This window comes from Pristiophorus japonicus, chromosome 2, assembly GCF_044704955.1.
Source record: "Pristiophorus japonicus isolate sPriJap1 chromosome 2, sPriJap1.hap1, whole genome shotgun sequence".
NCBI lineage: Eukaryota > Metazoa > Chordata > Chondrichthyes > Pristiophoridae > Pristiophorus > Pristiophorus japonicus.
This window is the reverse complement of record NC_091978.1, coordinates 218,440,909-218,512,997: the sequence shown is the minus strand read 5'-3', so window position 1 is coordinate 218,512,997 and position 72,089 is coordinate 218,440,909.

Sequence of the window (72,089 nt, the reverse complement as noted above, 5' to 3'; positions counted from 1 at the left end):
CACGCTGGGCCGGGGGGGTGGCGGCGGGGAGGGGGAAGAACAACAAACCTCGCCCCCTACTTTGGAGCTGAGGGACTTGGTGGACCTGGAGAATTTTCTAAACCAGGTCTCTCCGTGTTCCCCGGCTCCTGGGGCGGAGGAGGAACCCCTTCCGCTGTCGCTTCCCGACCCAGCACCGATTTTAAAAGAGCCCAGTGGGGACTCCTCTGCCGACGATCCTGGGGGTGGGATCGGGGCAGAGCCAGGGCCAGATGGAGTGGCCGGGCCGTTTGCCGTACCTCGTGCGGTCGACGGGCCGGCTGCTAGCGGCGACCTCCCGGAGGGGGACGGGGACTCGGTGGAGGACGCGGGTGAAGATCTCGAGTCCATCGCCAGTGAGGCGGTGGATCTGCTCGCGGCCGCCACTGAGACCCTCCTCATTCCCGCAGTGGAACTTCGGGACTTTTTGGTCCAGTGCCGGGGTCGCCGCGACCAAGCCCGTCTGGCCCTGGAAAGATGGTCCGAGCCGGGGCTGCTCGTCGCGTCCGTCCGCGCCGCCGCTAAAACCATGGCCGCGGGCGGGCCCTTATCAAAGGCTCAAGGCCTTGAGCTGCGCCGGCTCAAAAAGTTCCTCGCTGGGCTGCTGAAGGAGTGGAGGTCAACAAACGACTCCACTCCCCCCCCACAATAGGTTAAGGTAGAGGTTGTACTATGCTCTAGTCATGAAGATAACCATAGCCAGTCTCAACATCAACGGCGGCAGAGGGGCACGCCGTAGATTTGACAATTTTTCGCTCCTGCGGGAGGGGAAATATGCGGTGTGCTTCCTGCAAGAAACCCACACCATTCCGGGAGACGAAGCCACGTGGCTCCTGGAATGGCAAGGAGAGGTCCGCATGAGCCACCTCACCGCCATTTCTAGTGGGGTGGCCATCTTGCTGGGCCCGCATTTTCAGCCGGAGATCTTGGGGGTCGAGGAGCCCGTGCCAGGCCGCTTGCTGCACATAACGGTTCGCCTGGGGGACGTGCCGCTCCATCTCGTGAACGTGTACGCCCCTCAGCCCGGCCCGCAGCAAACGCGCTTCTTTGAAGAGGTGTCCGCTCTTCTTGGCTCCGTCGACGTCGGCGACTGCATTGTCCTCGGGGGGGATTTTAACTGCACCCTCGAGGCGAGGGACCGCTCCGGTGCCCTGCAGTGCATTACGGCGATGGAGAAGTTGAGGGACCTGGTCGGGTCCTTCGACTTGGTGGACGTCTGGCGAAATCTCCACCCCGACTCCAGCGCCTTTACTTGGGTGAGACCTGGAGTAGGATGGTCCAGAGTCGACCGCCTTTACGTGTCTCGGGCGTACGTTTCCTGCGTCCCGGCGGCCTCCATGCGGCCGGTGCCGTGTTCGGACCACCACCTGGTGTGGGCGGAGCTCGCTTCGCTCCGCGCGAGGACGGGGTCCGCGTACTGGCACTTTAACAACCAGCTGCTGGAGGACGTGCGGTTCCAGGACTCGTTCCGTCGATTCTGGGCCGACTGGAGAAGGAAGCAGGGGGGCTTCCCCTCCTTGAGGCTATGGTGGGACGTGGGCAAGGCTCACGTCCGCGTCTTCTGTCAAGAGTATGCGAGGGGGTCGACCAAGAGGCGGGCGGCCCGGGTCGGGCGCCAAGAAAAAGAGGTGCTCGACCTGGAATCCCGTCTCGGTCAAGTCGTCCAGGACCCGGCCCTGCGGACGGTGTACGAAGCGAAGAAGGCCGCGCTGAAGGACCTGCAGCTCGTCGGGTCCCGAGGTGCGTTCGTGAGGTCGCGGATCCGGTTCCTGCGGGATCTGGACCGCGGCTCCCCCTTCTTCTACTCGCTGGAAAAAAGGCAGAGTGTCCGTAAGCAGCTCTTGACGCTGCTGGCCGACGACGGCTCTCTCGTCTCGGATCCGGAGGGCGTCAACAACAGGGCCCGTGAATATTACGGGGCCCTGTTCTCTCCGGATCCGTCCAGCGAGGAAGCGCGTAGAGTTTTGTGGGAGGACCTGCCGAAGGTCAGCCCGGAGGGCGCCGAAAATCTGGAAGCTCCGCTAAGCCTGGCGGAGCTGACCGGTGCCCTCGCCCGGCTCTCGAGGGGAAAATCCCCGGGGCTGGACGGGCTGACCGTGGAGTTCCACAGGGCGTTCTGGGACGTCCTGGGGAGCGACTACGCGCGGGTCCTGGGGGAAAGTCTGGCGACCGGGGAGATGCCCCTCTCTTGGCGCAGGGCAGTCATCGTCCTGCTGCCTAAGAAGGGCGATCTCTGCCTCCTTAAGAACTGGCGCCCGGTCTCCCTCCTCAGCACGGACTACAAAATCTTCGCCATGGCGATGTCTGCTCGCCTTGGTGCCGTGCTGGACCACATGATCCACCCCGACCAGTCCTACACGGTCCCGGGCCGGACAATCCACGATAACATCCATCTGGTCCGGGACCTCATCCATTGTTCCCAGGAGGCTGGTCTGTCGGTCGCCTTCCTATCCCTCGACCAAGAGAAAGCGTTCGACAGGGTGGATCACGACTATCTGCTCGGAACTCTGTGCGCTTTCGGGTTCGGGACGCATTACGTCGCCCGGATCCGACTTTTGTACGCCGCCACGGAGTGTCTGATTAAGGTTAACGGGTCCTTGACAGTGCCCCTTCGTTTTAGGAGAGGGGTGCGCCAGGGATGCCCCATGTCCGGCCAGTTATACGCCGTTTGCGTGGAGCCTTTCCTGCGCCTCTTGCGGAAGAGGTTGACGGGACTGGCTCTGCAAGGGCCGGGCGTGGAGGTCGTCCTCTCGGCTTACGCCGATGACGTGCTCCTCGCGGTAGAGGATCCCGCTGACCTGCGGAGGATGCGTGAGTGCCAGGAGATTTACTCGGCCGCGTCCTCCGCCAGGATCAACTGGGAGAAATGTTCCGGACTCCTGGTGGGTCAGTGGCGGGTGGACTCCCTACCGGAGGAGCTCAGGCCTTTTGCCTGGAGCACGACCCATCTCCTCTATCTGGGAGTCTACCTTAGCCCCGACGAGGGAGCCTGGCCGGCGAACTGGCAGGAGCTGGAGGCCAAGGTCGCCGCTCGCCTAGGGCGCTGGACAGGACTGCTCCGAGTGCTGTCCTACAGGGGTCGAGCGCTAGTCATAAACCAGCTGGTGGCCGCAATGCTGTGGTACCGGCTGGTCACTTTGACCCCTCCCCCTGCGTTTGTCGCCAAGATACAGAAGAAGCTGGTGGACTTCTTCTGGAACAACAGGAAGCACTGGGTCTCTGCTGCGGTCTTGAGTCTCCCGCTTGAGGAGGGCGGTCAGTCGTTGGTGTGCGTCAGCGCCCAGCTCGCGACTTTCCGTCTTCAGACCCTGCAGAGATACCTTTACGTCGAGCCCCCTCCTAGGTGGTGCGCTCTGGCGAGGTATTTCTTCCGCCAGCAGCTCGACCTCAATTATGACACGCAGCTCCTGTTTGTGAACTTGGGGGGTGCCAGGACCGCCCTCCGGGAGCTGCCTGTCTTTTACAGGGAACTCATCAGGGTCTGGAACAAAGTCTCCACCAAGCGCAGCTCTCCGCCGGCTGGAGTGGCGGCCGTCCTGCAGGAGCCGCTGCTCGGGAATCCGTACCTCCACGGCCGAGGCTTTATGTGGCGGTCGGAAGAGAGGGCTGTGGCTGGTGAGGTGACCAGGGTCAGGGACCTGCTCGATGGCGGAGGAGCGGGCTGGATGGCGCCAGACACGCTGGCGCGGCGCCTAAACTCTGCCAACGTCCGCCACGCGGCCGATGCCATCGAGTCGCTAAAAACAGCTCTGGGCCCTGACTCCGTTAGGTGCATCGAGGAGGCTCAAGCACGTGGGGAGATCCCGTCCGAACTGACCCCCGTCCGGACGGAATTCCTCATCGGCGCCAAACCCCGGAACCTCCCTCGGGGGCCGGCGCCTCACAACTTGAGCCGCCTCGGGGAAATCCCCTCCGTGCCTTTCAGTTCCGCGCGGAGGGGTTTCCTGTACGGGCTGCTCCTGCACACCCTCAACTTTGCCATCCTCGCCGGCCGTCCGGACACACCATGGCGTACCATCTTGCCGTCCGGAGGAGGCGGGGGTCCCCGATGGAGGGCACTCTACGCAGGGGTCCTCCCACTATTCGTCGGGGACTTGGCCTGGAGGGTGGTGCACGGAGCAGTGCCGTGCAACAAATTTTTAAGCCGGTTCACGGACTCCCAGGCCGCCTGCAATTTCTGCGGTCTGGAGGAGTCCGTGTTCCATGTTTTTATTGAGTGCACGAGGTTGCAGCCCCTGTTTTATTATTTGAAGGGGCTGCTCCTGAAATTCTGGCTGCACTTCAGTCCCACTCTCCTGATCTTTGGGCACCCTGTGCGGAGGGGAGCGGGTAGGTCCGAAGGCCTCCTCGTAGGACTGCTCCTGGGCACGGCCAAGGGTGCCATCAGCCGGTCCAGGCAGTGGGCGGTCGAGGGGGTCGTTCAACCTGACTGCCTGCCTCTCTTCCGCTCTTACATCCGGTCCAGGGTGTCCTTGGAGATGGAGCACGCGGTGTCCACTGGTACGCTCGCGGCCTTCCGCGAGAGGTGGGCACCGGAGGGACTGGAGTGCATCATCACGCCCGGCAACCAAATTTTAATTTGATTTTACGTTTTAAAGTTTAATTTGTTTTCAATGCCGGTGCTTTTAGTGTCCCCTTCCCTTTTATAGGGGGCACTGGAAAATTGTGATTTTAGTGCCCAAAAAAAAAAAAAGAAAAACTCAAAAAAAACAAAAAAAGGAAAAAAAGGGCCTTGTAAATGTCTGGTGTGTCACCCAGGTCGGGTGGCACGATTTAATGTTTTATGTTTTTGCAGGTAGACTCTAAAAGAGTTTCATGCACAAGGACCAATTGTGGAGCAGTGGAGGCGTGTCCTGCTCAGTTGGAGCTGTGAGCAGTGAGAGGAGCAGCTATCAACCTGTGCTCCTGCCTGGAGATCCCTGAGAACAGCCCAGGAAAAGAAGGAAGGAAGGGGCTTCACCACCAACTTTCACCCAGAGGGAGAGGAGGAAAAAGCAGAAAACTTTTTTACATCTTTACCATTTCTGCAAAGAGTTGGAGAGAGGGGGAAAAACCAACAACAACAACATCCAGTGGGGAAGGAGGGAGACTCTACCATTCTACAGGTGGGTGTATTGGTGCAGTCCCCAAATAGATTTGTTATATCGGTGGGGGGAGGAAAGAAGACCACTGAGGGCCGGAACATCGCGGGGGGTGTGTGTGTGTGGAAGTGTGTGTGGGGGCCTTGCTTACAACTAGGCCCCCCCCACAATTGAACCCCCCCCCCCCAATTGCCTAGCCTGGGATAGCTGGAGCTACCAGGCTCAAGAATTTCATCACCTAATTAAACATCGTTGGGAGTGTGTGCCTGGTTGGCTCTAGCTGCCCCAGGTGAAGACATCTTCTCCCCTCACCTGAAGACCATCCCAAAGACTGTGTTTGTGTTTTTGCCATCTGGGGATTGCACCCACCCACAGCTGAGAGGGGAGATCTGACCTCGCAGTTCCCCCCCTCTTCCCACCCCCCTCTCTCTTTCTCTGTTACTCTGTTTCTCTCCTCTCTCTCTGAGGCCCCTTTCTCCTAATTTAAAAAAAAACAATTGAGACAACTGAGCAGAGGGAGCAAGGCCCCTCCCCAATTGCCAACTAGGGGAGAGGTGCCTCGTTAAGGTCTTCTCTGCTCAGTTAATATACGAGGCCAATAAAGACCATTAAGGCCTGTGACTTTGGGGTGGGTGTAGCCCTTAAAGGGACCCCGTGATGGCGACCCCATCCACGCCGGTGGCAGGGCCAGCGAGGACATATGCGCAGGTGGCAACCGCTTCCACGGCACCTCCTGCGCCACCCGCTGCCCTGCCACCATTCAGATTAATTACAAAAAAACACGGGGTCAAGAGCTACACTCACCCCACAATGAGCATCGAGGAGTGCGTGCGGGCGATGGCTGGGGTAGTCAGCCCCTCGGCCATTGTCGCAGTCTCCAAGATGTCTGGGAAGGCCGTGTTCTTCCTGGGGTCGGAGCGGGCGGTGTCCCTGGCCCTTGAAAAGGGGCTCACGGTGGGCGGGACGTTCCTGCCGGTGGACCCTCTCGAGGCCACCGCGCAGAGGGTCATCATTTCAAACGTCCCGCCCTTTGTTCCCGCTGAGCTCCTCCTCCCTCACCTACACCAACTGGGGGAGGTAAGGTCAGGGATCAACCCCATACCGCTCGGCCTCAGGGAGAGCAGCCTGCGCCACGTGTTCTCCTTCCGCCGCCAGCTCTTTGTCCGGCTGGCGCGGGAGGAGACGACGGAGGGAATTTTCAATGTGGTGCACGAGGGGACTGCCTACCGCGTCTTTTGGACGTCGGACGGCGTGCGGTGCCATGCCTGTCGGGAGGTGGGGCATGTTCGTAAGAACAGCCCCGCCTCCAAGGCCGCCAAACCATCGAAGGCGGCCAAGGCTGGCGCCGTCGCCACCCCTCCCCCTAGTTGCGTCCGCGTGCCGGGAGCCATAGGTGCGCGGGCATCGTCGGAGGCCTTTGTTTTCAGGGCCTCCAATGGGGGGGAGGGAGAGCGTCCGAACGGAAAGAGGGCGCGGAACAAGGAGAAACATCTAGAGGCGGGTCCCCTCAGTGCGCCAGAAAGATTGACCACCGCGCTCGGCCCAACCCAGCCACCGGCGAGCGCGGGGTGCCCTGAGCCCGTGCCCGAGCCCCTGAACAACACCACAGAGGGGCCCGGGCGCGGGCAAGAAAAGGAAAAGGGGAGGGCGGAGCGGGAGTCCTCGGCAGACATGGAGGTCTCCCTGCCTCAGCGCACCTCCAGCAACAAAAGGAGGCGCCGCTCCGTTGAGGCGGAGGGGGAACAACATCCCTCCGCGGAGGAGTCGGTGCCCGCCGCGTGTCCCGCGTTCCCCACCAGCGCCCCCAAGCAGCGCCGTAGGCGGGAGGAGTCTGTCCCCGGGGAGGGTGAGACAGTCGAGGCTGCTCAGCCTCTGCCTCCCGGGGATGGCGTGGAAGATCTGCCTGTCGCGGGGGGCGTGGGGGCCACGGAGGAATGCATTGCCGCCGGGCCGGGCGTCCCGGGGACTGAGGCGGGCGGGGCCATAAAGGCCGAACCTGAGCCCGCCCAGCCAATACCCAACTTCCCCCGGGAGTCGCTCGACCCGGCAGAAAATGAAACAAATGTTTTTTATGACACTGTAGATGCTGGGCCGGGGGGTGGCAGCGGGGAGGGGGAGGAACACCCACCCTCGCACCTTACTTTGGAGCTGGTGCACTTGGGGAGCCTGGGGATTTCCTATGGCCGGGTCTCTCCTTGTTCCCCGGTTCCTGGGGCGGAGGGGGAACCCCTTCCGCTGTCATTTCCCGACCCAGCACCATTTTTAAAAGAGCCCAGTGGGGACTCCTCTGCCGACGATCCTGGGGGTGGGATCGGGGCAGAGCCAGGGCCGGTTGGAGCGGCCGGTTCATTTGCCGTACCTTGTGCGGTCGATGGGCCGGCTGCTGGCGGCCACCTCCCGGAGGAGGACGGGGACTTGGTGGGGGACGCGGGTGAAGACCTAGAGACCACCGCCAGCGAGGCGGTGGATCTGCTCGCGGCCGCCGCCGAGACCATCCTCATTCCTGCAAAGGAACTCCGGGATTTTTTGGCCTAGAGCCGGGGTCACTGCATCCAAGCCCGACTGGCCCTGGAAAAATGGTCCGAGCCAGAGCTGATCAAGGGGTCTGTCCGCGCCGCCGTTAAAACCTTGGCCGCGGGCGGGCCCTTGACAAAGGCGCAACACCTTGAGCTGCGCGAGCTCGAGGGACTCCTCGCTGGGCTGCGGAGGGAGCGGAGTTCAACAAAAGACTCCGCTCCCTCCCCCACAATAGGTTAAGGTAGAGGTTGCACTATGCTTTTGCCATGAAGATAACCATAGCCAGCCTCAACTTCAACGGCGGCAGAGGGGCACGCCGTAGATTTGACAATTTTTCGCTCCTGCGGGAGGGGAAATATACGGTGTGCTTCCTGCAAGAAACCCACACCGTTCCGGGAGACGAAGCCACGTGGCTCCTGGAATGGCAAGGAGAGGTCCGCATGAGCCACCTCACCGCCATTTCTAGTGGGGTGGCCATCTTGCTGGGCCCGCATTTTCAGCCGGAGATCTTGGGGGTCGAGGAGCCCGTGCCAGGCCGCTTGCTGCACGTAACGGTTCGCCTGGGGGACGTGCCGCTCCATCTCGTGAACGTGTACGCCCCTCAGCCCGGCCCGCAGCAAACGCGCTTCTTTGAAGAGGTGTCCGCTCTTCTTGGCTCCGTCGACGTCGGCGACTGCATTGTCCTCGGGGGGGATTTTAACTGCACCCTCGAGGCGAGGGACCGCTCCGGTGCCCCGCAGTGCATGACGGCGATGGAGAAGTTGAGGGACCTGGTCGGGTCCTTCGACTTGGTGGACGTCTGGCGAAATCTCCACCCCGACTCCAGCGCCTTTACTTGGGTGAGGCCTGGAGTTGGATGGTCTAGAGTCGACCGCCTTTACGTGTCTCGGGTGTACGTTTCCTGCGTCCCGGCGGCCTCCATGCGGCCGGTGCCGTGTTCGGACCACCACCTGGTGTGGGCGGAGCTCGCTTCGCTCCGCGCGAGGACGGGGTCCGCGTACTGGCACTTTAACAACCGGCTGCTGGAGGACGTGCGGTTCCAGGACTCGTTCTGTCGATTCTGGTCCGACTGGAGAAGGAAGCAGGGGGGTTTCCCCTCCTTGAGGCTATGGTGGGACGTGGGCAAGGCTCACGTCCGCGTCTTCTGTCAAGAGTACGCGAGGGGGTCGACCAAGAGGCGGGCGGCCAGAGTCGGGCGTCTAGAAAAACAGGTGCTCGACCTGGAAGCCCGTCTCGGTCAAGTCGTCCAGGACCCGGCCCTGCGGACGGTGTACGAAGCAAAGAAGGCCGCGCTGAAGGATCTGCAGCTCGTCGGGTCCCGAGGCGCATTCGTGAGGTCGCGGATCCGGTTCCTGCGGGATCTGGACCGCGGCTCCCCCTTCTTCTACTCGCTGGAAAAAAGGCAGAGTGTCCGTAAGCAGCTCTTGACGCTGCTGGCCGACGACGGCTCTCTCGTCTCGGATCCGGAGAGTGTCAACAAAAGGGCCCGTAAATATTACGGGGCTCTGTTCTCTCCGGATCCGTCCAGCGAGGAAGCACGTAGAGTTTTGTGGGAGGACCTGCCGAAGGTCAGCCCGGAGGGCGCCGAAAATCTGGAAGCTCCGCTAAGCCTGGCGGAGCTGGCCGGTGCCCTCGCCCGGCTCTCGAGAGGAAAATCCCCGGGGCTGGACGGGCTGACCGTGGAGTTCCACAGGGCGTTCTGGGACGTCCTGGGGAGCGACTACGCGCGGGTCCTGGGGGAAAGTCTGGCGACCGGGGAGATGCCCCTCTCTTGGCGCAGGGCAGTCATCGTCCTGCTGCCTAAGAAGGGCGATCTCCGCCTCCTTAAGAACTGGCGCCCGGTCTCCCTCCTCAGCACGGACTACAAAATCTTCGCCAGGGCGATGTCTGCTCGCCTTGGTGCCGTGCTGGACCACATGATCCACCCCGACCAGTCCTACACTGTCCCGGGCCGGACAATCCACGATAACATCCATCTGGTCCGGGACCTCATCCATTGTTCCCAGGAGGCTGGTCTGTCGGTCGCCTTCCTATCCCTCGACCATGAGAAGGCGTTCGACAGGGTGGATCACGACTATCTGCTCGGAACTCTGCGCGCTTTCGGGTTCGGGACGCATTTCGTCGCCCGGATCCGACTTTTGTACGCCGCCGCGGAGTGTCTGATTAAGGTTAACGGGTCCTTGACGGCGCCCCTTCGCTTTAGGAGAGGGGTGCGCCAGGGATGCCCCATGTCCGGCCAGTTATACGCCGTTTGCGTGGAGCCTATCCTGCGCCTCTTGCGGACGAGGTTGACGGGACTGGCTCTGCAAGGGCCGGGCGTGGAGGTCGTCCTCTCGGCTTACGCCGATGACGTGCTCCTCGCGGTAGAGGATCCCGCTGACCTGCGGAGGATGCGTGAGTGCCAGGAGATTTACTCGGCCGCGTCCTCCGCCAGGATCAACTGGGAGAAATGTATCGGACTCCTGGTGGGTCAGTGGCGGGTGGACTCCCTGCCGGAGGAGCTCAGGCCTTTTGCCTGGAGCACGACCCATCTCCTCTATCTGGGAGTCTACCTTAGCCCCGACGAGGGAGCCTGGCCGGCGAACTGGCAGGAGCTGGAGGCCAAGGTCGCCGCTCGCCTAGGGCGCTGGACAGGACTGCTCCGAGTGCTGTCCTACAGGGGTCGAGCGCTAGTCATAAACCAGCTGGTGGCCGCAATGCTGTGGTACCGGCTGGTCACTTTGACCCCTCCCCCTGCGTTTGTCGCCAAGATACAGAAGAAGCTGGTGGACTTCTTCTGGAACAACAGGAAGCACTGGGTCTCTGCTGCGGTCTTGAGTCTCCCGCTTGAGGAGGGCGGTCAGTCGTTGGTGTGCGTCAGCGCCCAGCTCGCGACTTTCCGTCTTCAGATCCTGCAGAGATACCTTTACGTCGAGCCCCCTCCTAGGTGGTGTGCTCTGGCGAGGTATTTCTTCCGCCAGCAGCGCAACCTCAATTATGACACGCAGCTCCTGTTTGTGAACTTGGGGGGTGCCAGGACCGCCCTCCGGGAGCTGCCTGTCTTTTACAGGGAACTCATCAGGGTCTGGAACAAAGTCTCCACCAAGCGCAGCTCTCCGCCGGCTGGAGTGGCGGCCGTCCTGCAGGAACCGCTGCTCGGGAATCCGTACCTCCACGGCCGAGGTTTTATGTGGCGGTCGGAAGAGAGGGCTGTGGCTGGTGAGGTGACCAGGGTCAGGGACCTGCTCGATGGCGGAGGAGCGGGCTGGATGGCGCCAGACACGCTGGCGCGGCGCCTAAATTCTGCCAACGTCCGCCACGCGGCCGATGCCATCGAGTCGCTAAAAACAGCTCTGGGCCCTGACTCCGTTAGGTGCATCGAGGAGGCTCAAGCACGTGGGGAGATCCCGTCCGAACTGACCCCCGTCCGGACGGAATTTCTCATCGGCGCCAAACCCCGGAACCTCCCTTGGGGGCCGGCGCCTCACAACTTGAGCCGCCTCGGGGAAATCCCCTCCGTGCCTTTCAGTTCCGCGCGGAGGGGTTTCCTGTACGGGCTGCTCCTGCACACCCTCAACTTTGCCATCCTCGCCGGCCGTCCGGACACGCCATGGCGTACCATCTTGCCGTCCGGAGGAGGCGGGGGTCCCCGATGGAGGGCACTCTACGCAGGGGTCCTCCCACTATTCATCGGGGACTTGGCCTGGAGGGTGGTGCACGGAGCAATGCCGTGCAACAAATTTTTAAGCCGGTTCACGGACTCCCAGGCCGCCTGCAATTTCTGCGGTCTGGAAGAGTCCGTGTTCCATGTTTTTATGGAATGCACATGGTTGCAGCCCCTGTTTTATTATTTGAAGGGGCTGCTCCTGAAATTATGGCTGCACTTCAGTCCCACTTTCCTGATCTTTGGGCACCCTGTGCGGAGGGGAGCGGGTAGGTCCGAAGGCCTCCTCGTAGGACTGCTCCTGGGCACGGCCAAGGGTGCCATCAGCCGGTCCAGGCAGCGGGCGGTCGAGGGGGTCGTTCAACCTGACTGCCTGCCTCTCTTCCGCTCTTACATCCGGTCCAGGGTGTCCTTGGAGATGGAGCACGCGGTGTCCACCGGTACGCTCGCGGCCTTCCGCGAGAGGTGGGCACCGGATGGACTGGAGTGCATCATCACGCCCGGCAACCAAATTTTAATTTGATTTTATGTTTTTAAGTTTAATTTGTTTTAATTGCCGGTGCTTTTAGTGTCCCCCTTCCCTTTTATAGGGGGCACTGGGGAAAATTGTGATTTTAGTGCCCAAAAAAAAAAACCAAAAAAGAAAAACACAAAAAAAAACAAAAAAAAGGGGGAAAAAAAAAAGGGCCTTGTAAATGTCTGGAGTGTCACCCAGGTCGGGTGGCACCGTTTAATGTTTTATGTTTTTGCAGGTGAGCTCCAAAAAGAGTTTCATGCACAAGGACCAATTGTGGAGCAGTGGAGGCGTGTCCTTCTCAGTTGGAGCTGTGAGCAGTGAGAGGAGCAGCTATCAACCTGTGCTCCTGCCTGGAGAGCCCTGAGAACAGCCCAGGAAGAGAAGGAAGGAAGGGGCTTCACCTCCAACTTTCACCGAGAGGGAGAGGAGGAAAAAAGAAAACTTTTAACATCTTACCACTTCTGCAAAGAGTTGGAGAGAGGGGGAAAAACCAACAACAAACATCCAGTGTGGAAGGAGGGAGACTCTACATTTCTACAGGTGGGTGTGGGTGCATTTCCCAAAAAGACTTTGTTATATCGGTGGGGGGAGGAAAGAAGACCACTGAGGGCCGGAACATCGCGGGGTGTGTGTGTGTGTGTGGAAGTGTGCGTGGGAGCCTTGCTACAACTAGGCCCCCCCCACAATTGGAACCCCCCCCCCATCCCCCACATTTGCCTAGCCTGGGATAGCTGGAGCTACCAGGCTGAAGATTTTTCTTAATCACCTTATTAACATCGTTGGGAGTGTGTGCCTGGTGGCTCGAGCTGCCCCAGGTGAAGACGTCTTCTCCCCCCACCTGAAGACCAATCCAAAGACTGTGTTTTTTTTGTGTTTTGCCATCTGGGGAGTGCACCCACCCACAGCTGCGAGGGGAGACCTGCCCTCGCAGTTCCCCCCCCTCCTTCCCACCCCCCTCTCTCTTTCTCCGTTACTCTCTGTTTCTCCCCTCTCTCTCTGAGAGCCCTTTTCCTCCCAAATCAATTAAAAAAAAAACAATTGAGACAACTGAGCAGAGGGAGCAAGGCCCCTCCCCAATTGCCAACTAGGGGAGAGGTGCCTCGTTAAGGGCTCCTCTGCTCAGTTAATATACGAGGCCAATAAAGACCATTAAGGCCTGTGACTTTGGGGTGGGTGTAGCCCTTAAAGGGACCCCGTGATGGCGACCCCATCCACGCCGGTGGCAGGGCCAGCGAGGACATATGCGCAGGTGGCAACCGCTTCCACGGCACCTCCTGCGCCACCCGCTGCCCTGCCACCATTCAGATTAATCACCAAAAAACACGGGGTCAAGAGCTACACTCACCCCACAATGACCATCGAGGAGTGCGTGCGGGCGATGGCTGGGGTAGTCGGCCCCTCGGCCATTGTCGCAGCCTCCAAGATGTCTGGGAAGGCCGTGTTCTTCCTGGGGTCGGAGCGGGCGGTGTCCCTGGCCCTTGAAAAGGGGCTCACGGTGGGCGGGACGTTCCTGCCGGTGGACCCTCTCGAGGCCACCGCGCAGAGGGTCATCGTGTCAAACGTCCCGCCCTTTGTTTCCGCTGAGCTCCTCCTCCCTCACCTACACCAACTGGGGGAGGTAAGGTCGGGGATCAACCCCATACCGCTCGGCCTCAGGGAGAACAGCCTGCGCCACGTGTTCTCCTTCCGCCGCCAGCTCTTTGTCCGGCTGGCGCGGGAGGACACGACGGAAGGGCACTTTAATGTGGTGCACGAGGGGACTGCCTACCGCGTCTTCTGGACGTCGGACGGCGTGCGGTGCCATGCCTGCAGAGAGGTGGGGCACATTCGCAAGAACTGCCCCGCCTCCAAGGCCGCCAAACCACCGAAGGCGGCCAAGGCTGGCGCCGCCGCCACCCCTCCCCCTAGTTGCGTCCGCGTGCCGGGAGCCATAGGTGCGCGGGCATCGCCGGGGGCCCTTGCTATTACGGCCTCCGGCGGGGGGGAGGAAGAGCATCCGATCGGAAGGAAGGCGCGGGAGAAGGCAAAACATCCAGAGGCGGGTCCCCTCGGTGCGCCAGACAATTTGTTTACCGCGCTCGGCCCAACCCAGTCACCGGCGAGCGCGGGGTGCCCCGAGCCCGTGCCCGAGCCCTTGAACAACACCACAGAGTGGCCCGGGCGCGGGCAAGAAAAGGAAAAGGGGCGGAGCGGGAGGCCTCGGCAGACATGGAGGTCTCCCTGCCTCCGCGCACCCCCAGGAACAAAAGGAGGCGCGGCTCCGATGAGGCGGAGGGGGAACAACATCCCTCCGCGGAGGAGTCGGTGCCCGCCGCGTGTCCCGCGTCCCCCACCAGCGCCCCCATGCAGCGCCGTAGGCGGGAGGAGTATGTCCCCGGGGAGGGTGAGACAGTCGAGGCTGCTCAGACTCTGCCTCCCGGGGATGGCGTGGAAGATCTGCCTGTCGCGGGGGGCGTGGGGATCGCGGAGGAATGCATTGCCGCTGGGCCGGGCATCCCGGGGACTGAGGCGGGCGGGGCCGAAAAGGCCGAACCTGAGCCCGCCCAGCCAATACCCAACTTCCCCCGGGAGTCGCTCGACCCGGCAGAAAATGAAACAAATGTTTATAATGACACTGTAGATGCTGGGCCGGGGGGTGGCAGCGGGGAGAGGGAGGAACACCCACCCTCGCCTCTTGCTGTGGAGCTGGAGCACTTGGAGAGCCTGGGGATTTCCTATGGCCGGGTCTCTCCTTGTTCCCCGGTTCCTGGGGCGGAGGGGGAACCCCTTCCGCTGTCATTTCCCGACCCAGCACCATTTTTAAAGGAGCCCAGTGGGGACTCCTCTGCCAACGATCCTGGTGGTGGGATCGGGGCAGAACCAGGGCCGGTTGGAGCGGCCGGTTCATTTGACGTACCTTGTGCGGTCGATGGGCCGGCTGCTGGCGGCCACCTCCCGGAGGAGGACGGGGACTCGGTGGGCGACGTGGGTGAAGACCTAGAGACCACCGCCAGCGAGGCGGTGGATCTGCTCGCGGCCGCCGCCGAGACCATCCTCATTCCTGCAAAGGAACTCTGGGACTTTTTGGCCCAGAGCCGGGGTCGCTGCAACCAAGCCCGACTGGCCCTGGAAAAATGGTCCGAGCCAGAGCTGATCAAGGGGTCCGTCCGCGCCGCCGTCAAAACCTTGGCCGCGGGCGGGCCCTTGACAAAGGCGCAACACCTTGAGCTGCGCGAGCTCGAGGGACTCCTCGCTGGGCTGCGGAGGGAGCGGAGTTCAACAAAAGACTCCGCTCCCTCCCCCACAATAGGTTAAGGTAGAGGTTGCACTATGCTTTTGCCATGAAGATAACCATAGCCAGCCTCAACATCAACGGCGGCAGAGGGGCACGCCGTAGATTTGACAATTTTTCGCTCCTGCGGGAGGGGAAATATACGGTGTGCTTCCTGCAAGAAACCCACACCGTTCCGGGAGACGAAGCCACGTGGCTCCTGGAATGGCAAGGAGAGGTCCGCATGAGCCACCTCACCGCCATTTCTAGTGGGGTGGCCATCTTGCTGGGCCCGCATTTTCAGCCGGAGATCTTGGGGGTCGAGGAGCCCGTGCCAGGCCGCTTGCTGCACGTAACGGTTCGCCTGGGGGACGTGCCGCTCCATCTCGTGAACGTGTACGCCCCTCAGCCCGGCCCGCAGCAAACGCGCTTCTTTGAAGAGGTGTCCGCTCTTCTTGGCTCCGTCGACGTCGGCGACTGCATTGTCCTCGGGGGGGATTTTAACTGCACCCTCGAGGCGAGGGACCGCTCCGGTGCCCCGCAGTGCATGACGGCGATGGAGAAGTTGAGGGACCTGGTCGGGTCCTTCGACTTGGTGGACGTCTGGCGAAATCTCCACCCCGACTCCAGCGCCTTTACTTGGGTGAGGCCTGGAGTTGGATGGTCTAGAGTCGACCGCCTTTACGTGTCTCGGGCGTACGTTTCCTGCGTCCCGGCAGCCTCCATGCGGCCGGTGCCGTGTTCGGACCACCACCTGGTGTGGGCGGAGCTCGCTTCGCTCCGCGCGAGGACGGGGTCCGCGTACTGGCACTTTAACAACCGGCTGCTGGAGGACGTGCGGTTCCAGGACTCGTTCCGTCGATTCTGGGCCGACTGGAGAAGGAAGCAGGGGGGCTTCCCCTCCTTGAGGCTATGGTGGGACGTGGGCAAGGCTCACGTCCGCGTCTTCTGTCAAGAGTACGCGAGGGGGTCGACCAAGAGGCGGGCGGCCAGAGTCGGGCGCCTAGAAAAAGAGGTGCTCGACCTGGAAGCCCGTCTCGGTCAAGTCGTCCAGGACCCGGCCCTGCGGACGGTGTACGAAGCGAAGAAGGCCGCGCTGAAGGACCTGCAGCTCGTCAGGTCCCGAGGCGCGTTCGTGAGGTCGCGGATCTGGTTCCTGCGGGATCTGGACCGCGGCTCCCCCTTCTTCTACTCGCTGGAAAAAAGGCAGAGTGTCCGTAAGCAGCTCTTGACGCTGCTGGCCGACGACGGCTCTCTCGTCTCGGATCCGGAGGGCGTCAACAACAGGGCCCGTGAATATTACGGGGCTCTGTTCTCTCCGGATCCGTCCAGCGAGGAAGCGCGTAGAGTTTTGTGGGAGGACCTGCCGAAGGTCAGCCGGAGGGCGCCGAAAATCTGGAAGCTCCGCTAAGCCTGGCGGAGCTGACCGGTGCCCTCGCCCGGCTCTCGAGGGGAAAATCCCTGGGGCTGGACGGGCTGACCGTGGAGTTCCACAGGGCGTTCTGGGACGTCCTGGGGAGCGACTACGCGCGGGTCCTGGGGGAAAGTCTGGCGACCGGGGAGATGCCCCTCTCTTGGCGCAGGGCAGTCATCGTCCTGCTGCCTAAGAAGGGCGATCTCCGCCTCCTTAAGAACTGGCGCCCGGTCTCCCTCCTCAGCACGGACTACAAAATCTTCGCCAGGGCGATGTCTGCTCGCCTTGGTGCCGTGCTGGACCACATGATCCACCCCGACCAGTCCTACACGGTCCCGGGCCGGACAATCCACGATAACATCCATCTGGTCCGGGACCTCATCCATTGTTCCCAGGAGGCTGGTCTGTCGGTCGCCTTCCTATCCCTCGACCAAGAGAAGGCGTTCGACAGGGTGGATCACGACTATCTGCTCGGAACTCTGCGCGCTTTCGGGTTCGGGACGCATTTCGTCGCCCGGATCTGACTTTTGTACGCCGCCGCGGAGTGTCTGATTAAGGTTAACGGGTCCTTGACGGCGCCCCTTCGCTTTAGGAGAGGGGTGCGCCAGGGATGCCCCATGTCCGGCCAGTTATACGCCGTTTGCGTGGAGCCTTTCCTGCGCCTCTTGCGGACGAAGTTGACGGGACTGGCTCTGCAAAGGCCGGGCGTGGAGGTCGTCCTCTCGGCTTACGCCGATGACGTGCTCCTCGCGGTAGAGGATCCCGCTGACCTGCGGAGGATGCGTGAGTGCCAGGAGATTTACTCGGCCGCGTCCTCCGCCAGGATCAACTGGGAGAAATGTTCCGGACTCCTGGTGGGTCAGTGGCGGGTGGACTCCCTGCCGGAGGAGCTCAGGCCTTTTGCCTGGAGCACGACCCATCTCCTCTATCTGGGAGTCTACCTTAGCCCCGACGAGGGAGCCTGGCCGGCGAACTGGCAGGAGCTGGAGGCCAAGGTCGCCGCTCGCCTAGGGCGCTGGACAGGACTGCTCCGAGTGCTGTCCTACAGGGGTCGAGCGCCAGTCATAAACCAGCTGGTGGCCGCAATGCTGTGGTACCGGCTGGTCACTTTGACCCCTTCCCCTGCGTTTGTCGCCAAGATACAGAAGAAGCTGGTGGACTTCTTCTGGAACAACAGGAAGCACTGGGTCTCTGCTGCGGTCTTGAGTCTCCCGCTTGAGGAGGGCGGTCAGTCGTTGGTGTGCGTCAGCGCCCAGCTCGCGACTTTCCGTCTTCAGACCCTGCAGAGATACCTTTACGTCGAGCCCCCTCCTAGGTGGTGTGCTCTGGCGAGGTATTTCATCCGCCAGCAGCGCGACCTCAATTATGACACGCAGCTCCTGTTTGTGAACTTGGGGGGTGCCAGGACCACCCTCCGGGAGCTGCCTGTCTTTTACAGGGAACTCATCAGGGTCTGGAACAAAGTCTCCACCAAGCGCAGCTCTCCGCCGGCTGGAGTGGCGGCCGTCCTGCAGGAAACGCTGCTCGGGAATCCGTACCTCCACGGCCGAGGTTTTATGTGGCGGTCGGAAGAGAGGGCTGTGGCTGGTGAGGTGACCAGGGTCAGGGACCTGCTCGATGGCGGAGGAGCGGGCTGGATGGCGTCAGACACGCTGGCGCCGCGCCTAAATTCTGCCAACGTCCGCCACGCGGCCGATGCCATCGAGTCGCTAAAAACAGCTCTGGGCCCTGACTCCGTTAGGTGCATCGAGGAGGCTCAAGCACGTGGGGAGATCCCGTCCGAACTGACCCTCGTCCGGACGGAATTCCTCATCGGCGCCAAACCCCGGAACCTCCCTCGGGGGCCGGCGCCTCACAACTTGAGCCGCCTCGGGGAAATCCCCTCCGCGCCTTTCAGTTCCGCGCGGAGGGGTTTCCTGTACGGGCTGCTCCTGCACACCCTCAACTTTGCCATCCTCGCCGGCCGTCCGGACACGCCATGGCGTACCATCTTGCCGTCCGGAGGAGGCGAGGGTCCCCGATGGAGGGCACTCTACGCAGGGGTCCTCCCACTTTTCATCGGGGACTTGGCCTGGAGGGTGGTGCATGGAGCAGTGCCGTGCAACAAATATTTAAGCCGGTTCACGGACTCCCAGGCCGCCTGCAATTTCTGCGGTCTGGAAGAGTCCGTGTTCCCTGTTTTTATGGAATGCACAAGGTTGCAGCCCCTGTTTTATTATTTGAAGGGGCTGCTCCTGAAATTCTGGCTGCACTTCAGTCCCACTCTCCTGATCTTTGGGCACCCTGTGCGGAGGGGAGCGGGTAGGTCCGAAGGCCTCCTCGTAGGACTGCTCCTGGGCACGGCCAAGGGTGCCATCAGCCGGTCCAGGCAGCGGGCGGTCGAGGGGGTCGTTCAACCTGACTGCCTGCCTCTCTTCCGCTCTTACATCTGGTCCAGGGTGTCCTTGGAGATGGAGCACGCGGTGTCCACTGGTACGCTCGCGGCCTTCCGCGAGAGGTGGGCACCGGAGGGACTGGAGTGCATCATCACGCCCGGCAACCAAATTTTAATTTGATTTTACGTTTTAAAGTTTAATTTGTTTTAATTGCCGGTGCTTTTAGTGTCCCCTTCCCTTTTATAGGGGGCACTGGAAAAATGTGATTTTAGCGCCCAAAAAAAAAAAAAAAAAAAATGAAAAACACAAAAAAAGAACCAAAAAAAGGAAAAAAGGGCCTTGTAAATGTCTGGTGTGTCACCCAGGTCGGGTGGCACGGTTTAATGTTTTATGTTTTTGCAGGTGAACTCCAAAAAGTGTTTCATGCACAAGGACCCCCAGGTCCCTCTGCACCACAGCATGTTGTAATTTCTCCCCATTCAAATAATATTCCCTTTCACTGTTTTTTTTTCCAAAGTGGATGACCTCACATTTTCCGACATTGTATTCCATCTGCCAAACCTTAGCCCATTCGCTGAACCTATCTAAATCTCTTTGCAGCCTCTCTGTGTCCTCTACACAACCCACTTTCTCACTAATCTTTGTGTCATCTGCAAATTTTGTTACACTACACTCTGTCCCCTCTTCCAGGTCATCTATGAATATTGTAAACAGTTGTGAACCCAGCAGCAATCCCTGTGGCACACCAGTAACCACCGATTTCCAACCCAAAAAGGACCCATTTATCCCGACTCTCTGCTTTCTGTTAGCCAGCCAATTCTCGATCCATGCTAATACATTTCCTCTGACTCCACATACCTTTATCTTCTGCAGTAACCTTTTGTGTGGCACTTTATCGAATGCCTTTTGGAAATCTAAATAGACCACATCCATCGGTACACCTCTATCCACCATGCTTGTTATATCCTCAAAGAATTCCAGTAAATTAGTTAAACATGATTTCCCCTTCATGAATCCATGTTGCGTCTGCTTGATTGCACTATTCCTATCTAGATGTCCCGCTATATCTTCCTTAATGATAGCTTCAAGCATTTTCCCCACTACAGATGTTAAACTAACCGGCCTATAGCTACCTGCCTTTTTTCTGTCCCCTTTGTTAAACAGAGGCGTTACATTAGCTGCTTTCCAATCCGCTGGTACCTCCCCAGAATCCAGAGAATTTTGGTAGATTATAACGAATGCATCTGCTATAACTTCCGCCATCTCTTTTAATACCGTGGGATGCATTTCATCCGGAACAGGGGACTTGTCGACCTTGAGCCCCATTAGCCTGTCCAGCACTATTCCCCTAGTGATAGTGATTATCTCAAGGTCCTCCCTTCCCACATTCCCGTGACCAGCAATTTTTGGCATGGATTTTGTGTCTTCCACTGTGAAGACCAAAGCAAAATAATTGTTTAAGGTCTCAGCCATTTCCACATTTCCCATTATTAAATCCCCCTTCTCATCTTCTAAGGGACCAACATTTACTTTAGTCACTCTCTTCCGTTTTATATATCGGTAAAGCTTTTACTATCTGTTTTTATGTTTTGCGCAAGTTTACTTTCGTAATCTATCTTTCCTTTCTTTATTGCTTTCTGAGTCATTCTTTGCTGTCGTTTAAAATTTTCCCAATCTTCTAGTTTCCCACTAACCTTGGCCACCTTATACGCTTTTGTTTTTAATTTGATACTCTCCTTTGTTTCCTTGGTTATCCACGGCTGGTTATCCCTTCTCTTACCGCCCTTCTTTTTCACTGGAATATATTTTTGTTGAGCACTATGAAATAGCTCCTTCAAAGTCCTCCACTGTTCCTCAATTGTGCCACTGTTTAGTCTGTGTTTCCCATCTACTTTAGCCAACTCTGCTCTCATCCCACTGTAGTCCCCTTTGTTTAAGCATAGTACGCTCATTTGAGACACTACTTCCTCACCCTCAATCTGTATTACAAATTCAACCATACTGTGATCACTCATTCCGAGAGGATCTTTTTCTAGGAGATCGTTTATTATTCCTGTCTCATTACACAGGACCAGATCTAAGATAGCTTGCTCCCTTGTAGGTTCTGTAACATACTGTTCTAAGAAACAATCCCGTATGCATTCTATAAATTCCTCCTCAAGGCTACCCCGTGCGATTTGATTTGACCAATCGATATGTAGGTTAAAATCCCCCATGATTACTGCCATTCCTTTTTCACATGCCTCCATTATTCCCTTGATTATTGCGCGCCCCACCGTGAAGTTATTATTTGGGGGCCTATAAACTACGCCCACCAGTGACTTTTTCCCCTTACTATCTCTGATCTCCACCCACAATGATTCAACATTTTGTTCATTAGAGCCAATATCGTCTCTCACAACTGCCCTGGTATCATCCTTGATTAACAGAGCTACCCCACCTCCTTTCCCTTCTTGTCTATCTTTCCGAATTGTCAGATACTGCTGTATGTTTAATTCCCAGTCTTGGCCCCCCTGCAACCACGTTTCTGTAATGGCCACCAAATCATACCCATTTGTAATGATTTGTGCCGTCAACTCATTTACTTTATTTCGAATGCTGCGTGCGTTTAGGTAGACTGTTTTAATGCTAGTTTTTAAACCATGATTTTTAGTTTTGACCCTTCCTGCAGCCCCTTCATATTCATAGATATTGTCCCTTCCTATCACCTTGTGGTTTACACTTACCCCAGTGCTACTCTGCTCTGTTGCCTCCTGCCTTTTGCATTCTTTCTTGGGGTCCTGTTCCTCTGAGCTCTCACCCACTCTAACTAGTTCAGAGCCCTCTCCTGGGTTCTGAATACTCCTTGCATTGAGGCACCGAGCTTTCATGCTTGTCTTTTTATTACACTTTGACCCTTCAGCATTTTGCTGCACAGTGGCCCTTTTTGTTTTTTGCCTTGGGTTTCTCTGCCCTCCACTTTTACTCAGCTCGTTTCTGTCTTTTGCTTTTGTCTCCATTTATTATCCCTCTGTCTCCCTGCATTGGTTCCCATCCCCCTGCCATATTAGTTTAACTCCTCCCCAACAGCACTCGCAAACACTCCCCCTAGGACATCGGTTCCGGTCCTGCCCAGGTGCAGACCGTCCGGTTTGTATTGGTCCCACCTCCCCCAGAACCGGTTCCAATGCCCCAGGAATTTGAATCCCTCCCTGCTGCACCACTGCTCAAGCCACGTATTCATCTGAGCTATCCTGTGATTCCTACTCTGTCTAGCTTGTGGTACTGGTAGCAATCCCGAGATTACTACGTTTGAGTTCCTATGTTTTAATTTAGCTCCTAGCTCCTTATGGACTGCAGTGTAGCTAATGTAACACCACTTTTTAAAAAAGGAGGGAGAGAGAAAACGAGTAATTGTGGACCGGTTAGCCTGACATCAGTAGTGGGGTAAATGATGGAATCAATCATTAAGGATTAAATAGCAGCGCATTTGGAAAGCAGTGACAGGATCGGTCCAAGTCAGCATGGAATTATGAAAGAGAAATCATGCTTGACGAATCTTCTGGAATTTTTTGAGGATGTAACTAGCAGAATGGACAAGGGAGAACCAGTGGATGTGATATACTTGGACTTTCAAAAGGCTTTTGACAAGGTCCCGCACAAGAGATTGGTGTGCAAAATCAAAGCGCATGGTATTGGGGGTAATGTACTGACGTGGATAGAGAACTGGTTGGCAGACCGGAAGCAGAGAGTCGGGATAAACGGGTCCTTTTCAGAATGGCAGGCAGTGACTAGTGGAGTGCCGCAGAGCTCAGTGTTGGGATCGCAGCTCTTTACAATATACATTAACGATTTAGATGAAGGAATTGAGTGTAATATCTCCAAGTTTGTGGATGTCACTAAACTGGGTGGTGGTGTGAGCTGTGAGGAGGATGCGAAGAGGCTGCAGGGTGACTTGGACAGGTTAGGTGAGTGGGCAAACGCATAGCAGATGCAGTATAATGTGGATAAATGTGAGTTTATCCATTTTGGGGACAAAAACACTAAGGCAGAATATTATCTGAATGGCGGCAGATTAGGAAAAGCAGAGGTGCAACGAGGCCTGGGTATCATGGTTCATCAGTCACTGAAAGTGGGCACGCAGGTACAGCAGGCGGTGAAGAAGGCAAATGGTATGTTGTCCTTCATAGCTAGGGGATTTGAGTATAGGAGCAGGGAGGTCTTACTGCAGTTGTACAGGGCCTTAGTGAGGCCTCACCTGGAATATTGTGTACAGTTTTGTTCTCCTAATCTGAGGAAGGATGTTCTTGCTATTGAGGGAGTGCAGCGAAGGTTCACCAAACTGATTCCAGGAATGGCTGGACTGTCATATGAGGAGAGACTGGATCAACTGGGTCTTTATTCACTGGAGTTTAGAAGAATGAGAGGGGATCTCATAGAAACATATAAGATTCTGACGGGACAGGACAGGTGAGATGAGGGAAGAATGTTCCCGATGTTGGGGAAGTCCCGAACCAGGGGACATAGTCTTAGGATAAGGGGTAGGCCATTTAGGACTGAGATAAGGAGAAACTTCTTCACTCAGAGAGTTGTTAACCTGTGGAATTCCCTGCTGCAGAGAGTTGTTGATGCCAGTTCACTGGATATATTCAAGAGGGAGTTAGATATGGCCCTTGCAGTTAAGGGGATCAAGGGGTATGGAGAGAAAGCAGGAAAGGGGTACTGAGAGAATGATCAGCCATGATCTTATTGAATGGCGGTGCAGGCTCGAAGTGCCGAATGGCCTACTCCTGCATCTATTTTCTATGTTTCTATGTTTCTATGTTTAATTAAGGCCTTTGGTTGCTGGAAATCAGCAGTCACGCTGAGGAGTGCAATTTGTGCCGATTTCTCATGTAATGGCCGCCATTCTTTAAATTCCACTCCTGCAGTATCCCGCAGTGACCTGCTCCCCCAACTACTGCTCCGCTGCTGCCGATCCATCCTAAGTGCATCTTAAGAGCACGCACTACTGATGTTCCCCCCGCCCGATGGCGAAATCCTGCCAAAAAAATCTTGCTCCCACCACGCGGTGCCAAAAGCTGCTTTTTTTCTGCCGGTGCAGTGAGTCTGTAGTCCTTGTAAAATGACGGTGTGGCTTCCATTAAAAGGGAGTACCTACTGCCGCTGCCACCATGTTTTATTTTGTCTGCCAACTGTCATGTTGGGCCGACAAATATGCCCCCGGATGCAGCTGGGCTACCAACAGGCAGCCTGGCACCCATTCTTGGGTGCTTGTTGGCAGCCCCGGCCGAAAACCTCCTGGATGGCCCAGTGGACCGAACTTAAACAATCGCGCAGGCTCTCCCCTTTAAGTGAAGGAGAGAGCCGCGGTGACCCGGCACCATGATGATGTCATTAGCGCTACGCTGATGACTGACAGCGGCGGCCATTCCCCTCGCTCCAAACTTTTGCCTCTCTGGAGTGCGAACATACGTTTACTGCTGCATATCCACCCTCATTATGACAGATTCCGGTCCGCCGGGAAAAAAAAGCCAATAAGCAGAATTTCGCTCAAGAGGCCACTGCATCCACCGTGCCAGTAAAATCATCAGAAATAGGGTGGGTGTGCCCCGTTTCCTGTGGTGGCCAATTTTGCCCCCTTTATGTCTGTCTTCACCGAAGAAGATGCAAAAAACCTCCCAGAAATAGTGGAGAACCAAGGGTCTAGCGAGAATCAGGAAACCAAAAGAAATTAGTATTAGTAAAAAAATAGTACTGAAGAAATTAATGAGAATGAAAGCCGATAAATCATCTGGACCTGATGGCCTATATCCAAAGGAGTGGCTATAGAGATAGTGAATGCATTGGTTGTCATCTTCAAAAATTCCATAGATTCTAGAAACGTTCCCGTGGATTGGAAGGTAGCAAATGTAACTCCGCTATTTAAGAAGGGATAGAAAGAGAAAACGGGGAACTACAGAAAAGTTAGCCTGACATCAAATGCTAGAATCTATTATTAAGGATGTGGTAACAGGGCACTTCAAAAATAATAATAGGATTGGGCAGAGTCAACACGGATTTATGAAAGGGAAATCATGTTTGACCAGTGGGGAACCAGTGGAAGTGGTGTATTTGGATTTTCAGAAGGCATTCGGTAAGGTGCCACACAAAACGTTATTAAACAAAATTCAGGTTCATGGGATTGGGGTTAATATACTAGCCTGGATTGAGGATTGGTTGTTGGATAGAAAACAGAGAGTAGGAATAAACAGGTCATTTTTGATGTGGCAGACTATAATAGTGGGGTATCTCAAGGATCAATGCTTAGGCCTCAGCTCGTCACAATCTAGATCAATGATTTGGATGAGGGAACCAAATGTAACATATCCAAGTGTTCTGATGATACAAACCTAAGTGGAAATGTAATTGTGAGGAGGATGAAAAGAAGCTTCAAGGGGATCTAGACAGGCTAAGTGAGTGGGCAAGAACATGGCAAATAGAATATAATGTAGAGAAATGTGAAATTATCCACTTTGGTAGGAAAAATAGAAATAGAGTTTTTTAAATTAAATGTTGATGCCTAAAGAATTGATAGGAGCATTAAATCATGGTGTTGCACACTTAGCTGGAAACACTATGCTGCGCTAAGCAGGCCGTTAAGCATGGACTCAACATCTGGAAGTTAGGCATCATTTGGAGCTGCGCCACAGACATTGTGGGGCCACCTGGATTCCATTGAGGCAGTGATTGGAAGCCTCAATGCCTCATGAGTATATTCGCTTCCTATGCACTCACTCGAAAGCTGAGCATGGCAGACCCAGCAGCAGCTCGTCAGCTTCCCCATCGATTCTCGGATGCCACACTGGATGCACTCCTTGATGCCCTGGAGAAACGACGGGTGCCAACTGACTGAAGTCTATGGAGGGAAATTTCACAAGAAGTTTCTGCGATTGACACGGTGGCCAGGACAGCCACTGAATGCGTACAAAAGTGGAAGGACATGATGCGGCTGGTGAGAGTGAGTATCTTACATTTGAACCGTCAAGGTGCTAAGCTCTGATCTCAATGTAGTGTTTTGGAATCCATGCTCTACATGGGTGAGACCAGATGGAAGGTTCCCATTTGAAGCCTCACCCACTACAAGGGCCTGCATGTGCTGTTAACCTTGCTACTAGGTTCTGCAGACCCACCCCTCATGTTGTTGACTCCTCAGTTTTCATATACATCTCGAAGACGGTAGCCTCCCCATTACGGTTAGGTCCTGGCCCCCTAATTCAATTATTGCCACAGCAAGTCCACACAGTGAATGGAAGTTACATTGAACTGTGAAGACTCTCATACAGTTAGATGTACAAAACTATGTAAGGCACTTGGGCACACAGATAGAAAGCCTCTCACTCAGACGTTCTCTTTAATCTCACAGGACAAGCTCGCCCACAACCGCAGGGAGCAGAGGAGGGGACTCAGGACCTGATGCCATTCAAGGAATGCGTCTCGGCCCTGATGGGCATTCAAGTTAGTACCATGGTGGGTGAGGCAGACCCCCCTGGAGACAGTGACGGTATGTTGCGTTCCATTGCAGCATACGGCAGTACAATTAGGCCTGACACTACGATCCTTCAGCTCTTTCCATGAGACTGGCATTCTCAAATGCGTTTCCTGCTCCTGGTACCCTCCCCTGCAGCTAACCACTCTTCTCTGGCTTTGTACTTTCAGATGATGACTCAGACAGCCTGGGGCCTGCACGTCAGCCTTCCACTGCAGGTGACGGTGGAGAGGACGAGGAGGCGGAGGACACCGCTCGGGACATGACCGAGGATCCAGCGACCTCATAAAGCGGGGCCAACAACTTTTTGTCAGAAGGCGTGGTCAGGGAGCTGGAGGTGGGTGATGCTCCGGGACCCAGTGGCCTGCATCAACATCATGGGGGAGGGGAGATCATGGGCCAGCTCACCAGAGGGTAAGTGCATGCCTGAGGGATACTCAGCAGCACTCTGAGGATGAGACCAACTTTGAGGATCTCGCCAGAGAGTCATTGCAGATGCACAGCAATCAGCTTGGCGTTTTGTCAAGGGTAGCCCAAGAGTGTCGATGCACTTGCTTTGAGTGTGGTGGAGGCTGCCTCAACGATTGCATTTATGTCTCAGCAGCCCATCAAGCCGATTCTTGATAGATACCAACAGATGTTGGATGCTTCAAGTGACCATGCGGTCCCAGACATGGTGGCATGGGTTATGGCTGACATGGCAGTTGCCATTGAACACCAGGCTGATGCTATGGTAGGCCTGCAGACTGTCATATCAGTGCGTGGTGGCAACAATCAGCTCTGTGGTGTGCTGCAGTCGCAGTCTGCCCTGATTCAGAGCCAACTTGAATCCACACAAGCACTGACTGCTGCCATCATTTTCTGGGGCCCCATCAGTTGCACGAGGAACTAATGTTGGTGAAGTACGGCAGCAATCTGTGCTCAGCCATATAGCACCAGATGCTGACACTCTGCCCCAGGGGAGTAGCACTGTGTCGGGCCTGTTGGAGCATGATGTCCTCTCTCAGGACGACATCATTCCTCCCTTGCCCCTGCCGCTCTTTGCAACCCATGCATCACAGAGTGCTGCTGCCCATGCTGAGGTGATGCAGTCTGCAGCCGGCCTTTCCAGGGTCCGAGGTGGTGCGGAATATACTACTCGGCCTTCGACCAGCCTTGCTGCAGGCACGGAGACACCATTGAGGAAGAGCAGTAGGCCTGGGAGGGGGGACAAGGGAAGTGGTGGGAAACACTGAGAAAGAGCCGGCATAAAAACACTAAAGGAAAAGTGGCCCAACCATGGCTAACAAAAGAAATTAAGGATAGTATTAGATCCAAAGAGGAGTTATACAAAGTTGGCAGAAAAAGTAGCAAGCCTGAGGATTGGGAGCAGTTTTGAATTCAGCAAAAAAAGGACCAAGAGATTGATTATGAGTGAAAAAATAGAGTATGAGAGTAAACTTGCAAGGAACATAAAAACCGACTGCAAAAGTTTCCACAAGTACGTAAAAAGAAAAAGATTACAGACAGAAATGGGAGAATTTGTAATGGGGAACAAGGAAATGGCAGAAAAGTTAAATATATACTTCGGTTTTATCTTCACGGAAGAGGACACAAATAACTTCTCTGAAATTCTAGGGAACCAAAGGACTAATGAGCAAGAGGAATTAAAGGAAATAATTATTAGTAAGAAAATAGTGCTGGAGAAACTAATGGAACTGAAGGCCGATAATTCCCCAGGGCCTGATGATCTGCATCCCAGAGTACTGAAAGAGGTAGCCATGGAAATAGCAGATGCATTGGTTGTCATCGTCCAAAATTCTATAGATTATGAAACAGTTCCTGCAGATTGGAGGGTGACAAATGTAACCCCTCTATTTAAAAAAAGAGGAAGAGAGAAAACTGGGAACTAAAGACCGGTTCGCCTAACATCAGTAGTAGAGAAAATGCTACAGTCTATTATAAAGGATGTGATAACGGCACATTTAGATAATATCAATAGGTTTAAACAAAGTCAGCATGGATTTATGAAAGGAAAATCATGTTTGACAAACCTACTGGAGTTTTTTGAGGATGTAACTGATAGATTAGATAAGGGAGAACCAATGGATATAGTGTATTTGGATTTTCAGAAGGCCTTTGATAAAGTCCCACATAAGAGGTAAGTGTGCAAAATTAAAGCACATAGGATTGGGAGTAATGTATTGGCATGGATGGAAAATTGGTTAACTGACAGGAAACAGAGAGTTGGAATAAACGGGTCTTTTGCAGGGTGGCGGACAGTGACTTGTGAGGTACCATAGGGATCAGTATTTGGGCCCCAGTTATTCACAATATATATGAATGATTTGGATGAGGAAACCAAATGTAATATTTCCAAGTTTGCTGACGACACAAAACTAGGTGGGATTGTAAGTTGTGAGGAGGATGCAAAGACGCAGCAAGGTGATTTAGATAGGTTGAGTGAGTGGGAAAACACATGGCAGATGCAGTATAACATGGATAAATGTGAAGTTATCCACTTTGGTAGGAATAACATAAGGACAAAGTATTATTTAAATGGTGATGGCTTGGGAAGTGTTGATGTACAGAGGGACCTGGGTGATGTACAGAGGGGTGGTGAACCTGTGGAATTCTCTACCACAGAAGGCTGTGGAGGCCAAGTCACTGAATATATTTAAGAGGGAGATAGATAGATTTCTAGAAACAAAAGACATTAAGGCGTATGGGGAAAGAGCGGGATTATGGTGTTGAGATAGAGGATCAGTCATGATCATATTGAATGGCGGTGCAGACTCGAAGGGCTGAATGACCTACTACTGCTCCTATTTTCCATGAGTCTATGAGTCTAGGAGTCTATGAGTCTATTAAAGATATGTGGCACCTTGCTCTAATGTGAACTAATGTAAATAGTTGCAGTTGGATGAGCCAATAAAGAATTGTGTGATGCTGCCCAGAAAAGCTGTCCTTGTTCCATGATGAAGTAATGTGAATAATTGCATGTGCATGTGGGTGATAATGATTCAAGGGGACAGGTTTCAGTTATTGCTTGCTGTGGATGATGCTATCCTTTAGTGCTTCTTTACAATACACTATGGTGTTTCAATAAAAATTTGTTTCATTTGGCACTTTCTTGTGTTGCCGTTTGAGGGTGAGTGTGATGTCTTCAGCAGATGGTGAGGTGAAGAGGCTGGCCAGGTGAGGCGGGTCCTGCAATGCCAGATGAGTACAATCGATGGCTCCCTGAACCCTGGGGAAGGCCACTATTATGGAAAAGCCACAGGTGCGCTCATCCACATCTTCCCTGGACATGCTGAACTTGATCTAGTGTATTCATTTTCTGAAGAGACCATCAGCAACCTGGCGAATGCAGCAATGTACTGCAAACTGTGAGATGTTCCATTTAACACCTACATGAAACTGGAAGGAGCCGGTAGCATTGAAGCTGAGTGCTGCTGTCACTTTCACTGCCACTGACACTGAGACCCTGGTGCCGATGTCATCTGGAAGGTATAGAAACGATGGCCCCAAGTTTCCACATGATTTGCTCCTGATTTTTAGGAGCAACTGGTGTAGAACGGAGTATCTTAGAAATCGGAATTCTCGTCATTTAGTTTGCTCCAGTTCTAGTCAGTTAGAACAGTTTCACTTTGGACCAGATTTTTTTTTTCAAAAGGGCGCGTGTCCGGCCACTTACGCCTGTTTTCAAAGTTTCGTCAGTGAAAACTTACTCCAAACTAACTTAGAATGGAGTAAGTGAAGATTTTTGTACACTCGAAAAAACCTTGTCTACACTTTCGAAAATCAGGCGTATGTTACAAATCAGGCGTAGGGAATGGTGGGGGGGGGGGTGTTTAAAGGGAAGTTTACAAACATTAAACAATTCAGTTTTACAAATAAAGAGCCATCATCAATAATAAATGAAAATACATCAATAAATCAACCAATAGATCAATTAAAAAAAATCAATAAGAAATAATTTTTTTTTTAAATCAATAAATAAAACGTTTTCTACTTACCGACTGCAGCACCGGGAGCCCTCCAACAGCGTGCTGGGATGCCCCCTCAGTGTGTCTCTGTCAGTGTCTCTATCTCTCTGTCTGTCTGTGTGTCTCTCATTCTCTGTCTGTCAGTGTCTGTGTTTCTGACAGCGAGGGGAGGGGGAGGAGGGGGGTAGAGGGAGAGAGGGGGGGAGCAGAGGGAGGGAAGGGGTAGAAGGGGGAGGGATGGGGTAGAAGGGGGAGGGGGGAGAAGGGGGAGGGATGGGGGAGAAGGGGGAGGGGGGGAGAAGGGGGAGGGATTGGGGAGAAGGGGAGGGGGAGGGGGGAAGAAGAGGGGAGGGGGGAAGGGGATAAAGGGGAGAAGGGGGAGAAAGGAGATGGGGGGAAGGAGAATGGGGGGGGGAGTAGATTTGGGGGGGAAGGAGATTGGGGGGAAGGAGATTGGGGGGGGAGGAGATTGGGGGGGTGGGGGGAAAGGAGAAGGGGGAGGGAGGCTGAAAGGGTCGGGCCCGAGACTTCGGGCAGGGCCTGTCCCCAGCACCAGATTTACAGGTAGGTGGCGTTGGGTCGGGTCGGGGGGGTGGTGGGAGGGAGGTCGGTTCGGTTCGGGTCGGGGGGAGGGAGGGAGGGAGAGGGAGGTCAGGTCGGGGGGAGGGAGGTCAGGTCGGATCCAGTCCGGGGGCCGGTGGGGGAGCGTGTGTCGGGTCCGGTCCGGGGGCGGAGGATGTGGGGGGGAGCGGGTGTCGGGTCCGGTCCAGGGGCAGGGGGGGGGGAGCGGATGTCGGGTCGGGTCCGGGGGCGGTGGGGTGGGGGGGGGGGGGGGGGGGAGCGGGTGTCACGTCTGGTCTGGAGGCAGGAAGCTGGAGTCGAGTCGGGTCGGGAGGAAGCAGAAGCTGGCCGTAGAAGCAGCCTTATTCATGCCATTCGGCCAGGGCTAGGGGCTGCGTGCTTCGGGCCCCTCCCACACAGTTTCGGGCGCCTGGAGCTACTGTACTTGCGTGCCCACTGTAGCGCGCATGTGCAGAGGTCCCGGCACTGTTTTCAGCGCAGGGACCTGGCTCCGCCCCCTACAGCTCCTGCTGCGCTGCGCCGAGGGCCAGAGGACCTGCAGGGAGGTGGAGAATCTGGAGGTTTTTTTTAGGCGCACTTTGTGGCGCGAAAAACGGGTGTCCAGGTCGGAACTGCGTCGTTCTAGGCGCGGCTCGAAACTTGGGCCCATAGAAACATAGAAAATAGATGCAGGAGCAGGCTATTTTGCCCTTCGAGCCTGCACCGCCATTCAATATGATCATGGCTGATCATTCAACCTCAGTACACCCCCAGCCTTCTCTCCATATCCCCTGATCCCTTTAGCCATAAGGACCACATCTAACTTTCTTTTGAATATGTCCAACGAACTGGACTCAACCACTTTCTGTGGCAGAGAATTCCACAGATTCACAATTCTCTGGGTAAAAAGGTTTCTCCTCATCTCGGTCCTATATGGCTTACCCCTTATCCTTAGACTGTGCCCCTGGTTCTGGACTTCCCCAACATCGGGAACATTCTTCCTGCATCTAACCTCTCCAGCCCCGTCAGAATTGTATACGTTTCTATGAGATTCCCTCTCATTTTTCTAAATTCCAGTGAGTATAAGCCTAGCCGATCCAGTCTTTCCTCATATGTCAGTCCTGTCATCCCGGGATTCAGTCTGGTGACCCTTCGCTACACTCCCTCAACAGCAAGCACGTCCTTCCTCTGATTTAGAGACCAAAACTGCACACAATACTCAAGGTATAGTCTCACCAAAGCCCTGTACAACTGCAGCAAGACCTCCCTGCTCCTATACTCAAATCCCCTCACTGTGAAGGCCAGCATGCCATTTACTGCCTGCTGTATCTACATGCCTACCTTTAATAACTTATGTACAATGACACCCAGGTCTCGTTGCATCTTCCCTTTTACTAATCTGTCATCATTCAGATAATAATCTGCCTTCCTGTTTTTGCCACCAAAGTGGATAACCTCACATTTATCCACATTATACTGCATCTGCCATGCATTTGCCCACTCACCTAACCTGTCCAAGTCACCCTGCAGCCTCTTAACATCCTCCTCGCAGCTCGCACTGCCACCCAGCTTAGTGTCATCTGCAAACTTGGAGATATTAAATTAAATTCCTTCATCTAAATCATTAATGTATTTTATAAACAGCTGGGGTCCCAGCACTGAACCCTGTGGCATCCCACTAGTCACTGCCCGCCATTCTGAAAAGGACCTGTTTAGTCCCACTCTTTGCTTCCTGTCTGCTACCCAATTCTCTATCCACGTCAATACATTATCCCCAATACCAAGTGCCTTAATTTTGCACACTAAACTCTTGTGTGGGACTTTGTCAAAAGCCCTTTGAAAGTCCAAATACACCATATCTACTGGTTCTCTCTTATCTACTCTACAAGTTACATCCTCAAAAAACTCTAGAAGATTTGTCAAGCATGATTTCCCTGTCATAAATCCATCCTGTCACTGCTTTCCAAATGCGCTGCTATTACATCTTTAATAATTGACTCCAGCATTTTCCCCACCACTGATGTCAGGCTAACCGGTCTATAATTCCCTGTTTTCTCTCTCCCTCCTTTTTTGAAAAGTGGGGTTACATTAGCTACTCTCCAATCCATAGGAACTGATCCAGAGTCCATGGAATGTTGGAAAATGACCACCAATGCATCTACTATTTCTAGGGCCATTTCCTTAAGTACTCTGGGATGCAGACAATCAGGCCCTGGGAATTTATCGGCCTTCAGTCCCTTCAATTTCCCTAACACCATTTCCTGACTAATAAGGATTTCCCTCACTTCCCCCTTCTTGCTAGACCCTCGGTCCCCCATTATTTTCAGGAGGTTATTTGTGTCTTCCTTATTGAAGACAGAACTAAAGTATTTGTTCAATTGGTTTGCCATTTCCTTGTTCCCCATTATGACTTCACCTGATTCTGACTGCAAGGGACCTACATTAATCTTTTTCTCTTTACATATCTACAGAAGCTTTTGCAGTCGGTTTTTATGTTCCCTGCAAGCTTACTCTCATTCTCTATTTACCTCCTCCTAATTAAAACCTTCCACCTCCTCTGCTGAATTCTAAATTTCTCCCAGTCCTCAGGTTTGCTGCTTTTTCTGGCCAATTTATATGCCTCTTCCTTGGATTTAACACTTTCCCTAATTTCCCTTGTTAGCCACGGTTGAGCCACCTTGCCTTTTTTATTTTTTACGCCACACAGGATGTACAATTGTTGAAGTTCATCCATGTGATCTTTAAATGTCTGCCATTGCCGATCCATCGTTAACCCTTTAAGTATCATTCGCCAGTCTATCCTAGCCAATTCATGTCTCATACCGTCGAAGTTACCTTTCCTTAAGTTCAGGACCCTAGTCTCTGAATTAACTGTGTCACTCTCCATTTTAATGAAGAATTCTATCATATTACCGTCACTCTTCCCCAAGGCACCTCGCACGACCAGATTGCTAATTAATCCTCTCTCGTTTTACAAGATCCAGTCTAGGATGGCTGCTCTCTAGTTGGTTCCTCGACATATTGGTCTAGAAAACCATCCCTTATACACTCCAGGAACATCTCCTCCACAGTATTGCTAGCAGTTTGGTTAACCCAATCAATATGTAAATTAAAGTCACCCATGATAACTGTTGTACCCTTATTTCATGCGTCCCTAATTTCCTATTTGATGCCTTCCCCAACCTCCCTACTATTGTTTGGTGGTCTGTACACAACTCCCACTAACGTTTTCTGCCCTTTTCGCAGCTCTACCCATATAGATTCTACATCATCCACGCTAATGTCATCCTTACTGTTGTATTAATGTCCTCTTTAACCAGTAACGCTACCCCACCTAATTTTCCTTCCTGTTTATCCTTCCTGAATATTGAATACCCCTGTATGTTGAGTTCCCAGCCTTGGATTCCCTGGAGCCATGTCTCCGTAATCCCAATTACATCATGTCCGTTAACAACTATCTGCACAGTTAATTCATCCACCTTATTACGAATGCTCCTCACATTGAGACTCAGAGCCTTCAGGCTTGTTTTTTTTAACAGTCTTTGTCCTTTTAGAATGTTGCCCTTTTTGATTTTTGCCCTTGATTTCTCTGCCCTCCACTCTTGCTTTTCTCCTTCCTACCTTTTGCTTCTGCCCCCTTTTTAATTCGCTCTGTCTCCCTGCATAGATTCCCATCTCCCTGCCATATTAGTTTAAGACTGTGCCCTTATGATTGTGCATTTGTGCACTATGCTGCAGACTGCCAAGAATCTTGACATCTTCTCTGCTGAGTACTGCAGGGTTCCTCAAGATGGTCCAGGCCATGAACCATTGCTTGAGCATGCCAGGTCTGCTTGAAGATATTTTTATGGCAGTATGGTTTTCGTTATATGCATGTTGCCCATATATGCGTGGGTCGTGCACCAGAGTCATGAACCATGTTATTAACAGATATTCCTTCTTGTCCAGTAGCCACCCTCTCGTTTGTCATGGTGGCTCAAATGCAGATGGCACAGTGGTTTACTGCAGAATGAAGACATGATAACTGCTACCAGGATACTGGGCATTCAACTGCATGATTCACTGAATATGGTTGCGTACCAGCTGGCTGACAAGGGAGTGGAATCCCTACATGTGATGGTGCACAAGCGATGGGACGGAACCGTGCAGCATGGGGATGCTTGCAATTCTAGCAAACTCGCATCATTATGCAGCAGTGGATGGCAAACTGGGAGATGTTGTAAATATCTCCTGCTCCAGCCTGGAAGAAGCCTGATGCATAAAAGTTCATGGCCACCTTCGCCTTCACAGCCATTGGCAATATGGTGCTCGTCCTACAGTTATGGCTGGAGCAGGTGGCAGATTTCAGTGAGCACGTCCTTGGTAAAGTGCTCTGACACACTGTTCCTCGCTGAACTTCAGGCAGTATTGGTCTCTGAAAACACTGGGGGGATAGGCCTCCTGCTGAGAGCCCTTTCCTTCCTCCTCCTCCTTCTTCCAGCAGCTTGTTCTGCTCTGTGTCACCTCTGCTTATTCTCCCTGTCATGCTGTAGGCCAATTAGAAGGCCTACTAATGCACCATGTCTGGGAGCGAGTGGTTTGTGCAGAATTCTTGAAATCAGAACAAACTCTTTCAGCACCTGCCACACCACTCCCTGTAGAGTTTAGCAACTTTAAAGAACTGTAGAAACCACCAAATACTTCTACAAAAACAGCACCAGCCAATAGAAATTAATTAGCAACTAACCTGTAAATGAATTGCCCTACACTCCCATCAATATGTGGCCAAAAGAGCCAAAAAGATTAGGATTACTTTTCCAGCAGTGGGAGAGTCCACTCTAATATCTGTATCACCCAGTTTCTCTTCAAAACTCCAAGCTATCAATCTTGTAAGTCCCATCTGAAAGGACTTTTTCAATTCAAACCCATCAATGCGACAAAGCTGGTTGATCCCTGTCTGATACCTCAAAATTTACTTCAAATTCTTTCCAACTATCGAATTCCTTTTTGTTTTGCCTCTCTTACTCATTTATCCCCAAGTTCAGCCACCAACACATTGCGATCATGAAGACTTCTGCTTCAAGTTCTGTTACATGCCTGTTCTGTGGTCTTTGTTTCTTTGTCTGATCTATTTAAACTGTGGCCTCTACATTAACTTCTATGTCTGTAGGGACTACGATTGCAAGATCTCGCTCTTGCACTATCGGAGTCTCTTTCTCTCGTTATTGATTATTTTCTGATGTGAGACTCACTTCTGGAGTCCCTATCACTAATGTGGCTTTATTACTGTCCACTCTTTCACCCCATTCTACCAATTTACGGACCTCACTTTTTGGCCTTCATCCTGAACATTCAACCAAAATTTAAACCTTCCAGTAGCTTTCCCTGCACGTCTTAAAATTGTTGCATCTCACCATTCATTAATTCCTTCTGGAACATATGTCACCCGTGTACACACTCTGGGCAACTACTATGTGGATGTGATAGCTCTGTCATGTGAGTCATGGGGCTAGATTTTCCATTATTTTTGCATGCATAACGCCCACGTAACGTCCATTTTACCGCTGAAGTGAGGTATAATGCCTAGATATTGCCCATTTAACCACAAAATCATCAGAATGGGCCAAACCAACGCCCATAATATCGCCCAGCGTTACTTTCCACTTACCACCCCGCACACATCTCGGCCACAATATCGCTCACCCAAAACACTGCTCAGAAAAAGTGGAACTGTTCTGAATGAATCACAGTGGTGTGGGCAGCATTTTACAAATCGCAGGTCGCTTCATTCAAAACGCTGCTTCAACTTCGGGGGCGTTTGCATTGACCCTGGAGTTCTTCTCAGGTGAAATGATCATCTCAAAATACATCTTTTCAGATTCTAGACGATTGGGGTTTACTGTAGGTGTATTTTAGTGTGGAAATTATTGCTTCTGATCAATCGCTATTATACTTTCATTGGAACGGGGCCAGCCATTTCTCAGCCTACATCGATTAATAAGCAGATGCTGCAAAGTGCAAATGGCACAAGGTCTAATGCACATCATTATGTGCCCAATCTAAGAAGTGCCAGAATGAGGAGGAGGTCCAGATCATACACACCCCGTACTTACAGGGAGAAGAGGTCTTACCTCGGCTTATCCGAGAATACATTCCTTCGGTGACTGCGCTTCCACAAGGTGGTGATCACTGAAATATGCGAACTCATCAGGCCAGATATGCAGCCTTCCATCAGGACACCACTTTCCGTCGCGGTGAAGTTCACCACGGCACAGTCTTTCTACGCATCCGGCTCCTTTCAGGCCTCCGCGGTCAAGATTTCCCCTCTGTCTCACCATGCCACACATCGCTGCATTAGACAGGTCACGGAGGCCCTGTACGCACGTAGGATGGACTTTATCAGCTTCCCCATGACCACGGAGGCTCAGACTGACAGGGCTGAAGCATTCTACCACGTTGCTAAGTTCCCCAGGATGTAGGGCACAATACAGTGTACTCACATGGCCATGCCACACCTTCTCAAGACCCGGAGCGTTTTCGTAACAGAAAAGGATTTCACTCCCTGAAGATCCAACTTGTTGTCGACCACAACCAGATCATAATGGCAGTGAATGCCAAATGTCCGGGCAGCTTCGCTGAGGCTCACATCCTGCGTGAGATCGCTGTCTCTGACATGTTTAAGAGTCAGCCACAAGGACAATGCTGGATGCTTGGTGACAACCGATATGGCTTGGCCACCTGGCTGATGACCCACCTGCGTGACACCCACACCGAGGCAAAGAAGCGATACAATCAGAGCCACAGAGACACATGTAATGTGGTCCAGAAAACAATAACTGTGCTTAAGCGGCACTTGAGATGCCTGGAGCACTCACGAGGGGAGCTACAATACAATCCTGAGCAAGTAGCTAAATCTGTGGTCGTGTGCTCCATGTTGGCTATCAGGAGGGGACAAGAATTGCCAGAAGGGACTGATGCTCCACCTCAGGAGAGAGAGGAAGAGGAGGACGAGGTGCTGGATGCTGAGCTAGGGCCAGAAAATCAGGCTGACTATGCAACCATGCCCACGCCCCCCTCTAGACCGCAGGAAAGGGCCCGTGGTGGCTACATAGCTGCAAGACTCTTATGTCAGGAGCTCATAACTGAACGATATGCCTGAAAGAACGTTGCTGTGATTGACAATGTTGACACACTGCTGTCTGTATGCAGCTCAGACATCAATGGTGGGCATCACCTTGGTGCCAGTTAAAGTTTAAGTTGATTCAAGTTAAGTTTTACTTAACCCTTTCGTGTTAAGGAATCACCATGTGTAACGGTCCACCAATCTGAGACAATGCACAACAAGGTTATGTTGAATAAACAACATTTAAGACGACCATTTGCTGAAAACATAAGTATCATGGGCAAAAACACCCCACCCCCACCCCACTTTTTTGAACATTGACATCAATCAAATGGTCAATATGCCCAGCAACCCAGAATACAAATGCAAAGCAGGAGGGCGACCCCCTTCCCCCATACATTACAACAAATTACATACACCCAGATGGAGATATAACACAGCCATCACCTGCGGACATGCACCTCACTTTCTTACCCCCTTCCCCTTCTTCTCCCCATCTCTACCCCTTCCCCTCCTCGCTCCACACCGCTTGGCGGAAGAGCTCCTCAGGCGGTGCCTCATTGAAGGGGGATGAAGGCAGAGGTGGTACGGGAGCAAGGGGTGCCGAGGTGGGAACATTCTCGGATCCAGAAGCAGGATCTTGGTCCTGCCTCTCATCTGTCGTTGGCACTGGTGGTGCGGAACCTAGGGGTGGAGTGTAGTGCTCTGGGACCACTGGGAGTCCTGGGACCTGGGACCACTGGGAGTTCCTGGCTATCGCCACCAGGGAGTCCGCTATCCGTGGAACATACTCAGTCATGGTGGCCAACTGTTGGCACATGCCCCCCAATGATTCGTGGATCTGGTCACCAATGTCTACAGTCCTCCTGGACAACTGTACCATCTCTCTGCTCTCATGGGGCGCTCGTTAAACAGACCTGCCACGTCCACGAACCTCTGTGGGGTCGGTGCTGTCCTGGGGACAAATGGGGTGCCCTGTGGTGAGGTGCTTGGGCCCGGTACCTCCAGGGTGGAGGCAGGAATGGCTGGAGGAGCACTCGATGGCTTTGGTGTTGAATGGCTTCTGGAGCGTGGTGATGTAGGTTCCTCGAAATCCACACTCTCATCTGTAGAAAACAGGCGCAGTGGATTGACGGACGAGAATCGGAGCTCCTCAGCCCCAGATGTAGGATCATCCGGTGAGTCCAGCCCCGCTCCCCCACCTTCTGGCCTCTGTGGTCTTGCCTTGGGACACGCTGCTGGCTGAGCTGCAAAACACAAATTAAGTCATTAGAGGAGAAGGGGGTGCTAGGGTCACAAGGTGATTACACACAGCATATGCACAACAAAAGTTCCACTAGTGTCAAAATCATCACAGACATCACATTTCATGACCCTCACCATTGCAATGCAATGATTCTGATGAGGCCAGCATTATTTTTAGGACAATTTTAGAAATCAGCTCTCATATATTATTGTTCAGATATGAATGGGCGTGGCATCTATTGACTTTACATCATGCAATGGTGTAAACTTTACTCACGTCGCATGACTTCAGAGTCTGCAGATACTTGCGTGGTCGTCCGGGGGTGCTTCCCCATGAGTGCGAGCTCCCGCTCCTCAATCTCAATGATGTTGTTGGTGACTGGTGGCCCCCCATCCGTTCGCCTCTGCACAGACCTCATCGTCAAGAGCTTCTTCTGTAAAAGGTAACAGGATGAAATGGCATGAGATCATTGCATGATATCTTTGCTCGGCACTGTCACGGAGACTGATACAACACATAACCAACAGATGTAATCATGATTATTATGTATCATTCTTTACCGAAAGATGTACACCGTGACCGCAGGCTTTGAATACAACATTCCCGGTAAAAGTGAAAGACCTCACATCTGATGATAGTCACTCATTACTTTTACAAATCAAATTATATAAATACATAAGTAGATGTAAATAAATGTAATACTTACTCTTGCGGATCCGACAAGGTCGTTCTATCGTTTGCGGCATTGGTTGCCCTCACGCTCCTTGTTGGTCGCAGGCAAGACCACCTCTGCTATCTTGACCCATATCTTCAGTTCGGCCTTTGGGCTGGGCTTCCCACACTCTCCCTGTGTCAAATCACCCCAGTGTGACTCGATCTCCTGCAGGAGGGAAGCATTTGCTTCATCTGAGAACCTCCTGGCTCTTTTGTGCCCTCCAATGTGCTCCTCTCTCAGCTCACTGCTCTCGCCAGCGTCAGTCTCCACAGTGTGCTGTGTCACCTCCTGCTCTTCTTCGATTATAGGCACCAAATTCGGGCAAATATGTGGCTGGTAACAGCTAATGTTTTTCCCCCAATTTGCTTAAAGTTCTAAACTCTCCTTCCTTCCTCCCAAAGCAGCCACACTACACACGCCTTCAGTCCCTTTCAGTTCCCTCTCTCTCTGTCTCCTCTTAGCGCATGTCATGATGACCCTTGACCTCCTGAATCGCGGGAATCGAGCGTTACCATGCCGTTGCTAAGGATGGCAACACTTTATGGTAGAAGGTCAGAGAGATTTAACGCTACCGGCCATTTCATATCGCTCGTGGTAACGCCCAATTTCAAAAATGGAGAAGAGGGGCTTTGAGAATGGGCGACAAGCCAGTGATCTGAAAACCCATTTTTACCGCCCACGCTGGAAATAACTCCCATTTTTGGGCGATCTGAACAAAAGTGTAAAATCTAGCCTATGATCACTCACATTACCACTGTCCAACCCTTGATGCACCTCATTCTGTTCCTCAGGACGTTGAGGTACATGGTGCCTCGTTTACTTCGCTAAACTTCTCTGAGTCATATTTTACAATTAATTCCAATTAAATGTGAAAAATGAATCTTAACAGCTTGATTGCCATGTTTTACATGAACTGTCTTCCCATCATAACCTATTACCTTACCAAGGTCTTTCCATTCCCTATGACACTTTCTTTTATAGCATATCAAATCTCCTGAATTGAACTCTGTCTCAGATGGTCGAATATGATGCCTCAATGCTCTAGAAATTTTCTCTGGTTCCTCAGCCATGATAAAAGACTATCTCCCTGCAGGCAAAGCATTTAAAGTCTCAGAAAAAATGGCACCAATTGTATTACCTCCCAGAGGAAGAAGATTATCACAAAGAACAGAAGGTAATTTGGGATTGTGCCCATAGACTAGTTGGTAAAGATTATATCCTTCAACCATCTGAAGAGGATTCTTTGTGTGAACTGCCTATGCTAGGGCAGTTGACAATTTACACTCTGGTCGATCAGCCAACATTTTACAATCATAAAGACCATTGCTAAAAGGGTTCTCAGCTGCTGTATTCATGACAATTATGTTCATATTTTCACACATATCTCTGAACTCCATTAGCAAATTCGTGTTCATTATATTAGAGACCCAATGCTTTCTTTTGTCCCAGAAGGAGTCAACAACCTTCTTCCGTATCTTGGTGATAGGGGGAGGAGATCAGTGAGAGGGGGAGCGATCAGTCTTCAACCGGTACCACAGCATAGCAGCCACCAGCTGATTTATGACCAGCGCTTGACCCCTGTCAGACAGCACTTGGAGCAATCCTGTCCAGTGCCAAAGGAAGGCGACCGACAGACCAGCCCTCTGGGAATGATGGACCAGGTCCCGGACCACACTACCACTTTTCGGGAACAGTAGCAAAGTCGTTATGTTACTGGATTAGTAATCCAGTGGCCTGGACTAATGATCAGGAAATGTGAGTTTAAATACCACCATGCCAGCTGGGGAATTTAAATTCAATAAATCTGAAATAAAAAGTTAGCGGCTGAAATTGAGTATCACCGTTTTTGAGGTGGTGTCACTGGCTAAGAGGATTTTTTAATGCTTCGTGTTAGTTGCGGGCCCAAAATACAAAATTCAGTTTTTCCACCTGAAAATTGGATTGCAGCATAAACTCTGGCGTTGCTCACTTACCTGGAGGCAGGAAGCAATGTTAAGTGAACCGGTAAGCAGGGCCTCAACATTTGAGCGTTAGGCAGCATTTGGAACTACGCCACAGACAGAGTGACGCCATCTGGATTCCATTGAGACGTTGATTGGGAGCCTCAACACTTTGTGGGTATATTGGCATCCTCCACACTCAGACGGTGAGGATGGCAGACCTAGCAGCAGCAGCTTGTCAGCGTGCCCATTGGTTCACGGACACCGCCGTGAATGCACTCCTTGATTTCCTGGAGAGGCGATGGGAGTTGCTCAGGACAGAGACTGGGAGGAGACCACAACCACAAACTTGCAGACGGCTATGGAGGGAAATCGTAAAACGAGTGTCTGTGAGTGACACGGTGGCCACAACAGCCACTCAATGCAGAAAAAAGTGGAATGACATGACACAGCTGGAGGGTGAGTATCGTCAATTTTAAACGTCAACATCCTATGCTCACAGCACTCTGATGATGAGCCAGAACTAAAGGTTGCCGCAACACAATCCCTGCAGTTGCACAGCGATCTGCTGGGTGCACTAGCAAGGTTTCCCGAAGTATCGATGCACTAGCTGTCAGGATGGCGGACTCCATCACAACTATTGCTCATGCCTCTCAGCAGCTCATCGAGCCCATCATTGGTAGATACCAACGGATGTTGGATGCAACCAGTGATCATGAGGTCCCAGACATGATGGCATGGGCTATGTTGATGTTGCAGTGGCCATTGAGGACCAGGCCTATGCTATTGTAAGTCTGCATACTCTAATGTCATCAGTGCATGCTGTCTCCAATCAGCTCTGTAGTGCTGCAGTCGTAGTCTGCCTTAATGCAGAGACAACTTGATGCAACGGACGCACTGATTCCTGCCATCCTGTCTGTGTCCCCATCGGTTCAACGGGGACCTAACCTTGCCGAGCCAGGGCAGCAATCTGTGCTCACCCAGATTGCTGCAGATGATGAGGTTCTGCCCCGGGGGAGTAGCAGCATGTTGGGCCAGTTAGAACGTGATGTCGTCTCTCAGGATGACATCATTCCACCTTTGCATTTGCTGCTCTCTGCAACCCATCCACAATACAGTGCTGACATCCATGCTGAGGTGAGGCAGTCCGTAGCCAGGCCTTCCAGTGCCTGAGCTAGTTGGGGACTTCTTGCTAGGCCATCAAGTGTGGCAGAGGCAACAAGTCTGCCTTGCTGCATGCCCTGAGACCCCATTGAGGAGGAACAGTAGGCATGGGAGGGGGCAGAAAGAGTGGTAAAGCACTCCACAAGACCAATTAAATACCTGTGGGAAGGTGGGCACAGATGCTGACCTTGTTAACATATGAACTCATATAACTGATTGTACTTGTATGACCCAGCAAACAATTGCTTGACAGTCAACAGAGATGGCTGCCTTGTTGGAATGTCAGCTAATTTAAATTGTTGCACGTGGATGAACATTGAAACAATTGTTTGCAAATCGCCAGAGATGGCTACCTTATTGGAAAATGAACTGATATCAATAGTTGCACTTGGATGTCATTGAGAATGTTCGAAGGGGTCTTGTGCATATGATTTTTTGTTGGGGATGAAGGTGTTATCTTGTGCTTGTTTTCAGTACACCGTGGTTTACGTGTTCAATAAACAAAGTTTCTGCGCGATGAACTTCTGATGAGCAGCCCTTTCAGCAATCTTGTCTTACCATTTATCTTCACGGAGGCTTGGAGGGTGGGGCGCGATGTCTTCAGGAGATCTCCAGGTGAATAGGCTGGCCATTCAGCACATCTTGCGTGATTCACTGGAATCGATGCGTGATGAGCCTCTGACGAGCCGCAGCAGTGTCAGGGTGCCTCGTCCTTGACTGAAGCTCCTCGCCTTCCTCCTTATCATCATCATCTTCCTGAGGTGGGTCATCCATCCCTGGTGGTAATGACTGGCTCCTCATAATGGCCAGGTTGTGCAGCATGCAGCACACAATGGTGAACATGGAGACTCTATCAGGTGAGTACTGAAATTCCCCTCCAGAGTGGCCAAGGCTGTGGAAACGCTGCTTCAGAACTCTGATAGTTTACACTATAAAGGTCCCGGTAGCCATATGGCTGCTATTGTAGCACTGATCAGCAGGGGTGGGATTGCGGAGGGATGTCATCAGCCAGGTGGTCATATTCTTTGTCACCAAGGAGCCAGCCACGGCCTTCATGTGGTGGCAGGAAGAGTCATGGCACACTGCTCTCCCACAGGATGAAAACATCACAGCAGCTTCCAGGATAGCGGGCATTCACAGCAAGGATCATCTGCCTGTGATTGCAGATCAGCTGAATGTTGAGGAAGTGGTAGCCCTTGTGATTCCGATACACCTCTTCATCTTGCGGCAAGGCCCTCAATGCTACATCTATACAATCAATGGCTCCCTGAACCCTGGGGAAGCCCACTATTCTGGCAAAGTCATGACAGTACTCATCCTGGTCTTCCCTGGAAATGCTGAACTTGATGTAGTCCTTTCATTTGCTGTAGAGAGCGTCAGTCACCTGCCGAATGCAGCAATATACTGAAAACTGCGAGATGTTGCATATATCACCAACAGGAGACTGGAAGGAGCGGGTAGCATAGAAGTTGAGGGCAACTGTCACTTTCACTGCCACTGACAGCGAGGTCCTGGTGCCGATGTTAACTGCCTGGTATATCTGCAGAAGATGGCAGAGCTCCGTCACCAACTCCTTGCGGAACCTGTCTTATTAGGCATTGCTCCTCAGACATCACAAGGTAAGAGTAATGCTGACGAAAAACCCTATGATTGTACAGCCTCCTGTCCCGCCATCTGGGGTCTCTCCTCTGGCGAGCTTCCACATTTGCTATAAGCTGTCTCTGCAGCCGGCACCTTTCAAGCCTTCACCACAGGACAATGTGGTGTGTGATCACTGCCCCCATAACTTTGCAGGTAACAGTGATATGCTAGTTCCAAATGTATCCGATCTTGAACCCAACAGTGTCACCGAGATGCTCGTACTGAAACTTAGGAGTCAGTAGCCGCAGGACGCCAGCACCTTCGAACTGTGTGAGCAGCCAACGCAACATGGACTGCAAACTCTCTGGGCTGGTTGCAACTCCCTTTAAATAACACCCCGGATTCATTTCCCCGCCTTGTACATGATGTGTCCTTACTATACAGTATAAATGCACATGAGGCCCATACTTGAGAGAAGGTCACTCTGTGACCAATTACCTTTATTACCAAGACCTCAAGTGATGAAGGTGGGTGGAGCTTCCCCTTTTATACCTGAAAGTCCAGGTTAGGAGTGTCTCCCACAAGTTCACCCCCTTGTGGTCAATGTTTTCAAGGTGTACAACTTAGGTCAGCTTATACATGGGCTACAATGATAGTTGAATACATGACATCACCTCCCCCCGAAAGTCTTATTGGGATCACAGGTTAAGTCTCTGGTGGTTTACGGTCCCTTGTAGAGTGCCTGAGTTGGGGCTCCAGGTTGTTGGGCGCTGGCCTGAGTGTCTGCTGTTTGCGGTGCCTCAGGCCTGTCCGGACTGTCCACAGTGACTGGGCTCTCCTCCACTTGGTTCCGGTGTTCGGTCACCTGTGGTGGAGTAAACTCTACGTCGTGTTCTTTCTCTGCTTCTTCTATGGGGTTGCTGAACCTCCTTTTAGTTTGATCCACGTGTTTGCGGCAGATTTGTCCATTGATAGGTTTAACTACCAAAACCCTATTCCCCTCTTTGTCAATCACAGTGCCTGCAAGCCTTTTGGGCCCTGCAGCGTAATTAAGGAGAAAAACAGTGTAGAATTTACCAATATTTTGCAAAGATTCCTTGTACCTTTTCCCTGCAGAGGAGAAGAATCCCATTCTGGACTTTTAAAATGGAAGGAAAAACTTCGGGACACAAATGAGTTTAAAGGAGCAGACGAGGTCTGCAGGGGATAAAAGGGGATGTATTCATGGAGACACCCCCTCCCCCCACAGTGTTTGGACTCATAGGAAAGGGAATTTAATTTGGAACTCGATGAACATTTTGGTATCCCAGGAAAAACTCTGAGGATTATACCTAAGAGCGTTACAAGTTCAAGATCTCTAAAGGAACATTTTGGAAGAGACTGCCAGAACAGAGGGTGGGATTTCACTCAGGAATTGGGTATTGGAGCTAATTTAATTTGTCTGGGAAAATGAGTCGATCGATAACTAACAAGAACTGTGAGACATAAAAATTCGCTCCCTAGTGACAATATCGCATCAAGAGCTATCAGGCTAATCATCGGAGAGCATTAGTGGCATGCATGTGCAAATAGACCTATAGAAATCACGGACCCAGCCCAATGGTCCAAGAGTTTAAACACTGCCAACAATGCCAACCGGTGATTTTGACACATTAACACATCATAATCAAATTACTGCTGAACGAGCCCGACAAATTCTGACAAAGAAGAGAGCTCAAAACTAATGAGCAGCTACCTTGAAACAAAGAGCTGGGCCAGATTTGGTGGGAGATAAGGAAGCCTTTTTGGGATATATCTATTCCCAGTTTTACAAGGAAAAACACAAGCAGCCGGAGGTGGGAAGTGAAGAAATGGAATAGTGGAGAAAACTACCAGAACTTATCAAGGACCGACCGAACACGAGGCCCACGAAACAGAAGGTTGTTAGCACCAAATTGACAACCAGGGCCACCACAAACAGCGAAATGACCAACCAAAACCAACTCAGCAAAAACCGAAGAATCGACATTTATTTCCACTCTACAATCTACTTCTGAATGACCAACGGGTGAGAAATTACCAAAAAAGACTAACTAAAACTATTCCAAGCCAAAGAAAGTGGGTACTTACCCCATAGATCCAAAACGCAACTTACCGCATCAACGGACTCACCTCAACTGAAGACTACGCAGTCCGAAGTCCTCTCCTCCATCCGGGCTATGGCTCGCCTAGAAGGCCAAGTGCAGTGAACCCCGAAACCGCGATTCACTGGCAACTGTCAAAAGGGATTGGTGAGCATAGCCCCTGAACCCCCAGAGCTATAACTTAGTTGGTGAGGGGAATTGGGAGGGGAGGCTGGGATAACTTGTGTAAATGTATCTGCATTCTCCTCTTTACCCCATTTAGAGTTTAAGCTGTATTTTTTTCCCCACAGGCTGTATGTTGAAATTTATTCAATGTGTTGTACCCCTCAGTGTGTATTGGTATTACTATTCTGTGGTGTTATTAAAGGTGTGCCTTTTACTTCCTTTTAAATACAATAAAGCCATGCCTGCTTCCTACCTTGAAACCGATTGTCTGTCCAAGTCTGTCACAGTCCCTTCATAATTCCAGAGTCTAGAACCAAGGGTGTGGGAGCGATTCGGAACCGCTCATATAAGGTCAGAAGGGAAAGCTGAACCGCCTGATAGACCACCCCTTACAATAGGGTCATTGAGATCAATGCATCACGCCCTTGCATTCCTGTCATGGCAGTCACATTGTGACTGATGCCTGCTCTCAAAATTTCTTTCATAGTTGGTTGTATAAGGGATAACCTGGTTTTGAGCATCCTTTTCATTAGCAGCTCTGCGGGTGGAAGCCCCGTGAGCGAGTGTGGTCGGGATCTATTGGCCAACAGGAGGCGTGATAAGCGGCTTTGTAGGGAACCCCCTTGGATTCTGAGCATCCTTTGTTTGATTATCTGCACTGCTCGTTCCGCCTGGCCGTTTGAGGCTGGCTTGAACGGTGATGTTCTGACATGGTTGATTCCATTGCCTGTCATGAAGTCCTGGAATTCAGTGCTTGTGAAGCACGGGCCATTGTCCCTGACCAAGACATCTGGTAGACCATGGGCGGCAAACATTGCCCGTAGACTTTCTAGTGTGGCAGAGGATGTGCTTGAATTAAAAATGGCACACTCAATCCATTTGGAGTAGGCATCTACTACAACCAAAAATATTTTTCCCATGAAAGGACCCGCATAGCCAAATGGATGCGTGACCATGGCTTGGCGGGCCAGGACCAGGGACTAAGGAGGGCTTCCCTGGGTGCGTTGCCCAGCTGAGCACACGTGTTGCACCTGTGAAAACAAAGTTCCAGGTCGGCATCTATCCCTGGCCACCAAACGTGTAACCTGGCAATTGCCTTCATCATGACAATGCCTGAGTGCTTATTGTGAAGTTCTCTGATAAACACCTCTCTGCCCCTCTGGGGGATGACAACTCGGTTTCCCCACAGTAGGCAATCGGCCTGAATCGAGAGTTCATCCTTGCGCCTATGAAATGGTTTAAATTCCTCAAGGCATGCCCCATACGTGGCTGCCCATTCCCCATTCAGGACACATTTCTTAACTAAAGACAGTAGCGGGTCTTTATTTGTCCAGACTTTAATCTGATGGGATGAGGGCAGAGTTAGCTAAAGTAGACTGGGAACACAGACTAAACGGTGGCACAATTGAGGAACATTGGAGAACTTTTAAGGAGCTCTTTCATAGTGCTCAACAAAAATATATTTCAGTGAAAAAGAAGGGCGGTAAGAGAAGGGATAACCAGCCGTGGATAACCAAGGAAATAAAGGAGAGTATTAAATTAAAAACCAATGCGTATAAGGTGGCCAAGGTTAGTGGGAAACTAGAAGATTGGGAAAATTTTAAACGACAGCAAAGAATGACTAAGAAAGCAATAAAGAAAGGAAAGATAGATTACGAAAGTAAACTTGCGCAAAACATAAAAACAGATAGTAAACCAGCTTTTACCAATATATAAAATGGAAGATAGTGACTAAAGTAAATGTTGGTCCCTTAGAAGATGAGAAGGGGGATTTAATAATGGGAAATGTGGAAAAGGCTGAGACCTTAAACAATTATTTTGCTTCGGTCTTCAGAGTGGAAGACACAAAAACCATGCCAAAAATTGCTGGTCACGGGAATGTGGGAAGGGAGGACCTTGAGACAATCACTATCACTAGGGAGGTAGTGCTGGACAGGCTAATGGGACTCAACGTAGACAAGTCCCCTGGTCCTGATGAAATGCATCTCAGGGTATTAAAAGAGATGGCAGAAGTTATAGCAGATGCATTCGTTATAATCTACCAAAATTCTCTGGACTCTGGGGAGGTACCAGCGGATTGGAAAGCAGCTAATGTAACGCCTCTGTTTAAAAAAGGGGACAGACAAAAGGCAGGTAACTATAGACTGGTTAGTTTAACATCTGTAGTGGGGAAAATGCTTGAAGCTATCATTAAGGAAGAAATAGTGGGACATCTAGATAGGAATAGTGCAATCAAGCAGACGCAACATGGATTCATGAAGGGGAAATCATGTTTAACTAATTTACTGGAATTCTTTGAGGATATAACGAGCATGGTGGATAGAGGTGTGCCGATGGATGTGGTGTATTTAGATTTCCAAAAGGCATTCGATAAGGTGCTACACAAAAGGTTACTGCAGAAGATAAAGGTACGCGGAGTCAGAGGAAATGTATTAGCATGGATCGAGAATTGACTGCCGAACAGAAAGCAGAGAGTCGAGATAAATGGGTCCTTTTCGGGTTGGAAATCGGTGCCACAGGGATCGGTGCTGGAACCACAACTGTTTACAATATACATAGATGACCTGGAAGAGGGAACAGGGTGTAGTGTAACAAAATTTGCAGATGACACAAAGATTAGTGGGAAAGCGGGTTGTGTAGAGGACACAGAGAGGCTGCAAAGAGATTTAGATGGGTTTAGTGAACAGGCTAAGTTTTGGCAGATGGAACACAATGTCAGAAAATGTGAGGTCATCCACCTTGGAGAAAAAAAACAGTAAAAGGGAATATTATTTGAATGGAGAGAAATTACAACATGCTGAGGTGCAGAGGGACCTGGGGGTCCTTGTGCATTAATCCCAAAAAGTTAGTTTGCAGTTGCAGCAGGTAATCAGGAAGGTGAATGGAATGTTGGCCTTCATTGCGAGAGGGATGGAGTACAAAAGCAGGGAGGTCCTGCTGCAACTGTACAGGGTATTGGTGAGGCCGCACCTGGAGTACTGCGTGCAGTTGTGGTCATCTTACTTAAGGAAGGATATACTAGCCTTGGAGGGGGTACAGAGACGATTCACTAGGCTGATTCCGGAGATGAGGGGGTTACCTTATGATGATAGATTGAGTAGACTGGGTCTTTACTCATTGGAGTTCAGAAGGATGAGGGTTGATCTTATAGAAACATTTAAATTAATGAAAGGAATAGACAAGATAAAGGCAGAGAGGTTGTTTCCACTGGTCGGGGAGACTAGAACTAGGGGGCACAGCCTCAAAATACGGGGAAGCCAATTTAAAACCGAGTTGAGAGGTAATTTCTTCTCCCAGAGGGTTGTGAATCTGTAGAATTCTCTGCCCAAGGAAGCAGTTGAGGCTAGCTCATCGAATGTATTCAAATCACAGATGAATAGATTTTTAACCAATAAGGGAATTAAGGGTTGTGGGGAGAGGGCGGGTAAGTGGAGCTGAGTCCACGGCCAGATCAGCCATGATCTTTTTGAATGGCGGAGCAGGCTCCAGGGGAATAGATGGCCTACTCCTGTTCCCAATTCTTATGTTCTTATGTTCTTATGTCACAGGTGAGCCTTCGCTATCGAAAGCTTCGACAGCCATGACCATCTCAGCATCATGCTCAGTTGCCCCCTCAGTGGTGGCTAGTGGGAGCCTGCTGAGTGCATCGGCGTAGTTTTCAGTGCCCGGTCTTTGCTGAATTGTGTAGTCATAGGCGGCTAACGTCAGTGCCCACCTCTGTATGCGGGCCGATGCATTCGCCTTTATGGCCTTGTTGTCAGCCAAAAGGGACGTTAGGGGTTTGTGATCTGTCTCCAGCTCAAACTTCCTGCCAAACAGGTACTGGTGCATTTTTTTTACTGCATATATACATGCTAGCGCTTCCTTTTCTACCATCCCGTAGCCCCTTCCTGCCTGGGACAGATTTCTAGAGGCATAAGCTACCGGCTGTAACTGACCATTGGCATTCACATGCTGCAAAACACACCCGATCCCATAGGACGACGCATCGCACATTAAAACAAGTTTCTTACACGGGTCATATAACGTTAACAGTTTGTTGGAGCATAACAAGTTGCGTGCTCTATCAAAAGCTCTTTCCTGGCTGTCCCCCCAGACCCAATCATGACCTTTGCGTAGGAGCACATGTAGCGGCTCTAACAGCGTGCTCAATTTGGGAAGAAAGTTAACAAAATAGTTCAGGAGCCCCAGGAACGAACACAGCTCCATCGTGTTATGGGGTCTGGGTGCTCTCTGGATCGCTTCCGTTTTGGACGCAGTGGGTCTGATTCCATCTGCTGCTACCCTCCTCCCCAGGAATTCTACCTCTGGAGCTAAGAAGACGCACTTCGCCTTTTTAAGTCGCAGCCCTACCCGGTCCAGTCTGTGTAGCACCTCCTCCAGGTTGAGGAGTTGTTCTTCAGTATCGCGACCTGTGATGAAGATGCCATCTTGAACAACCACTGTCCTTGGAATCGACTTGAGGAGGCTTTCCATATTTCGCTGAAAGATCTTGGCAGCAGAACGAATCCCGAACAGACATCTGTTATACTCAAACAACCCCTTGTGAGTCGTGATGGTGGTCAGCTTCTTCGACTCACTCGCCAGCTCCTGGGTCATGTAAGCTGAGGTTAGGTCCAATTTTGAAAAAAGCTTGCCACCGGATAGCATCGCAAAGAGGTCCTCTGCTCTCGGTAGTGGGTACTGGTCTTGGAGTGACACCCAATTGATGGTGGCCTTGTCATCGTTACATATCCTAACTGACCCATCCGCCTTGAGCACCGGCATGATCGGGCTCGCCCAGTCACTGAATTCGACTGGCGAGATGATGCCTTCCCTCAGCAGGCAGTCCAATTCACATTCTATCTTTTCCTGCATCACGTACGGCCCTGCTCTGGCCTTGTGGTGTACTGGCCTGGTGTCTGGGTTTATATGAATCACTACCTTGTCCCCCATGAAAGTGCCAATACCAGGTTGAAATAATGAGTCAAATTTGTGCAGGAACTTGAGCATGACACTCGCTCCACAGAAGAAATTGCATTGACATCGCCCCATTTCCAGTTCATGACAGCAAGCCAACTCCTCCCGAGTAGTGCTGGATCGTCCCCTGGGACAATCCAGAGTGGCAACCTGTTCTCCGAATCTTTGTTTGTCACGACTACTGTGGCGCTGCCTAGCACCGGAATGATCTCTTTTGTATATATCCATAGCTGTGCGTCAATCGGCAATAATTTTGGCCTGCTGGCCTTGGACACCCACAACCTTTCGAACTGTTTGATACTCAAACAGGGTGGCCCCCGTTTCTAGCTCCATTAATACTGGGATGCCATTGAGGAGCACTTTCACCATTATCGGTGGCATCCAGGTATATGAACTGTATATGTTCTCCACGTGAACTCGCTGAACTTCAGCTTCCAGCGATTTCCCCCAGTATTCATTTGGCCTCATAGGGCTTACATCGGGCCCGTCCTCCTCGTACATCAACCTGGCTGCAGGCTTCCTGCAAATACGCGCCAAGTGACCGCTGATGTTGCAGTTTCTGCAGATATATTGCTGATACCTGCAAGCTCTGGCTGGGTGTTTGCCTCCACACCTCCAGCATGAGCTGGAGGCCCCGTTATTGGAAACAAAAGGTCCATTACCAGTCGATCGTCTCTGTAACTGTCCTTAAGCGCACCATTAACAGGTGTTGATGGCCCCATTACTGGCCGTATTGTCCATTGCGATGGCATGAATCGCCGTTCAGCTAGCCATTGTCTCTGTTGAATTCCCCCTTTGGGTTCGACTACATGCTGGGGCATGTCCGATTGCCCTTGTCTGCCTAGAAAACTGTGTGCCGCGTTAACAATGTTGACTACCTGGTCGTTTGCCGTGTTTGAGCCAAGATTTTTGTCATATATCATTCTGGTCTCTTCCTCCCCTGAGATAAATGTCTGCGCTATCAGAGCTGCCGCTTCCAAGATCAAGTCTTTGGTCTCAATCAGTTTCTTGAAAACCCCAGCGTGCCCGATGCTCTCAATAAGAAAGTCTCGCAGCATCTCCGCTCTGCATGCATCTGTGAACTTGCACAGGCTCGCCAGTCGCCGGAGATCTGCCAGAAGTCTGGAACGCTTTGCCCTTCTCGCTGCCGGTGCGTGTAAAACCGGTGTCTTGCCATGTGCATGCTGCTCGCCGGTTTAAAGTGTTCCCCGATCGACTTACTGAGCTCTTCGAACGTCTTGTCTGCCGGCTTCTCTGGCGCTAGAAGGTCCTTCATCAGGGAGTTTGTTCTGGATCCACAAACCGTCAGGAGATGAGCCCTGCGTTTGTCGGTCGAATCCTGTTCCAACCATTCCTTCGTGCCAAAACTTTGCTGTAGTCTCTCAATAAAGTCGTCCCAATCATCACTAACATAGTACCTCTCTTCTGTGCTGCTAGTGGCCATGCTCGCGTGGTTTAAATCCCAGTTTTTCATCGCCAATGATATGTCCTTACTTTATAGTATAAATGCACACTAGGCCCATACTTGAGAGAAGGTCAATCAGTGACCAGTTACCTTTATTACCAAGACCTCAAGTGATGAAGGTGGGTGGAGCTTCCCTTTTATACCTGAAAGTCCAGGTTAGGAGTGTCTCCCACAAGTTCACCCCCTTGTGGTCAATGTTCTAAAGGTGTACAAATTAGCTCAGCTTATACATGGGTTACAATGATAGTTGAATACATGACAGTACACACCAACTTTTTCAAGCGTCGTTGCCGCCAGCCGGTAAGTGAGGCGGCAAAAGTAAACTCGGCGAGACCAGTGCCAAGGAGGTGTTGTATGCGAGGTGGCGTTACATAAAATTTTAACATTCTTAAGAAACCACAACCCAATTTTGCAGCAGGCATCAACAGCACCTATGGCTGCAGCAACCCAGTTCACACCTAACTGGTGTCATCAGCTGGCATTAGCAACCAAATTTCTGCCCTTTAGTATTAATAATAATGACCATGAAACTATTGGATTAGTGTAAAAACCCATCTGGTTCAGTAATGTCCTTTAGGGAAGGAAATCTGCCATCCTTACTTGACCTGGCCTATTCTTGACTCCAGAACCACAGCAATGTGGTTGACTCCTAACTGCCACTCAGCTGTACCAAAAAACAACAGAAAACATTAACAATAAAACTGGACGGACCACCCGGCATCGACCTTGGCAACGGCTAAAGACACAACAAAGGCACACCCAGCCCAGTCAACCCTGCAAAGTCCTCCTCACTAACATTTAGGGACTTGTGCTAAAATTGGGAGAGCTGTCCCGCAGACTAGTCAAGCAACAGCCTGAAATAGCCATACTCACAGAATCATACCTTTCAGCCAATGTGCCAGAATCCTTCATCACCAACCCATGACGCCCACATCCCAGGATGCAGAAGAAAGTGTGCGAGAGTCAGGAACGGCTAATATAGAGGGGGATCGGGACCAGCGATTAGGTTCCACCTCTGGGAAAGGTACAGGATCAGGAAAGACAAAAAAAAGAATTACGCGGAGGGACATGTTCGCGGCTTTACTGAAGGCAGGGGTCCCCAAGGAAAAAATTGTTGGAATCCCAACAGGAGCGTTGTATTCTATGTGGAAGCAACACTGCGTCCTGAGAACAGGGAAGAGTGAAAGGAGGGAGGTAAGGGAGACTAAGTCTGCGGATGCGGAGAAACCACCTCCCGCTGGCCTATATCCCAATGTAGAAGAGCTGTGGAAGGCTAGTAATCCCCTCGACTAGGGGTGTGGCCGGGATCCGGGAGTACCCCCCGTTAGAACCACATCAACCCAAGCTCCCAGGGATCTGAGGCCACACATTCCGATTAGGATACATTGGCGGGGGGGAACATACAAAGAGATGTTGCGTTACTGGACACAGGGATAGAAGTTGCTATTATCCATGGAAATCCTAGGAAACACACAGGGACCCATATGATGATTAATGGGTTCGGAGGGGCAGAAACGCCCGCTGTCCGAACAACTATCAGAATAGTGTTGGGAAATGGGCCTCCGCGCTGGGTAACGGTCTTAATATCGGCGGTAAAGGAACATATTATTGGGATGGACCTTTTAAAGGGAACCACACACAACACTTCGTTCGGGCGATTCTCATTCAGGATATGGGCGATCACTGTGATTGCAGGGAAAGCAAAGTGGGAACCAATGGTAATACCACGGCCATCACGTATAGTGACTATAAACAGTACCGAATACCTGGGGGACACAAAGAAATAGGGGAACCCATACAAGGGCTCTTGGACGGGTATCGTTAGACATGCGGTGTCCCCCTACAATAGCCCTGTTTGGCCTGTGCAGAAACCCGACAAAAGTTGGAGGATGACTGTGGACTACCGACAACTGAACAAATTTGCCTCTCCCCTAGCAACCGCTGTTCCAGATGTAGTAACTATAACAGAGCGGCTGTCTGAAGAAGGTGTGGAGTGGTATGTGGTAATCGACCTGGCCAATGCCTTTTTCTCCATTCCAATAGCGGAAGAATCCCAGGACCAGTTTGCATTCACTTGGGAAGGGAGGCAATACACATTTAGACGCCTACCTCAAGGTTACCTACATAGCCCTACCCTATGCCCCGGATTGGTGGCCCGGGACCTGGACATGTACACGTTGGCTCCTAATGTCTCACTGGCACACTACATCGATGATGTACTAATAAGGGGTCCCACCGAGGCAGTGGTGTCAGAAGCCCCAGCTACTTTAGTCCAACACATGCGAGACAGGGGCTGGGAGATAAATCCGAAGAAGGTGCAGGGCCCTAGCCAGACTCTCCAGTTTCTGGGGATCCAATGGTCTCGGGGTGAGCACATCATACCCGAACCTGTGAAGAATAAAATTCAAGAAATTACCACCTCCACAAATAAAACTGAGACACAACGGTTTGTGGGACTACTGGGTTACTGGAGGAGACACATACCTCACCTCACGATGTTATTAAAACCGCTGTATGCTGTAACACGAAAAAAGGCTCACTTCGAGTGCGGAAAGGAACAGCAGGTGGCTTTTGATGCAGCCAAAGAAGCCGTAGCTCAAGCTTTACCCTTAGCCCCGCGAGTGCCTGGGCAGCCTTTTGAGCTACAGGTATCCGTTACCAATGATACTGCAGTGTGGAGTTTGTGGCAGGTTCAATATGGCACTCGTATACCGTTAGGGTTCTGGTCTCGAAAATTGACAGATGCTGCTACTCATTACACTCCATTTGAGAAACAATTATTAGCATGTTATTGGGCCCTAACAGAAACAGAAGGACAGACAGGGGACGTCAAAGTCAGTTTCAGACCAGACCTACCCATATTATCCTGGGTTCGCTCAGAAAATGAGACACACAAGGTCGGGCGAGCGCAGCAAAGCTCCATAGTGCGCTGGAAATGGTATATCGCAGACAGAGCAAGTAAAGGAAAAGAAGGAATCACCCAACTACATGAGCATGTGGCTGAATACCCACAAACAGTTGAGAGTGAACTTACGCAGTCGTCTGTCAGTTTAACCAAAGAGTCACCGATCTCCTGGGGCGTGTCTTTTGAACAGTTAACACCTGAAGAACGTAGCCATGCCTGGTTCACAGATGGCTCAGCGGTCTGGCGAAATGGCCTTTGGCGATGGCGAGCCGCTGCCTTCAATCCAAAAACCCAGACAATTGTGCATGATGAGGGCGTGGGAGGCTCCAGCCAGCTAGCAGAACTAGCAGCTGTAGTCCTTGCGTTAGAAGAGGAACAGCAACAAGTACACATATATACTGACTCATGGGCAGTAGCCAATGGCATGGCGAGCTGGATGCGAAACTGGCATGAACATAACTGGCAAATAACTGGGAAACTCTTGTGGGGAAAGCACCTATGGGAACAAATATGGTCCAAAGCCCAGAAGATGTAAATAACTGTATATCATGTGGACGCACACATGAAAAACACTTCAAAGACTTCTGAACATAATAACACCGTTGAAAATATAGCCTGGATACGGGCTGTCAAAGAGGCGGAAGAGGAAGAATATGGCATAGGCAAGTGGGCCCACCACAAATCTGGACATTTGGGCATTCAGGGTACGATACAATCGGCACGAAATAGGGGGTTACATTTGACTACGAATGATGTTAAACAGATCATAAACACCTGTGAAATTTGTCAAAAGGTGGAGCATTTTCCCCTACAACGACAACCCGGTGCCCATATTAAGAGAGGGACTCAACCAGCACAAATATGGCAAGTTGATTATGTAGGACCTTTACCATTGCAACAACGGTTCCAATATTTGCTCACTGCTGTTGATACCTATTCTGGACTTTTGATAGCTTATCCAGTGACTAAAGCGAATCAACAAAGTACGATTAAAGGACTGGAGAATTTAATCACATACTACGGTGAGCCAGCAGAAGTACAGTCCGATAATGGGTTGCACTTCACAGGTCAAACAGTGCAACAGTGGGCGGTAGACAACGGGATCTATTGGATATTTCACATACCTTATTATCCGCAAGCTGCAGGGTTAACAGAACGCATGAGTGGACTATTTAAGCAACAGATTAAAATATTAACTCCCACTAACACATTGCAAGGGTGGTTAAAGGTCTTACCACAAGCAGTGCGCAATCTGAATCACCGACCATTGCGGGGGGGAGCTCCCATAAGCCACATGTTAGGCAAAGTTAGTGTCCCTACTATTGAAAAAGGAAATCAGACTCAGGACACAGTTTGTGAAGGAGGAAAAGTGTGGGTACCTCCAGAAACCCTTACAAGCAGGGGAAATCTTAGCGAAAGAAGGAAACACTTATTGGGTGCTCCTGACTGGTCAAGATATTCCTCTCTGTGTTGACAAGGGTAAATTGACTAAATGGGGCTGAATTAATATACTTATGCTTCCTCCCACAGGGATTCTGCCCAAAATAGCGACTTACCAACTCGTGCTGACCAGTCTCTGTGTCTCGTTATCTGTGACTGTGCTACTTCCATCCTCAAACACAGCATGGGATGGCCATATAGGGTGGCGGTTAGCTAACACTGATACATCCTATCGTTGTTTTACTCATCGCGTTATTACTAATATTACTGCTTGTATGTATTCTTTGGTGTAGATTGCGGGTGTTGCTTGCGCATATTCAACGTGTAACTGATGCATTACGCCTTCAATTCGATTATATTATTTACAATGTCTAAATATCAAGGGTGGATTGTATTGTATAGGGTTAATCACATAAGGTTAATTATGATATTTAGTCAGTTACAGTGTGTTTCTGCTTCATGCCTCGTGGAATGTTGTTGATGCAGAGAGAGAGAGAGAGACCGACCTTGATGCACACACCAGCTTGTTTATGGAACGGTCGGCGCCTCAAGATCTCATGCTTTGTGGAAGAGCAGCTGGGGCCTTACAAATTAGGAGTTGGCCATAAGCCACATGCACCCATGTTTGTTCAATAGTATAAAGGAACGGACTGTCCAGTAGCTCTTTGAACTTCACCTTGGAGCGTGATTCGCGAGCGGCGCCGGGAGACCCCGGGAGACCAGCCGTTGTTGCGGAGTTCCCGACGGACAGAAGGCCGTGAGCTTTGTTGCATCTTATCATACTTCTCTTTTCTTCGTAAACTGTATTATTATGTTTCTTTTCTCTCCGTAAACGGTGTTTTATCTTTACTTCATTTGTCTTGTCTCTTATTTAACATTCATCCAGATCCCGAACCTGGGTCTATTATTATCGATCCAAAACAGGAAGCCACCAGAGCACAGAAGATGTACACATGGGAATTGTAAAGGATGCCATTTCTGGACCTTCCTCCTCTAGCTCTCACATGAGTGAAGGCACTGGAGTCGGAATAGAAATTTTGCCAGATGTCCACCAAGTCGAAGGATCCAAACAGGTCACTCAACATCCCCATTACTGCCATGCTGCGTGGAGCACCAGAGCGATCCCTTGCCTTAAGGGGCAGTTGAAATCCTTCCTGAGGATAATGCACTCACTGGCGTTGATGGCACCTAAAAGAGCTGACACTTCTTCAAAGAAGCACACTTGCTGTGCTCCAATCCGGGAAGCGTACACGTTCACTATTGGAGTGGCACACACCCCAGGTTGACAGTGAGATGGAGCAGGCGGCCTGGCACAGGCTCCTTGACCCCCAAGATCCATGGCTGAAAATGTGAGGCCAGCAAGGTAGCCACCCCACGAAAAGTGGGAGCAATGTGGCTCCTGCAGACTCCTCCTTGCCATACCAGAAGCCAGGCAGCCTTGTCTCCCGGCACAATGTAGGTTTCCTGCAGGAAGCACACGGCATACTTCCCTTCTTTACGGAGCGAGAAGTTAATAAATCTGCGGCACTCCTCTCTGCTACCATTGATGATGAGGCTGGCTATGGTTATCTTCATGACAAGAGCATGGTGCAAACTCTACTTAACCTAATGTGGGGAGTGAGCGGAGTCCCTTGTTACCCTCCACTCCCTCAGCAGCCCAGTGAGGAATGTCCTGAGCCGGTGCAGTTCACGGTGGCTCATACTTTGCCCATGCTCAATGTTTTAGTGGTGGAGCGGACGGACCTAATGGGCAGCTCAAGCTCCGACCATCTGTCGAGGGCCAGCTGGACTTTATTGTGATGACCCAGGCAACAAACCAGAAATTCCTGGAGCTCCTCAAAAGGAATGAGGGTAGAGTTGTTAGGGGGCATGACGGCATCCACTGCCTCACTGGTGATAGACTCCAAATCATCCCCAATGCCCTCCACCGAGTCACTGTCCTCCAGGAGGTCGTCACCAACGGCTAACCCGCGCACTGCACAGGGTGCAGCCAACGGCTCACCCGTACCAGTGGTCTCGCCTCTGTCACCATCCCACTCCCAGGACCGACGGAAGAGGAATCCTCCCGGAGGGCAGCCACAGTTTGGGTGCCTGTCCACCTCAGGCTTATGGTGAAACCAGGGAATGAACCTTCGCAAGATCCCCCAACTCACCCAGCACAAAAATGAGAGTCGGAGAAGTGTGATGGGGGGCCTTCCCTTCCACCGACCCAGCGGGCAGGGGGTTTCTATTAGAATCATCGATCAGTTCGACCAACTCCCGGGTGAAGTCAGGTTGTGGCTGGGCGACCTTAGCCTCATTGGCCTAGACAGCCCCAGCCTCCAGGGTGCCCGGCCCGACGACGAGTGATGGTGTTATTTTGGGTGGATCTGTGGCCCTCCCCACCTGTGGTTTCCTTCCAACCCTCGGGAGTCTGGACAGATGGATCTGTAGCACCTTTGCGAGGGATGTGCGACTCCCACTGATTCTGCGAGTTTGAGGTGGGTTGGGAGGGGGGTTCACAGGATCCGGGACTGGCGCCGTCTCCTTTACCACGGAGATATATGGTTTCTCCTCCGCTTCCAAGGAGCGGTGCCAACATGTCTTCCTCTGGAGGAGTGCAGATAGAGGGAGAACTCCATGTTGGTAGAGACCTTCAACTCCACATTCTCCTTCTGGTTCCGGCTCCCTATCCTGAGCCGGACCGCGGGATGCAAGTTTTCCGCAGAAGTGCGCATGATCATGGGTTCGGACATGGGATCGCTTGTTGGCACGGGATTATAATCCCAAATGAGCATGGGTATGTGATCGACCATGCACTCCAGGGGATTCGGCCCAAGGTATTTGGTCTTCCTCCACCCTCTCCCATCCCCGCCGGATGACATTGGTCTCCGACGTCGACCGCGCATTTGGTGTTACTGGTGCGGAGGCAGGGCAGGGGAAATCAGTGGCGGTACCAGCCTTGGCTGTCTTAGTTATTTTGGCGACCTTAGAGGCAAGTCAATGTTTACATACATGCCCCACCTCCTTGCAGTCCTGGCAACCCAGATCATCTAACGTCCAGAAAGATGCGGTAGGGAGTCCTCTGGTGGTTAACTATGAATCTATCCTCCATGTCCTGCTTCCTTTCCAGCTGGCATCAGAAGAAGAAGACGTGACGGAGACTGGGCTATCTAAAGCGGAATGGGATTGGCATTATTCCCAATCTCACCTCCCCAGTTGACATAGATGGGGAAGGAGGAACTCACTGGGGATAAAGGGTGGGACATTTGATAAAATAAATCGCTGCATGGTGACCTTGAGAGGATCCACCAGCAGGAAAGTCCCGCCCACTGTGAGCTACTAATTAAGGACCAAGAAAACCACCTGCTCATACCTTAGGAAAAACACAGCCTTCCCGTATATTTTGGAGGTACCGTTACAGTTTTATTGGTGTGCTCCTTTAAGAAGGGGGCAAATGCTATCTTCTAATTGGTGATGACATCAGTCATCTACAGAGAGCAGCCAATCAGTATTGAGCAATAAAGGAACGGAGAGAGCTCTTATTTCGGGAGGGCCTTTCAGGACCTCAGGACGTCCCCAAGCTTTATAGCCAATGAATGTGCTTTTGAAGTGTAGTCACTGTTATAATGTAGAGAAACACAGCAGCCAAGTTGTGCACAGCAAGGTCCCACAAACAACAATGTGATACATGAGCAGATAATCTGTTTTAGTGATGTTGCTTGAGGGATAAATTTTGGTCAAGACATCGGGAAATCTCCCCTACTCTTCTTTGAATAGTGCCTTTTACGCCCACCTGAAAGGGCACACAGGGCCTCAGTTTAATGTCTGATCTGAAAGATGGCACCTTCAACAGTAAAGCAGTCCCTTAGTACTACACTGAAGTAACAGCCTGGATTATGCGCTCAGGTCTTTGGATTGGGACTTGAACCCACTGATTTAGAGGCAAGAGCATTATCAATGAGCCAAGGCTGACATAAGAAATATAGGTGTAGAAATCACTGTTGGCCTTTAATTATTCAAAGATTATTTTAACTGAAATTCTTACACATTTATTCGAATAGGTAATAGAGGAATTTTGGTACAAACATATTAAGAAGTAGTTTTAACTTTTCAGGGCACATGATTCTGACAGTGAATAGACTTTGTGATTTTGAGGTCTGGGCTCACTTGAATTTGTTCCATTTGCAGCTTGCTGGTTTTGGGCCATAGGATTAACAGCTGGCTAGGACTCTGGGGGCAGTTGTGGGTAACTCCTGACGGGACGGGGAGGTGAGATTGAGGGAATCAGGACTTGTTCGGCAACGGTCTGTGGTAGTTTTATGGGGCACTCCTGCTCCTTCTGGCCCTACAGAAAGAATGTGAAACTTAGCTTTCTAGGGTTTCTTCGAATCTAACACTGGTGAAACTAGTCAAAACATATATGGTACCAACTATTTTGCTCCTAAAATGGCGTCCTGTGTATACTATAGGATCCCGATTTGACCTACCGGCTGACATTGCTGCAGCCACAGAAACAGAGGGGTAAGTCATTCCTTACTATATTCGGGACGCTACCCTCGGAAGATTAAATAAAATGAGTGATGTCCAAGAGAGGCTGTATTGTAGATGGTCTATTCTGCGGCGTTATGATTAATTATTGTGGTTTTAAACTGATACACTATACAGTAGTCTTGCTTGTTACAATTGCAAAATTATTTTGATCCAACTGTTAGTGAAAGCATCTTCCTGTAACCAGAGGATTTACCTTCTAATCTTGCCCTGTCGCTTGAATTCAAGTATAATGTTTGAAAATCAAATAATTAAAATAGATACTTAACCAAAAAAACATATGGTTATTAAGATATATAACTTGTTTCAACGTGAAATCAATATTTTTCACATCATCTATGTTTTCAGCCATGGTGAAATCAGTCACATCACTGGTTTCACTTTTTTTAATCAATCATAAAGCCAAAGACAAGCATCACTAGATTAATGTTACTGTGATTTGTCGTGAGTAGGCATGTGTGAACATATTACTCTCAGATAGCAAAGTCAAAACACTTTTAAATGCAAAATGTATGGCAAATGGCATTTTTGGCAAATAATGTATTTTAATTATAAACCTTTAAATGAAATATTCATATTCCTGGGAAAGAGGAGTTATAAAACAAATAAGCAAAAACAATGTTTTATATTAGAAGATTATAATTTGTAAGACTTGCTGTCTAACAGTTTATAGAGTTCAGACTCGAGGAACAGAAAACGCAAGACACAGAGATCTTGTTTCCCCTCATGGGGTAAACTTTACTTAAAAATCAAGTAACCATCCAATAGCATCAATGCACAAGTTTCTGATTATTTCATAAACTTGCATAGATCTATCCTGTAAGACATGTCGTCTAACAGTTTATAGAAACATAGAAACATAGAAAATAAGTGCAGGAGTAGGCCATTCAGCCCTTCGAGCCTGCACCGCCATTCAATAAGATCATGGCTGATCATTCCTTCAGTACCCCTTTCCTGCTTTCTCTCCATACCCCTTGATCCCCTTAACCGTAAGAGCCATATCTAACTCCCTCTTGAATATATCCAATGAACTGGCATCAATAACTCTCTGCGGCAGGGAATTCCACAGGTTAACAACTCTCTGAGTGAAGAAGTTTCTCCTCATCTCAGTCCTAAATGGCCTACCCCTTATCCTAAGACTATGTCCCCTGGTTCTGGACTTCCCCAACATTGGGAACATTCTTCCCGCATCTAACCTGTCCAGTCCCGTCAGAATCTTATATGTTTCTATGAGATCCCCTCTCATCCTTCTAAACTCCAGTGAATAAAGGCCCAGTTGATCCAGTCTCTCCTCATATGACAACCCAGCCATCCCTGGAATCAGTCTGGTGAACCTTCGCTGCACTCCCTCAATAGCAAGAATGTCCTTCCTCAGACAAGGAGACCAAAACTGTACACAATATTCCAGGTGAGGCCTCACTAAGGCCCTGTACAACTGCATTAAGACCTCCCTGTTTCTATATTCAAATCCCCTACCTATGAAGGCCAACATACCATTTGCCTTCGTTACCGCCTGCTGTACCTGCATGCCCACTTTCAGTGACTGATGAACCATGACACCCAGGTCTCGTTACACCTCCCCTTTCCTAGTCTGCTGCCATTCAGATAATATTCTGCCTTCGTGTTTTAGCCCCCAAAATGGATAACCTCACATTTATCCACATTATACTGCATCTGCCATGCATTTGCCCACTCACCTAACCTGTCCAAGTCATCCTGCAGCCTCTTAGCGTCCTCCACACAGCTCACACTGCTACCCTACACTCAAGTTATTTTAAACAAAAACAAATATGTAATTTGTTATGTCTTTAATACTCTTATGAATGACTCCACGAGGTCTAGTATTGTACTTGAGCTGTTATGATCTTAGTCCCATTTATTGTAACTCCAGAGTGAGGCACAAGCATGGCGGGCAGCCTTTTATACTGGGCCCTGCACACCTATGCAGGTGACCCTCAGGTCTCCCACCACAGTGCCCTCTGGTGGCACACCATATGTGACTATACAGTTAATATACTTGATCTACTAACATGACATCACTTCCCCCCCAAGTCTTTAATGCAAATTGACTCGTACATTGACGGTGACCTGGGCTTTGCTCTTCCTGGTTGACCATTGGAAGGTCGCTTCTAGCTTGGGTGGGTTGGTAGTGAGATTTGTTGCCAGTGGAGTTCCCCGTGGTTTCTGGTTGTGAGTCCATGACTATTCCATTCTCCCCCCTACACAGAGATCATGCTAATGGCTCGTTACATGCAAGTTACATTCAAGTTCATCACATGGGTTTTACATTTACATCTTGGTACATTTGTTGGGTGGATTAGAGTTGCGGTTCTTTTTGTGTGGTACATTTACATAATCAGTACAGGTATATCAGTACAGGTACACAAGGACAGGTTAGTCCCAGATCCGGGTCGTCTGGTGGCGGCACAGTGCCCCATGCTAGTGGGTCTGTGGGCGAGGTGAGCTCAGTTTGCTCGAGTTGCCGGAGCTCAGAGCTCTTGCCGTTACTCCTAGTGTTGGGCAAGCCCAAAGACAGATGATGTGTCTGTGGCCTCCCTGTCCTTTTCATTTGCACAGTGTCGCTGCTGTTCCCTGGGAAGCGGTCTGAGCGAGTGAGCATTTCATCTAAGCAACGGTGGGGCTGCCTCGTCTTGTCTAACAGTTCACAGGGGACTGTTGACTCGCTTTCTTTGAGGGCACCGTTGTGAGTACTCTCTAGGTTGGGATCCTGGCTGGTCCAAGTCCCATTCGGAGGAGCCTTTGTGGGTGAACCTTCGCTCTTGGGCAGTGCCGTGGTGATGAGTGGGTTTGTGGGCTGTGCTTTTCCACTCGAGTGGTGGTGACGGTAGCTGACTGCGAGCATAAGCGCAGTTTACTGTTTCTGGCCCGTGGTGATTCATGCCATTGGGTGCCTGCAATGTTAAACCAATCTGCGGCAGGGTATCGCTACTGGTGATGCACTTAGGATGGATCGGCAGCAGCTAAGTGGTAGAGGGGGAAGCAGGTCACTGTCAGGATATCGCAGGAGCGGAATTTTCAAAATGGCGGCCATTCCACGAAAAATTGGCGGCTATTCCACTCTGCAGCGTGGCCGACGATTTCCGGCGGCAACAGGCCTTTAGGGAAGGGGCAATTTTGACCCCAGTGTAGACCCAGAAGATCTTAGTTGAATATCTCCATGGAATTGCATGTAAGGAGGTTACAGTACAGCATAGAAGCCCTGGGAGAGCTTTGCTCGATTCTACAGGGAGATCTGCAAGCTATCTTATGAACCAAAACAAAGCTTACTGAGGCTCAAAAAGTCACTGCAGCACTTAATTACCAGGCCATGGATTATTCCAAGGAGCAACAGCCAAATTTTGCCAGTTGGTCAATTTGTTGTCTATTTTTGCAAAAGGCAGGTAATGGATGCTCTGTTTGCCAGGGCAACCTGGGTCATTAGATTTGTTGCATTATCAATACAAATAAATGAACCGGCCAATACTTTTTATTGGATCTTTTGAGTTTGCATGAGTGTTTTGAGCTATAAATTGTACTCATGTGACCATATGAGTCCTGCTGTCAATCTACATTATTATTTTAACTAAAAGGATTTCAACCCTTAATGTCATGTGGAAATCCCTTGTGTGCTTACAAGTACAGACACAGGTTTCTGCCTGACAATGCCCAGTATGCAGAGAGCAGTGGCAGTCCAGAAATATCCAACAGGACTGTGGCTTCTAACACCATTGAGAAGGCCACAACAAAAAGGAGGAAGTCTACAACAAGGCTCACATCTGCGGGGAAGTGCTAATTTGTATATTTTTTTCCTTACAGAATTTGTGCCAGTGAAAAATTGGAGGGAAGGAAAGTTGCACTAGTTTGATGGTGTAATAAATTGGGCCATTGGCTTATTACATTCAGTTTACAGAGAACGTCCAGACCATGTACAGTCATTTGATTTTGTCAAATTTTCAGGAAGAAAATTTGATAAAAGCAAAGGATTGTTTTTTTAGTGGTAGTGTTTTAGTATTAGTTAAACAGTTAAATAGCCTTAAAGCTGAAAAAAAATCAATTTTAAATAACTGTTAACTAAAATGGCAGGACAACTGAATGTGGAGGCTGATGGGTGGAAGATAAAGACAAGGGGAACCATATCGTGGTCCTGGGAGGGAGGGGAAGAGATGAAGGCAGAAGTGCAGGAAATGGAACAGACACAGTCGAGGGCCCTGTCAACAACGGTGCTGGGAATCCTCCGTTGAGGAAAAAGCAAGACATATCGGAAGCACTGGTGTGGAAGGTGGTATCATCAGAGCAGATGCAATGGAGGCGGAGAAACTGGGAGAATGGAATGGAGTCCTTACAGGAAGCACGGTGGGAGGAAGGATAGTCAAGGTAGCTGTGGGAGTCAATGGGCTTACAGTGAATGTTTGTCAATTGCCTATCCCCAGAAATGAAGACAGAGAAGTCGATGAAGGGAAGGGAAGAGTCAGAGATGGACCATGTGAAGGCAAGGGAAGGGTGGAAATTTAAAGCAAAGTGAATTAAATTTTCCGTTTCTGGTTGACAGCAGGAATTGGCACCGATACAGTAATTAATAAACATGATAAAGAGATGAGGGTGAGGACCTGAGTAGGACTGGAACAAAGAATATTCCACATATCCCAGGAAATGGCAGGCATAGCTAGGACCCATGTGGATTCCCATAGCAACAGCTTTTATTTGGAGGAAGTGAATAGAGTCAAATAAGAAGTTGTTTAATGTGAGAACAAGGCCAGCCAGGCAGAGGAGCATGGTGGTGGATGGGGACTGATTGGGCCTCTGTGCAAGGAAGAAGTGGCGCGCCCTCAAGTTGTCCTGGTGCGACATGATTCTTGTGTAGGTAAAATAATGGGACTAAAGGCGGACAAGTCCCCTGGACCTGATGGCTTACATCCTAGGGTGTTAAGATAAGTGGCTGCAGAGATAGTGGATGCATTGGCTGGAATCTACCAACAGTTCCTGGAGTCTGGGACAGTCCCAGCAAATTGGAAAATCGCAAATGTAACACCCCTATTTAAAAAAGGAGGCAGACAAAAAGCAGCAAACTATAGACCAGTTAGCCTAAAATCTGTCGTTGGGAAAATGTTGGAGTCTATTATTAAGGAAGCAATAGCGGGACATTTGGAAAAGCATGATTCAATCAAGCAGAGTCAGCATGGTTTTATGAAAGGGAAATCATATTTGACAAATATGAAGTTCTTTGAGGATGTAACGAGCAGGGTGGATAAGGGGGAACCAGTGGAGGTGGTGTATTTGGATTTCCAGAAGGCACTCGATAAGGTGCCACATATGAGATTTCTGCACAAGATAAAAGCTCACGGGGTTGAGGGTAATATATTAGTGGGGATAGAGGATTTGTTAACTAACAGAAAACAGTGAGTTGGGATAAATGTGTCATTTTCCAGTTGGCAAACAGTGACTCGTGGGGTGCCGCAGGGAGCGGTGCTGGGTCCTCAACTATTTATAATCTATTTTAATGACATGGATGAAGGGACCGAGTGTAATGTAGCCAAGTTTTCTGATGATACAAAGATGGGTGGGAAAGCAAATTGTGAGGAGGACACAAAAAATCTGCAAAGGGATATAGACAGACAAAGTGACTGGGCAAAAATTTGGCAGATGGAATATAATGTGGGAAAATGTGAGGTTATCCACTTTGCAGAATTAATAGAAATGCAAGTTATAATTTAAAAGAAGAAAAAATTTAAAGTGCTTCAGTACAGAGAGACTTGGGGTTCCTTGTGCATGAAACACAAAATGTTAATGTGCAGTACAGCAAGTAATCAGGAAGGCAAATGGAATGTTGGCCTTTATGGGTTTTCAGATCGCTGGCTTCTTGCCCATTCTCAAAGCATCTAGTCTCCATTTTTGAAATTGGGCATTACCGCGAGCGATATGAAATGGGTGGTAGCATTAAATCTTGCTGACCGTCTGCCATAAAGTGTCACTGTCCTTAGTAACAGCATGGCAATGCTCGATTCCCTTGATTCAGGAGGTCAACGGTCATCATGACATGCGCAGAAGAGGAGACAGAGAGAGAGGGAGCTGAGAGGGACTGAAGGCGTGTGTGGGTGTGGTGTGGCTGCTTTGGGAGGAAGGAGGGAGAGTTCAGTGCTTTAGAGCAAATAGGGAAACAAAAATTAGCTATTACCAGCCACATATTTCATGAATTTGGCCTACAATGGAGGGAGAAGGCAGTGAGATGGGAGAGCAGCACATTGGACGGTGCAAAAGAGCAAGGAGGTTCTCGGATGAGGCAAATGCCTCCCTCCTGCAGGAAGTCGAGTTACGCTAGCATGATTTGACCCAGGGAGAGCGTGGGAAGTCCACTCCAAAGGCCTACCAGAAGATATGAACTGAGATAACAGAGGTGGTCTCGTCGGCAACCAACAAGGTGCGTGAGAGTAACCAATGCCCCAAACGATGGAATGACCTGGTGGGATCTGCAAGAGTAAGTATTACATTGATTTACATGTACTTATGTATTTATATAATTTGATTTACTATCATGAGTAACTATCAGCAGATGTGAGGTCTTTCACTTTTACTGGGAATGTTTTACTCAAAGCCTGCGGTCACGGTGCACGTCTATAGGTAAAGAATGATCATTATCATAATAATCATGATTACATCTGTCGGTTATATGTTGTATCAGTCTCTGTGACAGTACCTTGCAATGAAAATACGCAATGATGCCATGTCTTCCTGTCACCTTTTACAGAAGAAGCTATCGACGATGAGGTCCGTGCAGAGGCGAACGGGTGGGGGGCCACCAGTCCCCAGCGACATCACTGAGATGGAGGAGCGGGTGCTCACACTCGTGGGGAAGCAACCCCGGACAGCCACAGACGCATCTGCAGACCCTGAAATGATGCCACGAGAGTAAAGCTTACACCATTCCATGATGTAAAGTCAATAGATGCCACACCCACTCATATCCAAACAATCATATATGCTAGATGATCTCTAAAATTGTCCTAGAAATAATGCTGGCCTAATGAAAACCATTGGAAGGCAAATGTGTTGATGGTCATGAAATGTGATGTCTGTGATGATTTTGATAGCGGTAGTACTTTTGTCGTGCATATGCTGTGTGTAGCACTGGAATCACCTTGTGACCCGAGCACCCCCTTCTCCTCTAATAACCTCATTTGTGTTTTGCAGCTCAGCCAGCAGCACGGCCGCAGTCAAGAAGGCCAGAAGGTGGGGGCGCAGGGCACGACTCTCTGGACGATCCTACATCTGGTGCTGAGGAGCTCCGATTCTCGCCAGTCAATCCACTGAGTCTGTTCTCTACGGATGAGAGCACGGACTTCGATGTAGCATGCTCCAGAAGCCATTCCACCCCACTTTGGAGGTATTGGCCCCAAGCACCTCACCACAGGGCACCCCATTTGTCCCCAGGACGGTGCTGACCCCACAGAGGCCTCATGGACATGTCAGGTCTCATCCATGAGCGCCGCATGAGAGCGGTGCGATGGTACAGTTGTCCAGGAGGACCATAGATATTGGTGACCAGCTCATCGAAGCATTGGGGGGCATATCCCGACAGCTGCCCACCATGACTGAGTACATTCTGTGGATGGCGGAGGCCCTGGATGCGATAGCCAGGAACACTGCTGCTACAGGCCTCCCAATGGTCCCAGAGCGTGACACTGCACCCCTAGGTGCCACACCACCACTGCGAACGACAGGTGGGAGCAAGGACCAAGATCCTGTTTCTGCATCAGAGAATGTTGCCCCCTCAGCACCCCCCGCTCCCATACCTGTGCAACCACCGCCTCTGCCTTCATCGCCCCCTCAATGAGGCACCACCTGAGGAGCTCTTCGGCCAGGCGCTGTGGAGCAAGGAGAGGAAGAGGTAGAGGTGGGGAGAAGAAGGGGAGGGGGTAAGGAAAGTGAGGTGCATGTCCACAGGTGATGACTGTGTTATATCTCCATCTGGGTGTATGAAATTTGTTGTACTGTATGGGGGGAGGGGACCAACCTCCTCTTTGCCTTTGTATTCTGTGTTGCTGGACATGTTAAACATTTGATTGATGTCAACGGTGGAAAAAGTGGGGTGTGGGTCGGGGTTGAGTGTTATTGCCTGTGATACTTATGATTTCAGACCAATATTGGTAAAACATTTTTATTGAACATAACTTGTTGCGCATTGTCTCAATAGATGGACCGTTATACACTGGTGTTTCTTTAACATGAACGGTTTAAATAAAACTTAACTTCAATCAACGTAAACTTTAACTAGCACCAAGGTAATAGGCACCATTGATGGCGGAGCTGCACACACACAGCAGTGTGTCAGCGCTGTCACTCACAGCAACATTCTTTCAAGCAAATCGTTCAGATATCAGCTCCTCACGTAAGAGTCTTGCAGCTATGTAGCCACCACGGGCCCTTTCCAGTGGTCTGGAGGGGGTTGTGGGCATGGTTGCATAGCCAGCCTGATTGTCTGGTCCTAGGTCAGCGTCCAGTCCCTCGTCGTCCTCTTTTTCTCTCTCCTGAGGTGGAGCATCAGTCCCTTCTGGTAATTCTTGGCCCCTCCTGATAGCCAGATTGTGCAGCATGGAGCATACGACCACAGATTTACCTACTTGCTCAGTGTTGTATTGTAGCTCCCCTCCTGAGTGGTCCAGGCATCTGAAGTGCTGCTTAAGCACAGTTATTGTTTTCTGGTCCACATTGTGTGTATCTCTGGTTGTATCGCTTCTCGGCCTCAGTGAGGGTGTCACATAGGAGGGCCATCAGCCAGGTGGCTAGACCATATCGGTTATCACCAAGCATCCAGCATTATCCTTGTGGCTGACTCTTAAACATGTCAGAGACAGCGCTCTCACGCAGGATGTAAGGCTCATCCAAGGTGTTTTTATGTATATTTGTATTTGCTCTGTACTGCCACCAGAGGGCTCATCCCCTGGAGTCCCAAGGGATCCCATAATCCCTTGGGAGCACAGGTATTTAAGGAAGCTTCACAGGTTGGAGAGACACTTTGGAGACCTGCAATAAAAGACTACGGTCACACTTTACTTTGAGCTCACAGTGTTCAGTCTGACTCTTTCTCCATACACAACAACTGGTGGTGAGATACAGATAGCTAACCCAAAGATGCAGAGAACAGTGTGCATCCTGCAGAAATTTTCGGAGGGATAAGATTGGGAAACTCTTGTGGAGCGACTTGACCAATACTTCGTGGCCAACGGGCTAGATGGGGAAGAGTGCACTGCCAAATGAAGGGCGATCCTCCTCACCATCTGTGGGGCACTAATATATGGCCTCATGAAGAATCTGCTCACTCCAGCGGAACCCATAGAGAAACACTGTGAGCTCAAAGTAAAGTGTGACCGTAGTCTTTTATTGCAGGTCTCCAGAGTGCCTCTTCAACTTGTGAAGCCTCCTTAAATACCTGTGCTCCCAAAGGATCATGGGATCCTTGGGACTCCAGCGGATGAGCCCTCTGGTGGCTGTACAGAGTACGTACAAGTTTACATATATAACAACACTCCCCCCGCCCCCAAAGTCAATAGTGTAACTATTTACAATGTAAGTTGATCTGGGGCCCTTTTCGCCATGGTTCATCATCTCGGTGTGAAAGCTGGTGTTGTTGAATCATTTGTTGGGCCCTCGCTGGGCTGCTGTGCAGCTGGCCTTGCTGGGCTGCCTGGTGTGTTGGGCCCTGCTGGGTTGCTGTAGATGATGGGTTCTGCTTCGTGGTCAACCGTGGTGCTGGTTGCCACTGGTGTGCATGTTGGGAGATCAAAAAAGGTAGGGTCCAAGTTGGGTTGCTCAGGATAGTCCGTGAATCTGAGTTTAATTTGGTCCAAGTGTTTCCAGTGAATGAGTCCATTTGAAAGTTTGACCCGAAACACCCTGCTCCCTCTTTGG